This window comes from Lutjanus erythropterus, chromosome 23, assembly GCF_056507025.1.
Source record: "Lutjanus erythropterus isolate fLutEry1 chromosome 23, fLutEry1.hap2, whole genome shotgun sequence".
Taxonomy (NCBI): domain Eukaryota; kingdom Metazoa; phylum Chordata; class Actinopteri; order Lutjaniformes; family Lutjanidae; genus Lutjanus; species Lutjanus erythropterus.
This window is the reverse complement of record NC_139339.1, coordinates 28,943,575-29,015,663: the sequence shown is the minus strand read 5'-3', so window position 1 is coordinate 29,015,663 and position 72,089 is coordinate 28,943,575. Positions and strand designations below refer to the sequence as shown.

The window sequence follows — 72,089 nt, the reverse complement described above, 5'->3', positions numbered from 1 at the left end:
CCATGTAACATTCCAAGAATCGGCCAAAACTGTGTGCTGGTACTCTTAAAGAGGGGTAGACCATCAAAATTTAGCTGCAGTTTGAAGGCATGTCCGTCAGGCACAGTAGACCACACTTTATCAAGGATTTTCCCGATAGATTTTAGAATTCCAAAGTAATGGAACACACCGCCAGCTAAAGCAACAATTTTGTATCTTGTTTTTGTTCGCAGCAACGTGCGTCCATCCTTTGGCAGAGAAGGATGGAATATTTTGAGGATGCTGAGAAGAGCTGACAGTGCAATGAGAGAAACGCCAAATTCAACTGCCCAATCTGCTAGTGAGCTTTGCAGATCCCCATTACTTTGAATGGCCTGTTCTGTAGCATCAGGCCTATCCTCAACAGGAGCTAAAATTTCTTCATTATCCTCAATATTCAGATCCTCATCACTTTCCTCATCAGTAATTTGGATCTCAGATTCCTCTGAGTCATCAACACAAGCACTTGTCACTAAGTTGGCATCAACCATCTCTTCCCTATCACACTCATTTTCAATGAATTCATTAACTCTTTTTAATGCTCGTCTCCGCACATTGCCCCTATCATTGTACTTCCAATCTTTCTCCATACCTTGACTAAATCATGGGTTTGTCCCTCCACCTGAAAGAGGTAAAGCAGAACATAACAGTAAAAAAGTGGCTTTTCAGCATGAAAGCACATAATTTTAATATCTGACAGTGTTCTGTATTATTATTACTACTATATTTAGTGATGTTCCGATCGATACCAGGCATCTGTATCGGCCGATACTGCATGTGCGTACTTGTACTCGCTAAACTTTACCATAGCAACGCGCCAAAGCGACGCGCGCTGCCCGCTGCTGCTGCAGCTGCTGCTACTGCTGGTGCGTGCGTGCGATCGTTCGTTTACGCAGCCAGCTTAGAGACAATTCACACTGTTGCGAGCTGCGCGCGTGCGTGCTGCGAGCCAGCTGTGTGATGTGTCCGTCAAAATCGAGATCGAATTTTACGGAGCCTCGCAACAGTGACGCATAAATTCACTCAGCATGCATTCAGCACAGTTTAGCAGGAAGTCTGACCGGGGACCCTACAAAATAAACCTCAAATTTTCAAAATAAACTTGAGACCATCACTGTATTTAACTTAACTACGTAAAATACTACGCTTAACTTTCGTTTTTGTAGCACTCCGCGTGATGTTCTTTCTACGTGGAAAAATACCTCAGATAGCGTTATAATAATGTTTTCTGCTAAAATGTGATCAGAAACTGTTGTCTGATATCATTACAAATACAAGATTAAAAAGTACTCGTATCGGCAAGTAGTCAAAATTGAGTAGGGGCCTACTCGTACTCGGTGGGGGAAAAACCATATCGGAACATCACTAACATATTACTGTGTTGTGACAATCCAAACTGTGTGAAAATCGGTAAACAATTAGGTCTAGCGAGAGAACGACCCAATTATGGTGGCGCGCTGCTACGTCAGCTCCAATAGACAGCGCCAGTCAATGAGGCGCCTAGCTAAAAAAAAAAAAAAAATGAGCAGACCTAATGGCAGAGCGAGCGCGACAGGAGCTTCAGTGGGGCTATTTACACCCTGCGCTCTAGGTCTTATGCCCTGGTCAATGGTCATTTTAAATATCGGTTGTTAAACACTGCTCATCGTAAGTCGGGTTATCAAATTCAAATTCAAATTCAAATGTGCGCTCGACTTCCGTTTGGCCACGAAAACGCATAGTTATATGAACCAGACTCCCGACACAGCGTTTTCTTCAACGGTTAACAGCCTACACTCTAAAAACGTTACTTTATCAGCACATGACTCAGTTTTTCACTTGCCTGTTCTCGTTCCACCGTAAGTGTAGCTCTACGGGAGGGCAAGAGGCTTCACCCGGTGAAGGCGGGCACGGGCGGGCAAACGCGTCATGGGCGGAAACGGAAACAGGAAGCTTTTTTTTCTGCCTCTTCTTTTTATTTTTTAAAAATTACTTCATTAATAATAATAACAACAACAACAACAACAACAATAATAATAATTATTATTATTACTATTATCATTATTATTATTATTATTATTATTATTCATTTTATTTATGTAGTGATTTTCAAGGACCCAAAGATGCTTTAGAGAGTAGCCTATACGAAAAAATAAAATAAAAATAAAAATATACTATTCAAAGATTACATACTATTCAATGACATACAGTTCCGGGTTTGGACACACCTTCTCATTCAATGCCTTTCCCATATTTTCATGACTAATTAGATTGTAAATTCTCACTGAAGGCAACAGATTTATGAATGGACACATGTGGAATTATGTACTTGAGACATTTCTCACTTTTTTGTTAACTTCTGTACAGCACAACTGATGCTGCCAATCCCATGAATGAGGCAAGAAATTCCAATAATTAACCCTGAGAAGGCACACTGGTGAAATGGAAACCATTTCAGATGTTGACCTCATGAAGCTCATTGAGAGAACACCAAGGCTTTGCAGTGCTATCAAAAAAGCAAAACAGTGGCTACTTTGAGGAATCTAAATAGGACCTATTTAAGAGTTTAGAGTTAATTTCACACTTATTTTTGTTAAGTACATAATTCCATGTGTTCATATAGTTTTGATGTAACTAGTCAAGAAAATAAAACACATTGAATGAGAAGGCGTGTCCCAACTTTTGGCCTGTATGTATATTCAATCTACATGAATGCACAAACAGTGCAACAAATATGTAAAAAGGGAAGAAAATAATACATTAATAACATGTTACAGATACATATAATAAATAGATAAATAACAATTGATAAAAAGACACAAGGGGTCATACAGAAATTAGTCAATCCAAAGACTTGAAGAAAGCTTGCTTGTTTTTAGCAGAAGCAATAGATTGAAAATATAGTTCAATTTCTCTCATAAAAACACAAACTAAAGGTATCATTTTAGTAAACTTACATTTATGATCATAAAATTCTGTTAGAATTATGAAAACATTGATTAAAAAATGTTCTTTTTCAAATGAAGGATCCATTGTTTACCAATGAGCACCCTAAGCAAAAGGAGTTCAAAGTCGCAGATGATATTATCCAAAATGATCTTCATACACCACACACACACACTCACACACACACACACACACACACACACACACAGTAATTTACTACACACCAGAGTCTAACACAGCCAAAACTTTTAGTTGAAATGTATTCAACTCACTGTGTTTCAAAAAAGTAGATTTTTTTCCCAACATGAGAAAAAGAAATTAACAGGATTGCACTCTGTTCTATTACAATGGTAGTAGAATGAAAATAAGTGGTTTTGATGTTAGTAAATGGGCCCAAAATCGTCTCCAGGAGAAATTGTGATTTTTTTATGCATGAATTTATTTTTGTCTACACTTGTTGTTGAAATGTCACCATTCATTAAAAAAATAAAATCTTTTTCCAGATTTCACATCATTAATGGCATGAATAAGAGCACAAATAAAATTGAAAAGCCTCTATAGGGCAAAAAATATTGTGCACTAAAAGAAGCCAATTAAAATTAATGGTGTTTCCTACTTGAAATTTAATTTGTGTTTGATTTGGTACACACATTAATCTTGACATGAAGGACAGACCTGGGCCAAATGTGGCCCACAGTTCAAATTTGATATGTGAGCCACATACTAAACGTAACATCTGGCCCACATCTTTTTTTCCCATCTTAAAGTGCTACCAACGGAATGCCACCTGTGGCCCACTGCTCTAATCTGATATGTGGCCCACATACTAAACTCAACATCTGGCCCACACTTGGTTTGCCACCTTAAAAAAAGCGCCACCTCTGCCACACCTGGGCCATTTTTGGTTCACATGATGCATGCCGGTGCCGACGGAATGCCACCTGTGCCAGCTTCCAGCCAAATATGGGCCAAATGTCTCTGCTATGTGGGTCAGAACAAGAACACACGTTATTGGCAAAAACTTAATTTCAAAGACATTCAAAGAGTTCGCTTAATCAAAACAAACAGCAACAAAGTTACAATATAATTTTTTTTTCTTTCCTCCATATATAGAGCCTGTATGCTGACTGTGCCCAGATAGCATACGGATGTGGGCCACTTCAGGCAACAATCTGGCACTGTAGGCATTTTTCTGGCCCGCACAAAACAGATGTGAGCCTAAACTGGCCCATGTGTTAAATGCTACATTTGGCCCTTATATCACAAAACAAATATGGCCCATCTTTGGCAAATACGTGGCAGAGTAGGGAATGGTTATTCTGTAAGTGTACGTGTAAGTGAACCAAGGCTGGGCCACATATGGTTCAGCACACGTGGCCCACCTTTGCTGAAACACATTTGGGCCAGTTTTGGCCGAAAGACGGCAAGTAAGCATCGACTAATCTGGATGTGAGCCTAAAGTGGACCACATATGGTTCAGCACACGTGGCCCATCTTTGCTGAAACACATTTGGGCCAGTTTTGGCCGAAAGACGGCAAGTAAGCATCGACTAATCTGGATGTGAGCCTAAAGTGGCCCGCATATGAGAAAACACACGTGGCCCACCTTTGCTGAAACACATTTAGGTCAGTTTTGGCTGAAAGACGGCAAGTTTGCATCGACTAATCTGGATGTGAGCCTAAAGTGGCCCGCATGTAACATGGTGGGGTCCATACTTTGTGAAGTACAAATGTGCCAGGACAAGAAAAGACAAGACAAATTAAGTTAGTTTGCTTCTCTCATTGAACCGCTGTCCACTATTCCTTGCTCCTAGTTGTATCTATGCACCTTAACTCCCGCTGCTATTAATTCTTTGTGCTTTTCTTTTGTCCAGATCATCTGTTGTTGCCAGCTTGGTATTATTGATAGGGTTGGAACTTTGTACAAGTCCATGATGACTTCGTTCCCTCCTTGCACTTTAATGCATTTATGTGCTAAATAAATAAACCTAAACCTAAACATAAGATAATAGATGAGATGAGATTAGACGAGATGAGATGAGATGAGATAAGATAAGACAAGTAGATATTCCTTTTTCGGTGGAATATTCCATGATGGGCATGATTGACAACGTTGCAGCAGGAACGTTGTGCAATATTGCTCCTTCACTCATTCTGGAAGAAGCTCACCACTAATGGAGCCCCCGTCCAGCTTCTTTGCTGGAGCTTGCTATGGAAGCAGTGAGAGGACTGAAGACTTTAGTCACGTTTACATGCAGACTTTTTTTTCATTCCGATTGAAGAGTTCGGGTCAACTGTTTACATGTGACGTGATCTATTCCGATCTGGTGTTTACATGTGCCACTTCATTTAATCGGAACCGCCGTTTTACGGCTGTCACGTGCAGAGCGATGTAAACATCACGTGACAGATCAATGATGGAGGTCCATCGTGTGATCGGCACAGTCGTTGCGATTGTGTTGACATATTTGTTCAAGCAAAAGCTTGATACGAAGGCGCTTCTACTGGAAGCAAGGAAGAGGAGACGGCGTACAGAAGAGGGTCTTTTTGTTGTTATTTCGCGGTGTTTGCCCGTGCTGCCCTTACCCCCTCCGAAGACCAGAAAGCTGTGGATGAAGGTGCGCAGCAAAGACTGGTGGGAACGTGTTGTACTTCTGGAATTTTCCGACCTTGAATGGAAACAAAACTTTCGGATGACGCGCTCTTCATTCACAAAATTGTGTGGACTGGTGGATGGATTTATGGCTCCAGATGAAGTCACCGTCAGAGCACCCATTCCGTGTATTATGCGTGTCGCAATTGTTTTGTATAGACTTGGTAGCAGTGCAGAGTACCGCCTCGTTTCCAACCAATTCGGCATTCACAAAAGCACAGTAAAAAAATTCACATACATGTTTTGCAAGGGCATGTTAAGAGGACCAATCAAAGAGCTGATCCGAATGCCAGATGAAGAGGAAGCCTCAGAAATTGCCAGGCGATTTGAGGCAGCACATTTCATCCCTCAAATCATGGGATTGATTGATGGGACACACATCCCCATCCTCCCTTCATCAGATGGCTTCAAAGACTTTGTCAACAAAAAGGGATGGCCTTCCTATGTCCTCCAGGCTGTAGTGGATGACAGATGCTGGTAAGATATTTCTTAAACCCGTACACTGTGACTGCACATCTTTTCCAACGGCTTGACAGCGTTTTCAACCAACCAACAAATCAGTCATTCAATCAAATATAATGTGTATAACTCAAAAATAACGAATTACAATTCATTTCTGAGGGTTTAACAATCTGTACGGCAGCACCCTCTGTTCTTAGACCCTCTTCTGCACTAAGGCAGGGGCAGGGGGGTACTAACTAACTAAATAATCAGGAGAAAAAAAGAAACCTCATGGAGAGCATGAGAGGAGGGATCCCTCTCCGCAGTTGTCTTATGTTCATAAAATGTTCCAATTAAACTGTTATTGAATCTGACTGGATCTAGTGAGCTAACATGCTGAGAAAAAAGTCTCTGTGTCCATGAGCTAAGTTATGATGGACTCTACATAAATATATGCAAATAGCACTGGAGCCCTCTGTTGACCCTGAACTACAATAACAGCAGCTTCTTCATGACATAAATAACAGACTATCAATAATGACTTCCCTTAAAATCCATCAAATGCAACAGAAAGTGTAATGTGAGCACATTTGACAAATATATGCAAACTGTGTTGTTTTAGTTTCAGAGGCATCAGCTGTAAAATGCCAGGCAGTGCACACAAAGGTAAGGCTCCTGTCAGCTGAAAGTTATTTTTTGGCAATGACAGTCCACTTTTGTTATATTGTCTATTGAAACATTCTTCAGTATCTTTTAAGAAACACTCAAAAAACAAATACTTTGCCTGCATATCCACCCAAAAGTAAAAATAATTTCTAATTACTCTTCTTTTCCGTTTTAGGCTGTCAAGAACATCGAGGGGGAAGATGTCAGGCTCTTACTTGTTGGGGACCCTGCATACCCCCTCCTCGATTGGCTGATAAAAGGCTACATTAATTCACCTTACTTAACCCGAGAACAGGAATCTTTCAATGTGTACCTGAGCTCCGTACGAGTGGGTGTAGAAATGACCTTTGGCATTCTTAAGTCAAGGTGGAGGGTGCTAATAAAAAGGAGTGACTTTCATTATACATTTGCACCAGCCATGATCTCTACCTGCTGTGCATTGCACAACTTTTGTCACAAAGAGCGTGATTTCTCCAACAGCAACTGGTTGGAGGAAGTCCATGACCTCACTGCAAACTATCCTCAGCCTACCCAGCCAGTGTACCGCCAGCACAGTGCTACTGGCAACAGTGTAAGGGCAGCACTGACCAGATACATGGCCAGCCACTTCCCCCTTTGAACAGGGCATCTTCATTAACAGCTTAACTAGATGAAAACATAACTCAAAGCATAAAGGGACACTTTTATTGAAAGTCAAAATCTTTCAGACACTTAAATAACAAAAAGTGTCAGTGCAATACAAAATGCACTGCTATTTACAGTACATAACAAAAAGTGTCAGTGCAGTATAAAATACACTGCTATTTACAGTGCATAACAAACTAAAAAAACAAAACAAAAAAAGCCCACTGCATTTCAATCAAAGTCAGTGCACTATACACCTTGTGCAAAGTTGTGCCAAATATTTTTGTTCAAGTAGGTACAAACTTGTAACATGTCCCAACACTTTTACAAAATGTTTAAGTTTTTTTTGGTTTAAACATAAGTTTGTTCAACATAAAACAGATATTTCTGAACAACCTTTCTAATAAAAGCTAACTCAAACTACCGGGGCCTGTTTTTATTTCCCCACTTGTGATTATCTAATCTAGGTTTTGTAAGGTGTAGTCAGAGACATCAGGCTGGGGCTGTGGATATGGGTGTCTGAGCTGTTGATATGGGTGCTGGGGTGGTGGATATGGCGGCTGTTAATATGGGTGATGAGGATGCTGGAATGCATGTGAGGCTGCGTGGGAGGAATGTGGGAGGACAGCCCTAAGACCTTCAAACAGCTGCTCTATGAGGCGTTCATTTGAGCGGGAACTTTCCTCGAGAAACCTTGAGAACATTCTCTCCTCCTGTTGTTGGCTTTGTTCCTGCTGTTGCTCTAACCACTTGTTCTGGGATGCCTGCATCTTTTCCATGAAGGCTTGTTGATCAGACGACCAAGTGAGCAGAGCTCTCTCATATGTGGACTTTGGTTTGGTCTTTGTAAAAGGAATGTTGAAGCATTTCAGTTTTTTCACTATTAAATAATTTCAACACAAAAAAGTCCCAACAGTCTTTCAGCAGACAGACAAAGAGCCAAAGGAGCCAAAATGTGCTCCATTAAACATGCACTGTGACAGATTTCTTTGGATGTAACATATTCTTTTTTGCAGCCCTTTGCACAGTCAAATCAGCGATATTGGAGCTGCTGTCCTCACTGGCCTCTGTGTTCTCCTCGGCCCCCTCTGTGCTGTTGTGGTCATTGTCTGGAAAACGTTATGGGGAAAAACATTTTTTTAAAAAGTAGCTGACAAGGCCTTTGTCTTCACAGCACACGCCAATACTTCAGCATGACACGCAGCTGTAGCTCATAATGAAAATAACATGTCTATCCGACTGGTATTCCGGTAGTTTGGCTAACGTTGGTTAGCGAGCCTGTGTTGTGAGGTAAACTTACCAGAAATGCCAGCTTCAGCATCATCCGGAGCAGCGTTAAGAGAACTCTCTCCATCACACGACTCCTCCTCAAAACCCACATCCACTCCGTAGTCAGTGACGTTTGCTAATGGTCGTCCTCCCATAATTTCGTCCATCGGCTCGAAAAACGGAACGTTTGTGGGATCATATCCACTTTTGTTGTTGTGCTGTTTAGCCTTGTAGTAGCCGGTCTTTAGAGTTTTCCAGCGGTTTCTAATTTGTTCGATGCTTCGGTCGATGCCGGCTTCGTTGAGTTTTTCATGGACTTTTTTGAACAGTTCAGAATTTCTTGTTTTCCTACCGTCTAAGCGTGCGATAATGTTCAGGTCTTTCAGAGTTTGTATTAAAAATGAACTCTCCGCCGCAGACCAGTTCTGCGCGCATTGCTGCTTGGAAGCCGCCATTTTTTCGAGTGAGGAAACCTCACTACGCATTTACGTCAAGACAGAGCATGCGCAGAAAGAACCAAGCCTGACAGCATTCTGTTTCACCGTTTACATGATGAGATTTTACATCCGATCGGTTTGGGAAAAGGAATATTCTACCCCTGTGAAACCGAATGAAATTCCACTTGGTTTAGGCCTCTTTATTCGGATTGAGGTGTTTATATGGAACATTTTTATTCAGTTTGAGCTTCTAATCCGATTCTAATTGGAATATTAGGCTCCATGTAAACGTACCTTTTTAGGCCTGAACTGGCTTGCGTTCTCCACTATGGAGGTGAGAGGAGAATTTTATCTAAGCCAATGTCTATCATGAACAACACATCCCCATGGCAAGCCTATCTGTTGCACCCATGAAGAGAAACAAAACCGTTCATAAAATATATCTGAGGGAAAAAAAAAGTTATTACAACACAGCAAGCGGATGGTGAATTCTTAGAGTTGTTAGAGAGATCCGTCTGACACTCATACCAGCAGGAATTATAAACAGTAGGCATAGTTAAGTTCAACTTTTTCTTCTCTTAGTGCAATATTATCTGTCAGTATAAATAATGTGCCAACTGTGAATTTGTTGTTTATTGATGAAAGTTAATTTATTAAAAAAAAAGAAATTATTTTGACCAACAATTCAGTGTTTTCTCTGATTTGAGTATATACACTAAATGCACAACATACATACATTCCTTGACACAGGGATGGAGTGTGCCAATAAGAGCATAGCCTAGGCCAAGAGTGTTAGTTCATTTGTGAACAGAAACCGCTCCCACCTGCTCTCTGCCAAAGCATTGAACATTATCTCTCTTTTTTCTAAAGCATCTGGTTTGAACATAAATCTAAAGAAAAGCGAAATACTACCACTACATCCTTGTACAGATACACAAATAATGTCCATCCCTGTTAAATCTGAAGTTAAATATCTAGGCATAAAATTAATACAAGAGATTTAAAAAAGGGGAGGAAAAGAATCTGAATGAAAAAATAGAAAACATGAAAAAAACTTTAAATCACTGGCTAATGAGAGATCTATCCATTTTTGGTCGAAACCTATTACCTAAGTCTGAGGGGATATCAAAATTGATTTATCCATGTTACTCGATGTATGTGACTCCTAAAAACATCAAAAAGGCAAACTCTATAATATAACTTTATATGGAGAAACAAAACGCATTATGTTAAAATATCACACCTGGTTAAAGATTATAAAAAAGGAGGTTTGAAAACACTGGACTTTGAATCAATGGTAGGAGTCTTTAAAATAAATTGGATAAAAGCTATGTCACAGACAGAATCAATTTGGTTTCACATCCCCAGAAGTATTTTTAAGAAAATTGGAGGGTTGGATTTTGTGTTAAAATGTGATTTTGAGGTTTTCCGGCGGCGCCATGTTCGCGTAGGACGCAAAAGTTTGAGCTCTGCTGATTAGCCAACTTTCCAAACGACATTTGAACAAAACTCGGCAAAAACATGCCCAACGACACCACAAAGACAACCGCTTCCGATAGACTTGCTAGATATCAGTTTAGAAACAAAGAAGGGGAGGAAAAATCGTCGGAAACCGCTGAAGCTAACAAGCCTGCTAAGCCTGACGGAGCTAGCGCTAGCAAAGGTGGTGAAGCAGCTGCTACAAACATGGAGGAGATGCTGCAAGCTATCGTCCAATCGAATCGAGAAATACGGGAGGACATTTTACAGATGAGGATGGATGTAAAGGAATTTAAAGGCCAGACCAGGGAATCATTCACAAGACTTGAAACGTCAGTTGGAGGTTTAAGCGCACAGCTAACAAAGCTGGAAAAGAGGGTTGTTGACGCAGAGGAGCGTATTACAACCACGGAGGAGATCACCGCGGCTCACGGAAAAGCCATCGGCTTTCTACTACAGCGTGAGGCAGAACTTATGGAACGATGTGAGGACCTCCAGAACCGGGCGAGAAGACAGAACTTAAGGCTGTATCAGGTTCCTGAAGGAAGCGAAGGTAAAGACATGGTGGTCTTCATCAAAAAGCTGCTGCCGAGGGTGCTGACTGATCTGCCGTTAACTGAAGATGACATCAGGATTGACCGGGCGCACAGAGCGCTCATGCCGAAGCCAAAAGAAAATGATCCCCCTCGCTCTATCGTGATTAAATTCATGGATTACATAGTGAAGGAGCGGATCTTGCAGCAAGCCTGGAAGCAGCGCACAGTGAGGATGGCTGAGAGGCAGATCTACTTTGATAATGACTACTCACCTGAGCTGCAGAGAAAACGCGCCCGGGTCAGATACGTTGTTAAACAGCTGAAGCAGAAAAATATTAAAGCGAAGTGCATGTACCCAGCTCGGCTAAGGATGACAGTGGGCTCCGAGGAAAAAACTTTCCAGACGGTGATGGACGCAGCACCGGTACTTCAGGACTTGAACATCCAGATCCGAGTTGACGAACGGGATAAAGTGGAGCGAGAGTTGGCCAGACACAGGTGGGAGAGACGAGATGCCAACCGAGGTGGGCGGAACGTCAGCATGTTTACGGAAGAAGATTGCAGGTTTTTCTTCCCTTGAAATGACTGAGCATATTATGCAAGAAGTAAGGTTTATTATCATTATTATTATTATTTAGATAGCTTTGAACAGCTTTGAATAATTTTCTGTTAGATGGACTAAAGTTAAATGTTATTACTATCCTCCCACTACAGTGGTGTTGTTGGGTTTACACATATTATTATTAGAATGTATATGTATATATATATATATATATATATATATGTGTGTGTGTATATATATATATATATATATATATATATATATATATATATATTTTTTTTTTTTTTTATTATTATTATTATTTTTTGAAATCTTATTTCAAGTTTAATAGGAAGAAAAAAAGAAAGAAGAAAAATTAAATATATTTTATATTTTGTCAAGCCCAGAATGTAACAACAGCATATTATAACGTCGTTTGGATTGAGGCATCAGCTGCAATTGACTTAATGAGTGATTTACACTCAGCCATCATAGGGCCGCAGCAGTTTACCCGACGGAGTGGGACTGCTGCACAATGTGACATTATCCCGGAGGGATTCCGCCACCCTCTGCCCGATTCCACACGGGGACTGGTCACTATTGAAGATAGGCCAGTTGAGGACTTGGAAGCCAGGTTGATTTGTTCGATTTCTGATGTTCCCTATTGGGAATTGTACATAGTTTTTGTTCTGTTTTGTGTTACTTTCTTGACAACTGAGAGGATTTTAACAGCAGGTGACGGTGCATCTAGCATGTATAAGCTAACTACAAAGCACTATGACAGCAAGGATTAAAAGTAGTGTTACATGGATGGTTTGACTGTGGTTAGCTACAACATAAAGGGTCTGGGAAGTCCAATTAAAAGAAAGAAAATAATCAATCAACTTAAAGCTTTACATTGTTCAGTTGCAATGTTACAAGAGACACATTTGTCTGAGGCAGAACACCTGAAATTAAGGAGGGATTGGGTGGAACAAGTATACAGTGCATCTCATGTAGGAGGGAGGAAAAGAGGGGTTGCTATTTTATTCAGAAGTAATGTTTTTTTTAACAGCGAAAAAGTACTGAAAGACAAGGAAGGCAGATATATAATGGTGATAGGTACAATTGGGGAAAATAGATTTACATTCTTGAACCTGTATGCACCAAATGAGGACTGTCCAAATTTTTTTAAGAAAATAGCTTCCAAATTGGCAGATGAAGGGGAGGGAATCATAGTGGTTGGGGGGGATTATAATTGTGTACTAAATTCAAGTATGGACCGACTACCTGCTGAGAAGGGACCTCGAACTAGAAAATCAGCTGCAGTTCTGGGAATGATGGATGGATTGGGCTTGATCGATATATGGCGATATCATCATCCCAGAGACAGAGATTATACATATAGGTCCCAAGTTCATGGGAGCTATTCCAGATTAGATATGTTTCTTGTTTCAAAGGCTGACGTACATAGAGTGACAGAATGCAGGATAGAACCCATAACTTTGTTGGATCATGGCCCCATTAAGATGAAAATAAATTTAGGTCAAGAAAAACAATTTAGATACTGGAGACTTAACGTCTCAATACTGAATGACCCCCTAATCCAACAGGAATTACGTGACAGGCTAAAAGAATATTTTGATATAAATGACAACGGAGATGTTACTCCATCTATTTTATGGGATGGTGCCAAAGCTGTTATGAGGGGACATATCATTCAAATTACATCAAGAATGAAAAAACAAAGAGAAGCCAGGAGACTTGAATTGGAGACTAAAATTATGAGGTTAGAAAAAGAACATAAAATATCAAGAAGTAGAAATATATTAGACTTATTAAAACAGGAGAGACAAAAATTAGATGATCTACTTACATATAAAGCAGAGGGAATGCTCAGATTTGTGAAAAGAAAATATTATGAAATGGGTAATAAAGCAAGTAGGTTATTGGCTTTTCAGCTACGGAAAGCTCAATCGAATCGTGTGGTACCTAAAATTAAACACCCTGACACGAATAGAATTACTTCACAACCGAGGGAAATAGCTGAGGCGTTTGCTGCATATTATAAAAAATTATATGAAGGCCAAGAATTATCAGGGAAGAAGGAGAAAATAACAAAACTACTAGATTCGATCCAGTTGAACAGATTATCTCATGTTGAGGCTGATAGTATGTGTGCCCCCATAACAGTACAGGAAATAATAGATAGTATTAGTAAGTTAAAGAATAGTAAATCCCCGGGTGTCGATGGATACTCTGGGGAATACTATAAAGTTTTTGTTAATGAGTTAGCCCCAATTTTATGTCGGGTATATAACTATGCACTGGATGAAAGGGACCCCCCAAAAACTTGGTCAGAGGCAATAATCACAGTCATACACAAAGACAGAAAAGACCCCACTCAGTGTATGGGATATAGGCCTATAAGTTTGCTTTGTCAGGATTTAAAAATCTTGACCTCTATTTTGGCAAATCGACTACAATTACACATTCGGAAATTAGTTAACTCAGATCAAACGGGGTTCATCACTGGACGGCAGGGCACCAATAATGTTAGACGAGCTCTAAATCTATAATCTATTGCTTCGAAGAGAAAGACTCCATCAATGCTTCTCAGCCTAGATGCTGAGAAAGCATTCGATAGACTGGACTGGACATTTCTGGAGCAAACATTGGCCTATATGGGCTTTAATGAAACTTTTTTGAGTTGGATTGGAGTGTTTTATATGAACCCGCGCTCAAGAGTCAGAGTTAATGGCCAATGCTCCGATTTCTTCGAATTGGGACGGGGGACAAGGCAGGGGGACGCACTTTCACCAGCCCTATTCGCTCTTAGCATTGAGCCCCTAGCAGAATTGATTAGAAGCAACCCTCTTATACAAGGAATAATAAGAGATGAGGGTGGACACCAACATAAAATAGCTTTATATGCCGACGACATATTATTATTTATTGAAAACCCTGTCCACTCAATCCCAGCTCTCCTACAAAATCTTAATGAATATGGTTTAGTATCTGGGTATAAAGTTAATCCTAGTAAATCAGAAGCAATGATGGTGTCTGGGGCATGGCCTAGCCAGCTTGAGGATATAGTGTCATTTCGTAGATCTAAACAAGGTTTCAGATATTTAGGGATCACACTTACTCCTCAAGTAACACAACTATACCGGGCGAATTATAAAAAAATATTTGAGACATTTAAAAATGAATTGGCAAGATGGAATGTGCTACCGTTATCCCTTTTGGGTAGAGTAGAGGCTGTTAAAATGAATCTACTTCCCAGACTTTTGTTTTTGTTTCAGTCACTCCCAATCGGGGTCCCGACATCAGCCTTCAATATGCTGGACAAGCTTATATCTAGATTCGTTTGGCAAAATAAGAGACCAAGGGTGAGACTGAAAATGCTCACTCTTGGAAAGAATCAGGGTGGACTCAGCCTCCCCAATATAAAATATTATTTTTGGGCAGCGCAACTAACAGCAGTGGTAGCCTGGATTAATAATGATATGGAGTCGTCACCTTGCAGGTATGGTCAACAGTCCAAAAGAGATTTAGGGGGACAGCTGCCCTTTCACGGGCTATGCAGATTGATGGAAATCCAGATTTTCCCCCCTCAATAACAGATATCACTTTTAAGAGATGGGCAGACAGAGAACTAAGGGTTATTGACCAGTTGTTTTGCCACAATGTCTTACAGCCATTCTCATATCTCCAAGACAAATTCCTTCTACCTCAAAGTGATATGTTCCGGTATTTTCAGATTAGACATTACATCACGAGTCATAAAGACTGGAATACAATTAAAAATGCTCCAACAAACATAGAAACTTACTTTATTAATATAATTAAACATCAGCTACCCAACAAAAAGCATGTTTCCCATATATACAGAAGTCTGTTACTGGATACACCAGACAGTACTTTTTATATCAAAAATAAATGGGAGCTGGAGTTAAATATTATAATTGAGGATGAAGAGTGGGAAACGATATGTATTGGATGTCATAAGGGTATTAATAGTAACATGTGGAAGGAGTTTGATTGGAAGATGAAGATTAGGTTTTTTAAGACACCCTCTGTGATTTCTAAATTTGTAGATAACCCAAATGCAATATACTGTTGGAGAAAATGTGGAATGGTTGGTGACCATTCGCACATATTTTGGGATTGCCCAATGATGCTTCCTTTCTGGAAGGGGGTAAAAAACGAGATAGATAAAGTTCTGGGAATTGATTTATTATTTACCCCGAGTCAGTTTCTTTTCGATTTAACTCCTAAAGACATATACACCAAAGACCAAAAGCACCTGCTACATATACTCTTGATGACTGCTAGGAAAATGGTGACAATAAAATGGATGAATTCACAGCCACCTACAGTGGCACAGTGGCAACAGAAGTTGGGGGAGGTGTACAGAATGGAGGCTTTAACTGCTCAATTACAATTAAGGTCTGATGTCTTTTTGAGGAGGTGGCTACCCATAACAAGATACCTCTCTAACTGAGGGGAACCCCACATTGTACTGTGATATCTTAATTGTCCATTTATATATTCATCTATTTTTTTTACTCATTATTACTATTTAACTTAACCCTAATGTTTTGTCTTGTTTTGTCGCACTGTCATACATGCTCTGTGATGCTGTCAAGGAATGTTCTGTATTGTGTCGTTCCATGTTTAATAAAAATATAGTTCCAAAAAAAAAAATGTGATTTTGAAACTACGAAACTGCCTGTGAGGTTATCTGAATTTCATAAACAAGTATTGTACTATTGGAAGATGATATTTTCCCATAATTTTACCCCACATGGCTCCACATTGTGGAATAACAGAACAATTACGATAAATAGGAAAACTGTATTCAAACAGGATTGGTTCGATAAAAAGGTGATTTTTGTTATAGATCTAATGGATAACCATGGAAATTTCTTACATTTTAATACCTTTAAAGAAAAATTTGATGTTCAATGTTCTTATAGAGAATTCAGCAAAATATGCAAAGCAATACCTCTTGCTCTGGTACGTTTAATACAAAACACACTCTCTCAATCAAGTGATAGAAAATGTAACCAATTTATTGGGAAAGCTTTCAAGTGTAAAACTTTTCATGATTATACTAGAACTGCAAAAATCAGAATAAACAATGATTTATGTAGCACAGATAAATACTTCAAATATTTAAAATGGCCAATTCCGCCAAAAGCAAAAGAAGTACAATATAAAATTATTAATAGTTATTACCCTACAGCAGAAACTCTTAAGAAAAGATTTGGATTTGAGGTTGAAGCTCTGTCTGGAGGAATCTGAAACTATTGAACATCTCTTCTATTCATGTAGAGTCACGAGTCAATTTTGGAAAAACCTGCATAATTGGTTAAGGACTAATATCACACCTTTTGATATGAATCAAATCCTGATATACAAGAATGACATCGCTAAAGAAATATCTGACACAATACTATCATGATTATGGGAAAATATCATATACATGCATGTAAATGGAAAAATCAAAGACCTTCACTAATATGTTTTAAAAATGAACTTAAAATCTTTTATTCCTCTCTGTTACTTTTAGCTGAAAAATATGGACCAATACAAAAACTCTGCAATAACTTGCCACAATTTTGAACGCTTTAACTGATTGAAATGGCAGTGTTTCAATAAATTGTTAATGCGTTCTTAAGCATCATTTTCATGTGGTTGAAATGTGAATGATTTGGTGAGAAGGACTGTCTCATTGCAAAAGAGGGACTGTCTGTATTATTTAGTTATTATTTATTTTATTTTCCAACATGTCATCTATATTTTTATTGGAATTTATGTTTATATATATTCACCTAATTTACTGAGATGATAGTCTTGATGTTTATTTTTCTTTTTGCCTTGCACAAGTTTTTGTTTTTGTAAGAATGCAAAGTGGAGATTCTTACTTGAATTTGTAATTATTGTATTGTTCAATAAAGTTTGGAAAAAAAACTGCTCTCTGCCAAACTCAGTGTCACATAGAAAATGACTGGCAGGCCTCTCAGCTATAGGCCCTATAGACATTGGAAAATGTATTACCAAAGACCTACATTTACCTGAACATATCACCCACAGTGACAGTTTTTTTTTTTTTTTTTTTTTTTTTAATGAAGTCAACGTTATTAAGTCTGTATGCCGTAAAGGATCGTATCTTTGTTCAAACTCTACTTTCCGTTATGGTTTTTTTCCGCTTCAAGTTGGAGTTTTCCAAATTACCGAGTCTTTTGAATGCATCATATTCGAATTGACGAAAGGGAGCAAGGGAGCAGAAAGTGCGCAAGCTGGGAAGTCTAGCCAGGAGAGAAGAGAAGTCATGGTGAGGTGAGTCCCTGAACGAAAAATAAATGAATTTATTAATCTGTCCGTGGGAAACATTTAGCTCTTATTGTTGGAACTTCACATTGTTTTGTCAGGTTGCCAGTGCTGAAAAAATGTTAGCTAGTTAACATTCAGTTTTATACAAGGTTAAAGTGACCAGTGCTGTGAATGCTATGGGTTTTTCTATGAAAATATTGTATGATTCCGTAGAGAAATTGGTTTAAACACGCTTTTAAACACATGATCATTAGCCTGTAACTCATCCTGAGTTCTTCACTGGTAACTGCAGCTAGCAGAGATGCTTTGCAGGTTGGTAGCTGAGCAGGGTGTTAGCACCCGCCACAACTATGCTAAGGGCTCTTATTGATTTCTGAATGAATGGATGCATCGCTTATTTTGCCTGACTGGGAGGTCGTAGTAGTAGTATTATATAGTATTATAGTTAGTTAGTATACAAGGTAGGGCTGCGCGGTATACACGGTATGACTGTAGAAACGGTATAAATTTGGCCACGGTAGAGATTTGCGCTCTCCCGTCAAACCGTTGATGACGTAATCGCACCTGCCTCTGTGTGAAAATGGCCGCAAGCACAGTAACGGCGGGAAAGGAGGAGCTGGTAAAAAAAAAAAAAAAAAACGGTGGTACATCCGTGATTTGGATGTGGTTCAGGTTTAAAAAGTCGGATGTTGAGCAGAAAAATGTCATCTGCAAGATGTGTGGAGTAACTGTGACCGCCAACAAAGACCCAGATGCCATCCTATATGGACCTATAACCAATAAATTATTAATAGATTTTATTTTATTTTATTTTTTTACGGGGCGCTGCTGGTTTAGCTGATCAGGAAACGCACAGACCAACTGCAGACAAGCTGCGTGTGGAAGAGACTGTTGTTAATGACGGAGTTTATTACAACAGAAACTAACGTGATGGTTAATGACATCGACACCAACCAGATGTACTTATAAAATTAAACAACTGTATAAGGAGGCCTATACGTAAAACAGGAGAGTCTGTGTTTTTTTGTGAGAAACTTCAGACCTCACAGCAGAGTGAACAGATGAGGGAGGAGAGGAGGGCAGATTGATCACTAATCAATCACTGATACCGTCGTCCTCTCGGACTGATTAAAAAGTAAAAATGCCAAAATTGGTGACAAACCAAACCTGGTTGTCCACACAAATAAAGTGTTTGTGTTAAACACTGCAGTGTGTAACATCGTGCTGTTTACAGACAGTCTGCTGTTATTAGTTTGACAGACAGACAGAGAGGGTAGTGTCTAGAAGGGAACCCTAGACCCGCGAAAGCTCACGCGACTTTGATCATTTTAGTAGAAATAACGAACACACCAATCTCGCGAGAGTTGTGCAAATAAAGAGTTACCTTCTTAAAAAAAAAATGGTGCGCCAAAAAAAATAGAAAATCATGTCTTGGTGCCGATGCTTTTAATGTGACGGGCCCCATAAATAAAACAGTATTCACTGATCCACAGAAGGTCACTGAAACACTGACCACTGACCTGCTTTGATGGAAAAAATCACACTCTTTACTTGGGTATTTTTTTTTTTTACAGATGTTTCCAGGATTACAGAACCTTTTCACTGTTTTTGCCATTTGCCTTATAGAAAACCTCCCTTACTTGAAGTACTGTTTACAATATCCACTTTATTTTTGTAAGAATTTTTGTACTTCTGTTGTTCTTCTGCACAATAAATGCTCAAAAAAATTACATTATATCTTTGCTTTTATTGTTTTGTTTTTTTTGTCAAATCGATTTAGTTTTGCTAAGGGTCTACAAAACCCACTCAGAAACACTTCCATTATAAGTTTTACACTGCTACATTTATACCGCGATATATACCGTTACCGTGAAGGGATTCAATTTATACCGTGATATGAATTTTGGGTCATACTGCCCAGCCCTAATACAAGGTAAGGCAGTTTTATTCATAGCCCATTTTTACAAACACTTGTCTCAAATGGCTTTACATAGCATCAAAACAACAACATCTGCCCAGACCCTCACATCCACTTAGGAAAAAACTACCAAGAAATAACAGGAGAACCTCAGGGTGAGGGAATCCTTCACCCAGGACAGACAGACGTGACATAGATGTTGTATACAGACAAGAAAATAGTTTTCAAGGAATATGGAAAAACATTGAAATGGTTAACAGTTACAATTATTCAGTTTAGGTACTATTATGCACTGTTTGAACTCACATGTTCCTCCAAAAGAATGCTGTGTTGTGAGCAGGTCAGTGGACAGTGAAAACATATTTTGGCTGGTAATATTTCATATCTTACCTGTCATGAAGTGTTTTTTTTTGTTTTTTTAGCCTGTATGTCCATTTCCTTGGTTTGGCTTCAACTCTAACTCAACACCCCCAGGAAAAAAAATACACGTTTTCTATTTGTCTAAAGCGAAATATGAATGTGTCTTTTGTTTGTTTGTATTAATTTATTTTTGTGAAGGAAAAATACCCATTTACTTGTGCTACATAATGCATTTTTAATTACAGTGTGTTATACTGTCATGATGATTTTTACAGTAAGTGTGCTTATTGTTGTTACAGAAATTTGCTGGTGGAAATACAGATTATTGAACTCATTAAAGGTAAGCTGCTCTGGTGAAATACAGAAGTTTTTTTTACAAATGCCCGCCTTGCCCTCATGTTGTTTACTTTTGCACTGTCCCTGTCAAATAAACAAACAAACGAATAAATAAATAAATGTACTGATATACTATATGATGTATCAATGTATAATACTTGCTCCTTTCTTTCTTTTTCAGAATAACAGTCTGCTGCTGAGCTGCACAAGTTGCCAAACACCAAATAGGTTAGTGATACTGTAGTGCCATGGATAAAGAACAGTGGAATACCACATGCAGTAATTTAAGGAAAAGAGCTGTCAAAAGAGTTAACCAGTTCTTTGACTCTTTAAATGACAAGCATGAGCTTGAGGTTGACACTGAAGAGGAGTGCAGTTTTCAACCTCGGAAGCAATCGCTGATTCACCACCAAACTTTGACATAGACAGTGGAGATGGTGGATTAAGTTGTAATGATGATGACAGAAATGATGTTCATGAACAAGGGATTTAGCAAGTTGTTTGAGAGACTGGAGTACACAATTTGGGATTTCGCTGATTGCTTTGTCTGCCCTCTTGTCTATTCTGAAAGTTCATCATCCTTCATTGCCCAAAGATGCCAGAACATTGTTAAAGACACAGATTTGCCATGCTGTTACTTCCTTGGCAGGTGGATTGTTCCACTATTTTGGGATACAGAATATGTTCAGTAAAATATTTCAGAGACTGGCATTTATTGTTCCAGACAGTCACAACTTTAAATTGCAGTTAAATATTGACGGTCTACCAATTTTTAAAAGTTCAGCTGTTCAGTTTTGGCCAATCTTGGGAATCCTCCAAGGATTCAGTAGGAAACCTGTGCCAATTGCTATTTTCTGTGGGAACTCAAAGCCTCTGTCTTTGTCAGAATATCTAAGGGATCTGGTTTGTGAACTTAAATCCCTGAGCAATGGATTTGTTGTTAATGGTAAAACCTTTTTCCTCACTGTGTGCTCAGTAATTTGTGATGCTCCTGCAAGGGCCTTTGTTAAAGGTATTAAATCACACAATGGCTACAGTGGCTGTGACAGATGTGTACAGTCAGGCGTATATGTGAATAATCGCATGACATTCCCAGAGACAAACGCTAGAGCGAGAACTGATGAATCTTTTTCAAATGCAGAGGATGAGGACCACCACATAAAACCTTCACCATTTTGTGAAACATCTGTTCCTATGGTCAGTGGCTTCCCACATGACTATATGCATTTAGTTTGCTTAGGTGTGGTGCGTCGTCTACTTGATTTATGGATTGGCACATGTGGGAAGTTAAAATCCCGCATTTCATCCAGGCAAGTCTCTCTGATTTCTGTCAAGTTACTTGCTCTCAGAATGTACATACCCTCCGAATTTGCCCGAAGACCAAGGGGGCTTGATGAAAGATTAAGATGGAAGGCAACAGAGCTTAGGCAGTTCCTACTTTACACTGGCCCAGTTGTTTTGAAAGATGTTCTGGCTCCTGAGGTGTATCAAAACTTTATGCTCTTATCTGTGAGCATTTACATTCTGGCGAGTCCAACCTATTGTTTGATGCTAAATGACTTTGCAAACACACTCCTCAGAGCATTTGTTAAACATTTTGGGCAACTCTATGGTCATGAATTTGTAGTATACAACATACATGGCTTGATTCACCTCAGTGAAGATGTAAGGGTACATGGGAACTTGGACCTAATATCTGGATTTCCTTTTGAGAACTATTTAAAAAACATTAAAGGCATGGTTAGAAAGCCTAGTTCACCACTGCAACAAGTGATACGCAGGATTGCAGAACTTGACTCAATAAGTTTACCAGAGGAAACTCTGAAAACTGGCAAAAATCTCAAAATGTCGCATTCAGATGGACCTGTCCCTGAAGGCTTTGTGGGAACAGGGAGAGGGACAGATGCATTAAAATGAATGGCAAGATACTTCTGGTCCAGAATATAGTTGTTTTTGAGGGTCAGGAATACCTGGTCTGCAAAGAGTACAGATTGCAAACTTTTTTGACTATCCCATTGACTCTTCAAATTTGGGAATTTGTTTTGTGTCAGATCTGTCATCACACCTAATGTGCTTGAGGTTGGACACTAAAATACAGAAGTGTGTTCGATTACCTTTGGAGGCAGGATTTGTTGCTGTGCCTCTTTTGCATGCAAATTCATTCTAAGCTTGTTTAACCTTAGCCGCACACAGCATGTGTTTTCATTTTAAGTTAAAACAAAAAGAATCGTTATATTATTCTTATACTTTATGTGCAGCTCAGCAGCAAGTTACAGTGGTGACAGTTCAGCCTGCCTTCACCCATCTGTGTGTAAGTGTGTATACCATATTTATAGTAATTATTCAGTTGGGAATGTGCATAAATTTGTGTAGAGTTAAATGTTAGTGTTTATGTTTGTAAAACTAACTTTGTGTTGTTGTACCCCCTTCCTATTCTAGGCAATGTTTTACGTTGTCGAATTTTACGAGACCCACGAGGTTGAGGTGGTGCCAGCAGCTTGGGTGGCTGATGACATCTGTCAGTGGCCCTCTTACTACAAGCCTGCAGAACTGGTAAAGGCCGCAAAAAATGCAGAGCAGCCGGGATCGTCGTGGGAAGAATTCAGAGTTCGGATTTTATATACAGCAGGTATACACATCACATATTTACCACAATTCAGTCATTAAAAAACATATACACTCTATTAATTGTGATGTCTGAATCTCTTTATTTACAGCAAACTACACAACTGCCCGCCTCAAACTTCCCCAGGCAGAAACCCACACTGACCTACAGACAGCAGAAGAAGATGATGACATACCAAAGAGAAAGTGAAAAAGACTGTAAGCATTCAAAGCCACTACAGTACTATATTTGTGAGACATTAAGAATTATTACTACATTATCCGCTGTCAATAACTATCACCTCACTTAGAGTGAATTCTTCTTCAGTTCAGTTTAGAAAGTAAATCTTTAGCTGGTGCAATTAATATAAATTCATACATTGTTATACATACATTTATAAAACGGAAAGGTGAAATCCGGCAATCTGATTGGCTGTTAACTATGATATAATGAGTGTATACTACAGCTACTATTCTAAAAAGCCTTATCACAGCATATCACTCTGCTTCAGGGAAGCAACAAGGTTTCCATGACAACAACAACAACATTATTGTCAGCTGGGCCGTATTATTATTAGATTAGATTGTAAAATCCCGCCATGTGCATCAATGAGTAATTAGGAGTCAATTAGCGGACCACGGACAGCTCCCGTATAATGACAGTCACAGGATCAGCACCTTGACAGCGACTATGACACTTCGGGCTCTATAGGGTGATCTGGCACTGTCTGATTGAACGAAATTTGTTAAGGCAAGTAATTTGGTGCTTTTAAAGTCATGATATTCAGATGCCGCTGCTGCGTCTTCAGGTGCCTGCCGCGATGTCACATATAGTCGGCTTAATAAAGTCAGTGATCACTCAAAGCTAAAACTATAAAAAAAAACTCTCATTCATTGGGGTTTTGGGTAGATTCTTCTGGACCGCTCACTCACAGTCAACTGCGGGGGGGGCCTCGCATGTGTACGTTATGGGGCTAATTGTCAGAGAAGCAACAATGTATCCATGACAACAAACTGTTACAGTAGGTAGCAAAAAGTTGCTGCGGTATTTTGACAACGTTAACAAATAGATTAAATTAGTTGAATTCACATGTTTAAGGTTAACTTTCACCTCCAGATAGGGTTAACAATGGTAGAGTTGATTGAGCAGTGACTTTCTCCCAAAAAAAAGGCGAGGAATAGACGACATGCAGAGCTAACGTACGGAGAGGTGGGACTATTTTTTTCACAGCGGGGCTATTTTATTAGATAATATGTATTTCTGTTTAATTAAAAACTACATGAAAATGATTGTGTATTCCTCTTTAATGTTGCCATTATTGGTAACCATTTTATAAAAGCAATATATCACTCCAGTCCATGATATACACTCATTATACCATGCTAAGGGGGTTTTCGAAGTGGCGAAGAACACCCCTTAGCTGTGGTATAATGAGCGTATATCACAGACTGGAGTGATGTATTGCTTAATGATATAATAATATCATTATTTATATGATATTGATGACTCTCCAGGTGCAAACACTGGAGCTGTAAACACCTACTACACAGTATGCCATGTTTTGAGGCTGGAGTATAACATTTAGGTCTGAAAACTGAATCTCTTTATTCATTCACATTATGTTGTAGAAAAATCACTCAATAGGGGAGACAAGGGTAAGTTGAGCACAGGGACAAGTTGAGCCACCCATTGCTAGGATACCATAAGAAAAAAAATGAACATGTGACCAAATATTTAGGATGAAGGCATCATTTCATGGAGTATGTGAAGGTAAGAACCATATAAAAGTGGTTTGACACTTACTGTATGTCCAAAAAAAAAAAAAAAAAAAAAAAACAGTCAAAATTAGGTCAGAATTACCCAAATCTCAGTGAGTTGGTAGCTCAGCAACAGGTCCCTGGTTTTGTGTTCACCTGCAACCTGGACAGGTGAATATTGAGAAAAGTGGGGGGTGAGAGATGGATAAAGGGGAAGGAGGGGGGTGGCTCAACATACCCTGCTCCTATGCTCAATTTATCCCATATTATGGGATTATCCCTATATTATCAACAGTGTTACACTCAGGTTACACTCCTATTTGTTTGTAGGGATGTACAACACCCTGAAATGTATACAGATGCATTAGTTTGCAGTGAAAAAACTTGTCTTAATGTAGTGATCCTGAATATGAGAAGGAACTCAACTTACACTGGTCTCCCTATAGTTCAGAGTTTGATGTAGTGGTCTGAGATTAATGTCTATCATCAGATGCAGTTATCTTCTTCCTCATATGGTTTTTTACTCATGCCTAGTCAATGGTTATGGCAGGCACATTCTCCTGCCCATGCTAACGAAAGTAATAGGGCTAAGTAGTCTGATGTGTGCTATATCTTAAGCGCTACAAGTTCAGAGCAACAACTTACCAATGACAAATACTTTATACTAGTAGTCTCTCACAATCTTTTTCAATTTCTTCCTCTTCCCCTCCCAATCCCCTATATGCACACACAAGACCAAACATTCGCTTTCAAAGCGATAGTGACAGCGACTCAACTGTACAAAAATCATCACTGCCAGCAGCCCCAAAAATTCAACGGCCAGGCTTGAATATAACACAGAGAAGGGCCCCTAGCCCCCAAGGACCTGCATCAGTGGCAAGCCCACTGCCCACTGCCAGCCCACAACAGCCAGTGACCAGTCCGGGCAGTGAACGGTCGTCAGCTGTGCAAATATAATCACTTATGAGCAAGGTTTGAAGCAACCTTGCTCATAAGTGATTATATTTGCACACTAATGCACATACCCTCTCTGTCTCACTATCTTTTTCTCTGTCTCTGTATGAAATCATCTTACAATCCCTTGCCTTGGTTTTAATTATTTTACTGTATGTCGTTATTTTTAGCTCTTATGCGTAAGCTCCTGACGAACCAGGAGCTTATCATGGAGCAGCTTAAAATTATTACCCTGACCCTGAATAAGATCCAGGGACAGCCTGTTTGTGGGCAGGAGGTCCTTGAAAAGGATGTCTTCCCTCTTAAGGACATCAGCTCTTTACTGGCTGTGGAGAAGCGGGTCAGGGAGGAGGCGGACTTTAAACAGAAAATGGTAACAATGCATTTCTCACTCTAGAACTATTTCATGTATGCCATTGTTTATGCTAGATTTTTTTTTATTGGAGTGAGGACTATTCTAAAGTAAAGAGTGTTTGGATACATGTTTTGTACATCTGTGGGAAACAAAATTCCTCATGCACAGCCAAAATGAAGATCAGCTGGTTACAGGGACATCTCAGGTGAAAAATAAAGATAAACCACAGCACACTGAAATGACTTTACTGAAATTTATTGATTTATTTAAATAAATCTTTATTGACAGCTGTCAATAGACAGGACAGTCAGTCTTTGGGCTGTTTTCACCCGGTTTTCACCCGTAAAGTGTGAGCACTGTGGTCACGTTTGATGATCAGACTGTACAGTGTGAGTACATAAATCGTTAGCTTTGACCGTAAATCATAGACGATATACTTGTACAGTGTGCAGTGCTGGTATAAACAACAAGATTTTCAAAAATCATACATTGTACGCCCGGTTTAATACTGCTCGTATAGATCATGTATGTTCTTTTTTTTGCCAAGATTACTGCTTTGAGTGTCATCGGTGGGGTCGATATCAAGGACACCGTGTGGCGAATCATGAAGAACATATTCACCAACTCCCTGGCCAAACAACTAAACTGGCGTGGCGTGAATGGGAAAACGGCATTCCACAGCCTCCAGTTAAAAGATGTAATTACTGGTAAGTATTAATTGTGGGTCATATTTCTTTGTGATGTGTCTAATGAATTGGTTTTCCTTTTCTTTCCTGCTTGTGAGTAGATAGGGGTGCTGAAATTAATCATATAATCAATTTATCAAGATGCAGATGTGGATGATTATGCATCAGTGTGGTAGCAGACAATATTCTATTCTATTCTAATAGAATGCCATTGCTTGTTGATTTTCTTGCTGTAGCTACAAAACCAAGTCTCACAGTGACAGGCAATTAGTGACGGCTGTTTGATCATGTTCCATGTGTTCAAATTTGTTTAAGTGCATGACTACATGAGTTTTAGTAATGGCTGGCAGGGAGAAGATACTGGAGCACACTGTCAGTTTTAGAAGTTTTTATTACAGTGCAAGTTGCTGACATTTCTGCACAAGTAAGTCTTCTTCAGGGCATATTAACTAGGGTGGCTGCTCAGTGAAGCGTGTCTGATTGGAGGCTGCATCATATAAAACAGCTCATATGTCACGACACAACACTTAAGTAATATAATTAATTAAAAATTATGACAGTCTAATACTTGTTATTAACACTTATAATACAACAATATATATACCCAATCAATCAGAAAACATGGGCTGGTCATGGCTAGACTGTTTTCAAACTACATTCATTGCTGCCCAACTCTGGGCAGGATATAGCATGCCATGCAGCTAGCCATTTCTCACCATTGTGTGCAATTTATCCAAAGCTTTACAGTTTTCTCAATTTTTAGGAACAGTCAGAAACAATCAGTTGACGGCCACTGCAACAGACCAGGAGGTGGAGGCTTATATAAAAAGGTGGCTTCATCTCGCCGGAGACAGGGATGGTGGGAGGAGAGAGAGGGAGGAGAAAAAGCGTGCCACACAACTCACACGTAAGTCAGCTACAATACCTATTTTGCAATATATGTGTGATACTGTTCTACAGCAGAAATCAAGATGAAGCGGTCAGCAGATGTAAAAAAAAAAAAGAGGGCAAAGTACAGAACAAATCTCCCCAATTCTAAATGAACAAATACAATTAAAAAAGGCAGTGTTGTGATTTTTGCCATTTTTTCCGCTATGGTCACTCAGGATAGGAATTAGAAGCTTGTTCAGCCACCATGCAGCAAGCATAGGAGATGTTCCTGTAGATGTAAAGACTTCTCTGGCAGTGATGGGACAGTAATGTAAACTGTAACTGGAATTGTCACCCATTGCCTTTCTTAAAAGCCAGTACATGGGTCTGAAAAGCAGGGAAATCACATTTCAGTTAGAAACACATCTTTAATGAAATCTGTATTTGACTTTAGTGTAATATTCTATCTACAAAATAAGTTCATGAATATGAAGCAACAGCTGAAATACATTTTTACATATATTAATATTACATGCCATCTCCCTGCTAAATTGAGCTGGAATGAAAGAGCCCCCTATCAAACACAAAAACATACTTCTAATGTTAACATGAGTGGATTAAGTTTTGTGTCTTAAGATGTGGTCTATCTAACCTCAAACTTTTAACTTTACTGCTGCTGGTCTTCAGCTCCACCATGTGGTTGACTGGTGTAACTACACAGCAATTGTGTGAGTGAGGCTAGCTGACTCATTGTCATCTCAGACTTGATATGTGGCAGGTTTAATATGTAGGATGGAGTTGCTTCCAACTGAGAGCCTCAGCCATGTTGCAATGGAATATAATACTTGCCTTGGCGTAATATATAAAAAATAAACACCATCTCCCCCTGTAGAACAAACAATTTGTTTCTCACTCGTGTTTATATTTTGGGAATGACAGAAAAGAAAAAAAAAGATTTAGACACTATAAAACAGGCCATGTTGGAGCTGCTGGATGAAGTAAATGCTGATGTGGAGCCACTCATACAAATGAGTTAGTTAAAGCTATTCTTACCTTTCTGGCATTTCACACAAGTCCCACCCACCTCTTCCTCCTGCCTCACATCCACACGCCCCCTTCCCTCACCCGTGCATGCGTTGGCATGGTAACGGTAAACAGAAGGGGAAAGCGAGTGACACTGGAACAAGACGTTTCTGATTCAGAGGTTACTGTATAACAACATGGTGAACGCATGGTGAAAAACAAGAATCTAGAAGCAGTGTTGGGCAAATTATTCTGGGAAAGTATTTTTTAAAATGACTGATTACTCCAGTAGCCTAATCAAGTTAGTGTGTGAGTGTGAGAATAGTGGAGACTGCCTGATCTTCAGGTCTTGGGTAACACCGTCCGCTGGCCGAGGTAGACAGGCTCGCCTCTCACTGACCTGTGCCACAGCAGGACCACGGAGAGCAGCGAGACCAAGACACCTAGAGTCTGCTCTTGTTTGGCCAAAATCCTGCAAGTCAAGCAGAGTGCTTGGTTGCTCCAGCCCAGTCTTTCCACTCCTCTCACCTCACACTTCAGCACCCATCCTGGGCTGTCGGCTCGGCTCGGCCTTTTTTTTTTTTTTTTTAGAATGATCAGAACAGTATTTATTAGGCTACTTTTGAAAATAACAGGACAGCAGACTGGCAGAGCGAGCCGAGCCGATCTGTAGCCCAGGGTGGGTGCTGAAGAGTGGGTGAGGATCAAGAGACTGGGCTGGAGCATAAACCAGCCGCTCTGCTGGGTTTTTGCAGCTTGTGGCTGAACGTGAAGGGTGGAGGGCCGACAGACTGGGTGTCTTGGTCTCCCTGACCTATGGCGCAGCAGGACCGTGGAGGGAAGTGAGACCGAGATGCCCAGTCTGCGGCGGGCAGCTGTGGCTGGGATCATCTACGAACTGCAGCTGAATGCTCCATTCTCTCCTCTCTCTCACTCACACACACACCAGTAACCTGATTAGGCTATTTTTAAAAAGAGTAATCACTCATTTTAAAAAAACTTAACCAGAATAATTTGCCCAACACTACTTCTAGATTATTGTTTTTAACCGTGCATAATCAAAATAACATGTTTGAGAAGAAATCTTAGTTTTAGCTGCTGTTTTAAAAGGTTTTTCACAGGGGGGCATGAACAACTGCATTTCAGCTTCCGTACTGCAGAAGTGGGCTAAACTGGGTTGGAAAAACTATAGATGCTCCCTGCTACTGCTCTGAGTCACTAGTGTCAATAAAGTTTAAAAAACAAGTTTTCTTCCTGGTCGGGGTAGAGAGGAGTGCGTGCTTACATATTAAGCATGTTCAGGTCGCCCGTCCGATTGTATTATTCAGACCGAATTTTTGGGTTGGTTAGACTTTTCTCAGAATTATATGAGAATGCATTAATGATGAGTTTTTATCCCTGATGAATTTCTCTTACATTTTAGTGAGTCATTAGATTATTAATAGCATTTTAACTTTAACAAAAAAATGTGTAAAAGTTCCAGAAAGGTAAGAATTGCTTTAATACCTGCTAGCTACTGTAGCAGTTTTTCAGATGTGTTAAAAGGCCACGCAGGTTGTGCATGTCCACTGGTGCTCTGCTCCCCAGTACCTGCTGCTCAGCTCCAGAACCAGGACAGAGAGACCTCACCTCTACTTTTATCCCAACTTTCTCCTCTTGTGAAGGCTTTTAGATCTGAGTATGGCCCCAGTGTTCCGCCAGAGCACCGTGCCATAGCACACACAACTCTGGTCCAGTAAATGTCCAGTTTTGTGGATACCTATTATGCACCACCAGACTGACAGCTATCTTGGGGTTCCCCATGGAGAGTCATTTAAAGAGGAAATATTCAAGATTTTTACCTACTTTTTACTTAATGAAACAGCTTCAGAGTAATGTTGCTGGCTTGTTCCAGGGAGAATGGAGGCTCTCTGCCTTCCACCTAGCGTCTCTTGGCTGAAAACCAAACTTGTAAGATCAGACCCTCCGACCCAGTGTCCCAGCTCTCGTGCTGGCAGCACCATGACACACCAAAACACCCTGTATCCATTATCTTTTTATGACAGATAGAACCACACAAATACACACATTATAACATGTATATGATATGCTCCATTAATTGCATTCTGGCTGGCTTCGTTGAAACAACAAGTGCTGAGGAAAGGTTAGCAAAATAGCAAAAAATCAAATGGCTGTGCACTATTCTCCTTTAACATGAAGACAAACTCAAATATGCATTATGTTTTATTACTGTAACTTCAGGTTAAATGTGAAGTTTGTCAGAGTGTTTGATGAAGCTTCTTTACTGCAGTTCACTTTGCCTGTTATCAGTACCATCTTTCATTGTTGTCTGAACAGAATGAGGTTGAGCAAGCAGATGTTGGGTCAGTGATCAGACACAGTATCAACTATAGCTTCAGATTAATTGTAATTAAAAACAGACTATGGATTTAAGTATTGAAAGACATCAACACAATATTGTATAACTTTATATCATTTTACAGGGCCTTTTTTGTTTGGTCTCCTGATAAGGTTTTGTGTTTTGCACTTCACTGCAACCATATACAGTAACCACAGTACTGCTTTACTGAGTCAACAAAATATGTTCTTTTGTGCATTTCTTAAAGGGCCAGATGAAGACGAGACGATGTCGGGGCCATGATTTTTTTGGAGTGAGCGTTGGAGGTCAACAACAGTGTTCCGCATTTGGTCTGAATTTTGTTCATGTTTGTTTTGTTTTGCCTGTTTTGTGGCACAGGTTAAAAAAAATAAAGAATCATAGTTCTCTACTGTTCACAAGTTGTTTCTCCTGTCTGGTTATTTCTTCAATTCTTCAGTAGGTATCTTCATCTTTGACCCTGAGATGAGTCCCAACAAGACTGGACCACTGCATGCCACCATTTAACACAGTATCTGGAGATACCGTAATGACATGTAGCCACAAATTCAGACCAGTTCTGGTTTATTTATATGATGCGTTCATATTTGACATAGAATTTTGTCATGGTTTGGTTGTGACTCCAACGTGCGCAGGCTAGACAAGATCATAGACTGTAAACCAGTTCTGGGTAAGTCTGAGAGCTAACTGTGGCTCCCGTTTGAGTGAGTTCTAATGTATTCAGCTCTTGGTTGATATGTAGCATTATGACTAGGCTGTGGGTCATATGTGAGAAACAACTGTGGACTACTCGTGTCATTCCATGTGGTAGGTGGGTCAGAATAAAAATGCATAGTGGTCCAAATTTGGGTGAGTGCTGGTTTATTTGGTCTATTTTTGGCTGACATTTGGCACTGTGTTGGTTTGGTTGTGGCCCACTTCTGGCAAACAACTGTGGACCACCCTTGTGCCATCATCCCAAGTGGTATATGGGCCAGAATAAAAATGTACAGTGGTGGCCCACATTTGGGTGAGTGCTGGTTTATTTGGTGTCGGCTGACATTTGGCACTGTGTTGGTTTGGTTGTGGCCCACTTCTGGCAAACAGCTGTGGACCACTCATGTGCCATCATCCCATGTCGTACTTGGGCCAGAATAAAAGTGTACAGTGGCCCACATTCGGTTGAGTGCTGGTTTATTTGGCCAGTTTTTGGTTGACATCTGGCATTGTGATGGCTTGGTTGTGGCCCACTTTTGGCAAACAGGAGCGGACCTCCCAAGTGCCATCATTCCATGCGGTATGTGGGCTGGATGAACATGTCAGGTGTGGGCCAGATATGGGCCAAAAGAATTTTGCTATCTGGGTGGGGATCAAGCTTCACCAAATACCAGTAACTGTATTCCTGATAATGTGCATGACAGTCTTGGATCCATTATTGGAAGTGAAGAAGAATATTCCCTTTTATTGGAAGACAGTCCTGATGAGTCAGTAAATGAGGAATCACATCTTGGAGAAGTCAGTCATGAACAGTTTCCTCTGGAAAATGAAGAGCCACTTTACACTGGTTCACGACTAACTCAAGCTCAGAGTTTTTTATTTATACTTTCATTTGTTTTGAGACACGGACTCACAGGCATGGCTCTCTCTGATCTCCTAGATTTGATCAATATTCACTGTCCAGAAAACACAAAGTTAACCTCAAAGTATCTGTTCTTAAAGGAGCTTAAGACAGTAGAAGGTCACCTACAATATCACATATATTGTCCTAACTGTGAGTACTACATTGGTGACCAGGATAGTGAAGGACAATGTGTTGTATGCCACACAACATGGGATAAAAACAGCTCGTTAAAGAATGGAAACTTCTTTATATACTTACCAATCCAAACACAGTTGGAACATCTTCAAAGGGAAGATATTGCACATTGTCCCAAGTCAAGAGATGGCACATGTAATTCTGAAAGTTATGAAGATATTGGAAGTGGTAAAATGTACGATAATCTGTACAAAATTGGAGGCCCGCTTCACTGTACTCATGGATACTCCTTAACACTCAACTGTGATGGAGTGCCTGTATTCAAATCATCACTCTATGGTATTTGGCCATTATATGGGATTGTAAACGAGCTTCCTTATCCTGTGCGCAAAGAAAATGTTCTACTTTTTGGCTTGTGGTTTGGTGATAAAAAGCCAAATGTTAATACATTTTTAAAGCCATTCACTTGGCGTGTGTCAAAAGTGTCAAAAGTTGTCAACTGTGGGCTTTACAAGAAAAAGAAACAGCATTTTGGAACAATGTAGAGTTGTGGCAGCTCTTATGATGTGCAATTCGGTAGCTAGGCCCATACTTCAAAACATGACCCAGTTTAATGGTCAGTATGGATGCAGCCTCTGTTTACATCCCGGTGAACAAGTTGAAAAGGGTCATGGCACTGTCAGGGTATACCCATACAAAGACGTTCCAAAGAGGGACCACACTTCAACCATAAGTGATGCAAGAGAGGATTTACAGACCAAAAAATCTGTGAGGGGTGTTAAAGGGCCCACATCTCTGATAAAGATTCCACACTTTGACATCATATCTGGCATGCCTCCTGACCATATGCATAATGTATATCTTGGTGTGGTTCGCCAAATGGCAAGCATGTGGCTGGACAGTGATAACCACGAGAAACCATATTACATTGGCAATAGAGTGAATGAACTTGATGAACAGCTCTTGCTAATTAAGCCTCCATGCAATATCACAAGAGTGCCCCGGTCTCTTCAGCAAAGGAAGTTTTGGAAGGCTTCTGAATGGCAGAAATGGTTACTGTTTTATAGTATATTTGTGCTAAAAGGAATTCTGCCCGAGGTATTTTACCAGCACTGGTTAGTCCTTGTCACATTTATGTACTTACTTTGCAAGGACATTATTACAACAGAGGATGTAAAAAAATGTGAAAAAGTTGTTGTAGATTTTGTCAAACAATTTGAAACACTGTATGGAAAGGACCCATGTGTCATTTAATGTACATTTATGTCTTCATTTACCAGAATCTGTCAGGAATTGGGGACCATTGTGGGCCCATTCTGGGTATATTTTTGAGTCATTTAATGGGGAAATACTGAAAATGTTTCATGGCACTCAGTTTGTTCCTTTACAGATAATGAAACAATTCACATATAGACAAATATTGCCTCTTTTGAGGAATGATGCACTGAGAAATGCTGTTCCTGAATGCATCCAGCTATTTAGTAACTTAACTGGTCAAAAAAGACTGAAGCAGTTTGAAAGAGTCTGCGATCAAGTTGTTACCCTTGGTTTGCATTATTCTCGAAAACTTTCTAGTGAAGAGACGCTGGTCATGAGAGAACAACTTTCAGTCACCACAGATACAGTTGTGAAAATATTCAGCCGACTTCTAGTCAGCGGAGAGCTGTATTACTCACAGGAGTTCACAAGAGTAGTGAAAAGGAACAGCTTCACTGTGCTGTTGCAGAATGGACAAATAATCACTGTATACTACTACATTGTAGTAGAGCAACATGGTGACAGAAAATGTTTTGCTTTTGGAAGAAAGTATGATAGATCACATAATACACTGATTAATGTTGAAAATGTTGTGGGTCTGAAAAGGGAATTCCAGGGCAGGAAACAGATATTTGATGTGACACTGTTCAAAAGAAAATGTATGCTAATTGATCTGCCACAATATGCAAGCCTCTCTGCATGTATACCTCCAAGATCCAGTGTGGAGGATTGAACATTTAAGGACAAAGATCCAGTGTGGAGGATTGAACATTTAAGGGCAAAGTGGATTTCAACTGTCAAGAAAAAAATCTATGAACATAGGGTATATAGGGTGAATGTGGCCTTTGCAACTCTGTTTTAATAAAACTGTTATTTGTGTATTGCAGATTTTTGTCTTCACTATTTTTTTAGGTTATAAAGCTATGCCAGGCATGTCCATGCATATGCTGTGGTTGTTTATTTGGAAAGTATAAAATGTCAAATCATATATATGTGTGTGTGTGTATATATATATATGTATGTATGTGTGTGTATGGCACATGCATAGATTGCAGTATATTAAAGCATATAAAGACAAATTATTACATGTAAAAATATAGTACCTTTTCGGTCTTGATCGCAATTTATTTTTTATATGTATCAATATATACACATATATTATCTATGCATATATTGCAATATATTGGGAAATATAAATATATGGGAATATATTGCCTAATACATTATTTTTTCCGATATATTGCAATATATTTTTGTTTCGTAAGGGTAGAACTCAGGTCCTGTCAGTATTCAAATTTAAATGTTCTATAACACACAGGCGATTGATCAATGTCAGCCTAACAGGTGTTGGTTAAATCAGCCAATCGCCTGTGAGCAACTGCACATTCAATTTCAGACAGACAGAGAGACACAGACAGGCATGCAGAGTAGCACACAGAAATAGACAGACTGTGTTTTTAAACTGTTAGTCATTTCTAAGTTTGAACTGCTTCAGGTGCAATTGTCTCTGCATGAGGTTTTAACTACTTAGAACTCAGGTCCTGACATTATTCAAATTTGAATGTTCTGTAACACACAGGCGATTGGTCAATTTCAGCCTAACTGCTGTTGGTTGAATTGGCCAATCGCCTGCAAGCAACAGCACATTCAATGTTAAATACTACAAACAAAGGCAAAAATGGAGAAAACCTACCACTCAAACTCCAGCTGTTTAACAAACAACCATAATTGCTAGAGCTAAAAACTGCATACGGTGAGCGAGAGGACGAGAAGTCGAACGCGAAGGTGCAAATTTTATTTCTGTGGTGTCAAAAAAGGGGCCAGCAGAGCGATGGATAAAACAAGGATCATCTGCTTTCTTCCAGAAATGTTGGCTCTCGCTTAACATGGGAGCGAATGGGGCAGCCGGTTGGACTTGTTATCCTTTTAGACCCTGCTCAGCCCAAATGGTTTGTCCGTTTGCTTCGGCGGTCACACCTCTGCGACCGGCACGGCTTTTCCTACAAAATCATGTACAATTTGTGTATGTAGAGTGAACAATGTGGCCGTAGCAGCGAGTTGAAGAGAAAATTTCTAGATGATTTTGGACCCACTCTCCACTCTAGCGATGACATCACCCACTTTAGCGCTGAGGATTCCATGCAATACACACCCATTGTAAAGTCTGAGAAGAGATGAAAACTTCATGTTTTTTAAACTGCTGGCGTGGAAAAACTAAAAGAGATATTGAAAATCTGAATTAGTCACTGAAAGTCCACGGGAATGTAAGCGTTTTACAGTTGGATTTGAGTTTCTACGTGAATGTATGAATTCATGGCGACAGGGTGAAGGTGAGTGAGTTTGAAGGATTTTCTCATTGTCTTCCATTATAACCAGTTATAACCGTTTCAGAAAACGGTGAATAATTTTTAAAGTTTGAATGGGATTAAAAAGTTGAAACAAACCTAGAAAGTCAGGAAAATGTTGAATATTTTCCAGTTTCAATGGAGTTTCTAGCTGAAAGTATGAATTACTAGTTAACTTTTGAAAAAAGGTGAAATTTTGAGATTTTTGAAGATTCCGTAATTCATTTTCAACGGGAACACTGCAAAAAGCCAGCTTTCAAAAGCAAGAAAAAAAAGTACAAAAATTAGGTCTATTTTGCTTAAAAATAGCAAAATTATCTGCCAATGGAACAAGAAAATTTTGCTTGTCAAGACTTCCCAAAACAAGTAAAAATATCTAACGTCAATGAACCCAAAAATACCTTAGAATTAGTGTATTTTAACTAATAACAAGTGCATTTTTCTTGATTCTAATGAAATAAACCTGACCTATTTTCTCAATATGTTGAAAAATATTCCTAAATTAAGTAAATGCTAGAACCATAATCTTGATATAATGACATGCACTAGGCATTATATTTCTTGAAACCAGCAAAGTCATACTATAAACTAGTGTACTTTTCTTGATACAGCTAAGCACATTTTTCTCATATGTACAATGTTTTTCTTACAATTCTTGAAATAAGGCACAAGCCATGGAATTAATGCTTAAATAATCAGTGATCCTAACAGTACTAGAAGAGGAAATGGCACAGACCTGGTTAAATGAAATGTTTATTATATTTAACGTGCACATGAGTACAACAAACATGACAGCCTCAAGGCTAAAAGGCAAAAGTGACACTTGAATACACTTATACTCACACAGATATACAGTATATACACTCACACAAAGTAGTGTGCATGCAGCTGCATATCAGTTGGACACAGGCAACAAATTATTTCCTGCTTAAAATCACCCAACAGAAATTATAACTAGTGCAAAACAGACCGTGTGTGTGTGTGTGTGTGTGTGTGTGTGTGAGAGAGAGATGATATGAGGTGGTGAGAGTGTGGGTGGAGCCTAAACTGACAGGTATAATAACATACATAACAATATATAAACATCTGATACAGTGCCAGTGACCTCAACAAACTGTATTACTCAAGGCAAACATTAATGGAACCAGACATTAGCTTTGATATTTATGTACTACTCTGTGATGAATCTTTTCCACTCAGCCATAGCTTTCTTATATGAGGATGTCATGTCTCTGTCATGTATGTTGTCCATTAAGACCTCTGTTTGCACCACAGAGAGGAGTGTGGCTATGCATTTCGGGTAGGTGAGGTGAAAAGTGTAGTAGCATGCCATTATGTACATCACGCTGTTAGGGATGTCCTCTTTTGGGAAGATGAACATAGGCATTGTGCCAATAGCCAGGATGCAGTTGGTCTCACACACAATGACGATGGGGCTGAGCAGTGGTCTTCCCTGGAGGAAGGTGTTGGGGTCTTCGGCAGACTGAAACACAAAAAGAAAAACAATCACACACAATTCATTGTTGAGAGACTGTGGTCAAGTAATGGAACACAAGAAAAACTGTACGCTGTCATACATGCATGAATTTCTTACCTCAAGGATGTGAAGCATACCCTCACTCGCATGCCCCAACTTCTTGGGTGGAGCAACGGGCGATGGAAACAGGTCCGGCAAAGCCTTCATCATGGCAATGGTTTGCTTTACTGTGAAAAACAAAACCATCTAACTTTATTTACTGCAATCAGTTATTGAAAAAAAAACAAAAAACAAAACAAATCATTAAACAAACATGGCCAACAACTTTCTATTAGGTCTGTAATTACCTTTATTTGACGATGGAGGCCTCATGACTTTTTTGAAGACCCCATAAAACTGGGCCTTTTCACAAAAGGACCCCCAGCGATCCTTCAGCTCGGGTACCAAGTGGGACTTTCCTTGAGTGAGAATCCTCTGCAGTTCACCCATGATCTGCCACAAAAAGACATGTAGAAAATATCTTTAAAAATAAAATATCAGTATAAATGTTTTACTACTACAATCTTATCAAATATAAACTTAAAATGATTTGATTTGCTTACATGATCCACTTCTCTGAAGCAGGGATATGCATGAAGAATTTTGGTAGGTCTATCCTGCTCTTTCATAACATCCGAGTCAATGTAAGCCCGTCTTGCTTGGTATTCAAGGTCCAAGAGCTGGGCAACATCCTTCTTGTTGGGTCTGGGCTTGGATTTGTATAGCTCCTGCAGAACTCTGTAGTGTCTAGCCTGGTTCTGTGGGCTGTCAGTAGTTTCAGGTCCTTCTGTTGAAATGAATTTACTATCACTGTTTCTACCATTACAGTTTTAAGATATATAACAAAAACAAATACCCAAAGTATAATGAAATAATAATTAATTTAGTTTTATATTTAAAAAAAAAAAAAAAACCTCATTAGAGCATCCCCCCTTGTCAATACTATTAGTAGTTTTAACACCAAAACACAATCTCAATATGTGCTCTTACCATCCAACTGTTCACCCTCTGGGGAACTGCTTGCTTGTGGTGATCCTTCCAAGATTATGGTGGAAGCATTGGACTCAGTGTCATCAGCGGATGACTCCAGGCTGCTGCTACTCTCAAAGCTAATGCCCCGTCGCCTCTTTCTCGAAGGAGTTGCTCCCTGCTTCTTTTTAGCTGGTGTCACATTCTGGACCCTTTTCAAAAGCTGCTTCTTCACAGATTCCTGACAAAAACACAAAACAGATTGTGTAAAAATTACATTAATCAAAATGAAATGAAACCATACAAGCACTGATCCTAAATAAAGCATATCCTCCTACCCACTCAGCTCGACCGGCTGCAGACCTGTCCCGCAGCATTGGGTAGTACTCAATGAGATGCTTAGCCATCACAGTTAGCTCACGGCTGCATGGATATTGGAAATCATCCCCTGCAGCTCTCTTGATGGAAATCATGCTTGTTACTGTATTTCTTATTAAGCGACAGCGAAGCTCTTTGGAAAGTGTATAGCCCTCTTCTTGTCCAGCACGCTGTTTTTCAAAAAAGGTGGTTCTTGACTGCTCCAGCTCTGTGTCTGTGTATACGACATATTGCGGGCTTACAAACTGTACAGTTCTGCTCTTAACACGTTGGTCTCCTAGGTTTGAAGGGGGGAGAGAAGTGGGGGAGGAAGAAAGCATGGGCACAGGGGTTGAGGTAGCGGGGTAGTGGGAGCTGGCAAGCTCACAAGTCCCAGAGGAGGTGCCTGGTTTGTCTGAATCCTCACCCTGAAAAAGACAAGCATTTATCATAAGTCAATAGCAGTGCATTAGAAACAACTACCATAAAGGCAATGCCTCACTGAAATTATGAATCACGGCATGATCAAATCTCCACAATGTTAAAATGTAATATCACCTGATTTTCTCCATGTGTCATCTTCCAAATGGCTCTCCTTCTTAAAAAGTGCTCAGGCCCCGGAAAGAGATCACGCAAGTCCTCCTTAGAAAGACTTGGGAGCATGTCTGTGCTGATATTAGCAGCTGAAATACACAAACAGCCACATTATAAATATACAGTATAATTTAATAAACTGGTTGTTAAGTCACAATCTGTATTCAAAGGGTAATAATGTGCTAATGGTGGCAGCAGAGAAGCACACATCCAAGCAGGAAGGAGGTCAAGTCTTTCCACCATTTCAACTAAAGGCAGAAATGATTTTATCTATTTTATGATTTTATCTGATTTTATTTATTAACCCTATCAACCAGTATTTCCCATTATTTAAGGAGACTTTCTCCCATCTCCTTCAGTGTGGGCCCCTTGGACTCAGTGTCTCTCTTACCCACACACGTGCACAGATAGCATGGGAACATAAATAAATGCTGAGCTGCTAAACAGTTAATTGTACAGTGTTGCAATGACCGAGCAAGTATAATATTACACCCCCCTCCTTCCCTCCCAAACTGTGCAGAGAGTCAGACCCTCCCGCCATGTCATGCTAACATTAGCCAAAAAAGTAAGCCAAAGCTAAATGAAGCTAACTACCTACATTCTGTACCATAATACGGATTCTGGCAATAAAACACTATCAATAATTTTTTTAAGGTGTGACTGTTTGTGTAGTTACTAATTAACTGCTCATAGCCTCCATGTAACAGGTCAGCAAGTAAACCAGTTTATTAAAATTAGCATGCGACTACGTGTTAGCCAACTTCACAATTAGCTTAACTCCCAAAGACAGAAAAAAGCAAATTAACATTACCTTTCAACACTGCGACTGCTGTAGGATCCATACCCGAAAAAGCCCCTCCATCTTCATCCATGGCGTCGCGAGTTCAGAGGAGTTGCAAAGGCCAGACAGCACGACAAAAGTCAGCTAAAGATAAAGCTAGTTTAGGCGGCAGCTGCACCTGAACTGACTATTGACTGACCCCTTGTGGCGCGTTCCCAATTGGAAGGTACTATGTCATAAGATGGGTGGGGGGGGGGGGGGCGACGTACATGTAAATATTATATAAATGGAGAATATGACTAACTGACAGAGTCATACTTTGAAATTCATACAGAATATTTAAAGACTTATCACTGCAACCAGTCACTCCTATACATTATAAATACTACTAATAAAAAAAATTAATAATATTCATAGAGCTCCCCTATTTTTGTAGATAATGGTGAAGTACTTAAGCTATTTCATTTCACTTTTCCCCGTCGTTTTCGGAGACTACAGAAGAAACTCCAACAGTGCATGTTTTGAATATAACTTTGTTAATTTAAAATGATTTGGCGGTGCGTTATCTGCCTTGTTTTCATCACTTTTTCACTGAAACTTTTATTGAGCCACATCAATCGAATGCACAGCCGCAGTCCGGATTTCAGGTTGCTGTGTGGTATTGACGGGTGTACTGAGGAATATCGAGTGTATAACTCATTCTATCATCATGTAAAGAGAAGACACGCCAAACATCTTCTTCCAAGCACCAATCCAGGAGATGGCAACCACGCAACGGAACATCCACAAGAGGAAAGCCAAGAGCTGCCAACAGAACTGCTTCAGGAGCAGGTGAGTAACTATTAGACCCATTTTTTTTCTTCCATGACATCCTGTTAACTTTAGCAAAGATATTCTTTGGCTTAAGGACCCTCTGACTGACTTTTGACTTTTTTCTTGTTCCAGTGGGTGAAACTAATGTTGACAAAGGGATGATTTACAATCGGAAGTTTGTCTGTTGTGTTTTATTTTGAAATTTACCGGATGCCCTGTGCGCTTGACTTCCGGTGTTGCGATTATGACTCTCTAGTCCGTGAAGTCAAACGCACAGAGCATTTTCAAAATAAAACACGGAAACGCCCCCGATCGTGTATCATCGCTTTGTCAACATTAGTTTCACTTACTGGCACAAACTACCATCGTCAATCAGTCAGAGGGTCTAACAGGTAACAGAACGTCACGCACGAAGAAAAAATGATTATAAGTATGTTTTACTTACATGAAAATATGCTGCTTGGTTTGTTTGAAAAATGTTTAAATATAAAAATGAATGAAATACATCTCTGAAATTAAGAAAAATGTCCAGTTATTGGTTCCTTGTGTGATACAGCACAACATTCAACCTGATTATCTTTCACAGGATTGCAGCATCACCAGCTCTCCACTACTCTGTACAACTGACACAGATGAAGGGCAAATGGACACAAACCAAGACAGAGCTGTGCAACCGGTAAGTTACTCTCCTGGTGATAGCCCACTGAAATTGACCATCAAAGAATCACAATGAATATTGAGTCCAATAAATTCTCAGCCATTTCATATCAGATTGAAATCCCACACAGTCTGTATTGTTTGTATCAGTATTATTGACACCTCATGTATGAATGAAAAGACAAAATGTTATGTGACAGCTAAAACATGCTAGATTAAAGGACTATTTATAAGAACTATTTATTCTGTGATTAACATTGTGCCTGACATGTAACTATGAATGTCAGATAAAATCAGGATACTCAATACAATTTCAACTTTTTTAGGATCTGACCACACAGGCCACTGCCTTTGTGATAAATGCTCGGGCCAAGCACCGTCTCTCACAGGTAAAATATTTTTTCAAAACAGACCACAATTTTTATTTGCTTATTTACAGTTACATGTAGTAAAGTAGAACTTGTTGAAAAGGTCCTGTTATGGTTGGTGGTCAGTCTGCCTGCCATGTTCTCCTATTCACTACAGTCATTTGCCTATAATAATGTCCATGTCATGAGCAAAACTACATGTATCATGAAGTTGTGTTATTCTTCTCATTTTCAGAGAGGCATGAATGACATTGTTGCTGGAGTGCAGCAGTACCAGTCGTCACTGGTGAGCAACCTGAGGAGCCAGATAGAGCAGGTGCTAAAGAAGCATTTGGAAAACACATCAGGACACCTCCAAAAAGAAGTAATGGATGTATTTGACAGTTTTGTTGACCCATTCACAAGTGTTACCACAACATTTCGACAGAACAGTGCTATGAAGAAGCAGTTAAGCATTTTGGATGCAGACGAAATTCCAATTTCTCAAACTATATGCAAGAGGAAACGTGGAGCATCACAAGACTTTTTCATTAAAAACAAAGTCTTTCATTACATACCATTGGTCAAAAGTCTAGAGCAATTCTTATCACACCCGAAGATATTCTCTATGATTGAGAAGGGACCACAAAGGTGCAAAGAGGGATTTTTTCAGGACATTGTTGATGGCTTCTTTTTTAAAGCACATCCCTTCTTTTCAGAGAAACCAAATGCATTGAAAATTGTTCTGTACACAGATGAAATAGAGATTTGTAATCCACTCGGATCCTTCACGTCAAAAAATAAACTATTGATGGTGTATTACACCCTAGCAAACATTAATCCAAAATACAGGTCTAAACTGGCTGCTATTAGATTACTTGCCATGGCTAGATCCGTAGACCTCCGTCAGTGTGGTATAGATGTAATATTGAACAGAATCAACGAAGACATGGATGCATTGTACAATGGTGTTGAAATGCAAACAATTAATGGACAGAAAACTATTTTTGGTGCCGTGGTCTCTGTCTGTGGTGACACTCTGGCACAGCATGAACTGGCAGGGTTCAAGGAGGGCGTTGGCTTTGCCTATAGTAAATGCAGACACTGTGAGTGTTCATTTGAGGACATGCAGTCACACTTCAATGAGGATGCATTTACTAAAAGAACATTGAAGAGGCATATCAGGCAGACCCATGAAATAGAAAAGGCAGATACAGACTTGCTTCGCAACAACTTGAGAACAACATATGGGATCAATCGAAGGAGCAAATTAGTTGAATTCCCTGCCTTTGACATTATACAACAAACTCCTCAAGACATTATGCATGTCATTCTGGAGGGTACAGCTCCTTTGGAAATCAAGAGTGTGTTGCACCATCTTGTTCAGTCAGGAGTGATGGATCTGGACTCTGTGAATTCTGCTATTCTGGGTTTCCCTTATTCCCCTCTGGATGTGAGAGATCGGCCATCCCCAATTTCACTAACTACATTAATGTCAAGTGACGGTAAATTAAAACAGTCGTCTGGGCAAATGCTTGTCCTGCTAAGGACATTACCATTTGTTTTGCGAAGCTTGAATGACAATGCATATGTGCATCTAATAAATGAGCTAACAGAGATTGTGCAGATAGTGTTTGCACCTGTTCTTACCGTTGCAACTGTTTCTAGATTGAAGTCACTGATTGAAACTCATATGAAGCATTGGAAAGAGCTTTTCCCAGAACGCAATATTACACCTAAGCAGCATTATCTGATACATTTGCCATCACAAATTAAATCATTGGGTCCAATGGTTAGACATATGTGTATGCGGTTTGAATCTAAACATTGCCTTTTTAAACAATGGGCTTCGAAGCTCAATTTTAAAAATATTTGCAAGTCTTTGATCAGTCAGAACCAGCTATATGAAAGCTGCCAAAATATTGACCCTTCATTACACCCAATCTTTTCAAATGAAAGAGAGATGGGACCTGTGTCTGAGATTAAAGACCTTCAGTATTTACAAGGAAAACTGAGAGACTTCCTAGGTTATGATGAAGTAAACCACGCTGTGTCAGTCAAATGGCTTATGATAAATGGCAATAAATACACAACACAGAAGTCAATGATCCTTGCCAAAGTAGTAAATGGTAATATGCCAGAATTTGGACTGGTCAAAAACATATATCTTGTTGATTCTAGGCTTTATTGTTTGGAATACTAACCATTTCAAACTATGAACTTTAATAGAAGCGTCATGGCCTATCAAGTTGAGATCCCACACCTTGCACAGGCTACTGAGTTAGTCGATGCCGAAAAGATGGTGGATTTTACTCCTTATTACACAACTAGCAGCAAAGGCCAAACTTTTGTACAAATAAAGTACTATCTTGGGGATGTAATAGAACTGTACAACAGTGAAACATAACTCATGATGTGTTCCCCAGATACAGTAGCCTTGTAATTTGACCTTGTGATCAAATTATGGTCTGTAGCAGATGAAAACTGTGAAGTTTCTGAATGTAATAATAAGAAACTATGTTTGAAATTGTTTTAAATGTTACACATTAGATGTTTAAATACTGTTAAGTATCAATTTACATTTCTGTGCCAGTGTACTATATGGTTACATACATTCTATTGTTTCATTCATAATAAAACAGTTGATTGCATCTGGCTTCTTATTCATTTATTTATTATGTGAAGGGACAAAATTATGTCAAAGTTATGATTTCTTGGTTGTGCTTAAAATAAGAAATTTTTACTTTGAAAAAGCAGTTTTATACTGGTAAGTGTTGATGACAAAGCTGTGTAACGCTTGATATTCTAGTTTGAAGCATCACTTACTCAGAATAGGTCATAAAATCTCAGTAACAAGCTGTTATATCTTATTTAGATAATTAAGGACCAAAACACTTAAAACAAGTCAAACAGTCTAACATATAAACTGCTTAATAAGAAGAACTATCTTATCAGACAAAAAATAAGCATATATCCCCTTGATCTAAGATATGTCATCTTACTTAGATTTCAGTTTTTGTAGTGAAAGTTGTTCGGAAAAAACCTGGAATATCTCGGAAAGTATTGAATGTCACGGCTTCAAATATACATTCAGCTGTCGTAAAAATTCAGATTGTGCCTTGAATGGTTTGAATCGGTTGAAGTTTGTCGAAGAAGAAGCGTTCCCAAGTTTTGTTGAATGGGATTTAATGGGGATGGGAATTTTAACTTTGAATATTTCGGAAAATATGAATGTTACAGAAAATTGAAGAGGTTTCCAATCGTGTCCTAATGAATCTGAATAAGTTGAAGTTGGAATGGTTTGAATTGGTTGAAGTATGTTGAAGTTATTGAAGATCAAAAAACGCGGCGGGAAAATAATAATAACTAGAAAAGCAATTTCTGAAGAAATTGCGGGTGTGAATGCCTCAAGCTGAAGCCAAACTGCAATGCCGCCTTGAATAAAATGAAGTCTGAAATATTCGAATGTGTGAATGTTTGTCGAAAGGCTGACGCCACACCGAATAGCTGCCTGAATGATATAAGAAGGTTTGAATTATGTGAAACGTTTGAACGCTTGTAGAAAGGCTGACGCCACACCGAATAGCTGTCTGAATGATATAAGAAGGTTTAAATTATGTATAATATTTAAATACTAGTTAAAAACTTAAAGTCACACTGAATAGCTGCCATGAAAATAGAGTATTTGAATTTAGTGAAATATTTGAATTTTTATTTGAAACATTGAAACGACTCTGAATAGCTGCACTGACAATGAATAAATATTTGAATTATGTAGAATATTTGAATATTAGTTAAAAAGTTAAAGTCACACTGAATAGCTGCCATGAAAATAAATTAATATTTGAATTTAGCAAAATATTTGAATTTTTATTGAAACACTGAAAGCACTCTGAATAGCTGCGCTAACAATAAATCAATATTTGAAGTATGTAGAATATTTGAATATATATATAATATTTTGAATATTTGAATATTAAATAATAAAGAATTTTGGTAGTAGAAGAACAAAGGGTTTGAATGCTTGCAGCATTCACACCCAACTAGAGTGGAATTTCAGCGGCATACTTTTGATGGAACCAGACGACACTTGGCTTGTGGTGCTCATCCAGCTCCATTGTCTTGGAGAGAAGGCAGACATCTCTATGGCAGCCAGCTCCAAAACTCTGCGGCTCACAGCAAAACCGTCTAGATGGATACACAGCATTACAGGTAAGAGGAAAAATATATACTTTTGATTATGCCATGGACTGTCCCTTTAAAGCCAAGGTAAGATGAAAACAGACTGAAGCGTACACTATCAATGTATGACTGTATCTAGGCATCTAGACAGTTTTGGTGTGAGCTGCAGAGTTTTGGACATGTCAGCCGACGAGACGTCTGTCTTCTCTCCAACATGATGGAACCAGACGACACTCGGCTTGTGGTGCTCATCCAGCTCCATTGTCTTGGAGAGAAGGCAGACATCTCTATGGCAGCCAGCTCCAAAACTCTGCAGCTCACAGCAAAACCGTCTAGATGGATACAAAGCATTATGTGTATATATTTTAGTCAGAATGCAAAACTTTTAATTCTAATATAGAATTTGATTGTGTTATGAAAATCTCCAAAAACTTACATGTGCAACTGAACCCCCCACTGTGATGTGGTCAGAGGGGATGGTGATGGCAGACAGCTTCACTTCTTTTGAGTCTGGCCAGATGAACATCTTTGCCTCATGCTCGAGCTCCTTCGACACAGGGATGTCGGCACACATGTATATTTTTGTGCTTTGTGTGCACAGGAAGTTGTTGGGGCCGTATTTTCCCACTTCATAACCCGTGAATATATACGATCTTCCTACTTCCACTTGTGTTGTCAACTCCTTAAACAATGTGAATTTATAGGCAGCTTGTCCGTCTGAGACAGCTGCCACAGTGTTTGTGTGCACACAGTCCAGCTTTGCTTTTCCTCCACGTATTGTCCAGTGTTGGACTTTCTTCATCTGTTTAATTGCTGTTACTTTTAATTTAATTGATTTCATGTTTGTAGTCGCAGAGACCTTAAACCTTTTTTGTGGTTGCTCCATTCTGAAACAACAGACAAGAAACACATGGACACACAAATGGTTTTATAAAGCAATGCAGTATTAATTTAATAAAATAATAAACACACAATAACATGTTAACCTGTTAAACAGTCAAAGTAAGTGTGTAACTTTTAGTAACATCTAGCAGTCAAAATGCAGATTGCAAACATGTGAACTTCCCCCCACACTGCTTCTCCCTTTTCAAGTGTAAGGTGGTTGTCATGTGAGAAATGTAGACATCCCTGGAGCTGAAACATGCAAAAGTTTTCCCTTCGTAGGTGATGTTGCACAATGTCTGTCATAAAAAATTTGTTAAAAAAAAAAAAACATGGTGATGCAAATATGATGACCTCTGTGGAAGAGGACACATTAACTCTGTTGATATGAATGGCTTATTCTACGGTAATGCGGACATTAGCATTTTTAGTTTAGGATGACTTTAGAATAATAAAAACATACTTATGAATAACATATTCCATTTCTGCCCATAAATCCTAGTAAATATTACACCTTCAATAAACTCTTTATGAGGTCATGATATTGCACAGTCCGTACACTAGAAGGCGCCATGTGCCTTTCACGTTGGTTAGTATCATGCTCTTAAACAAACGAAGTACTGCACTTCTGGATCATTTTGAGCTGCAGACAGGAGAGGCAGTGAGACCACTTGGGCCTTGTTCACAGATGGAGGTGCATTCTGCGTGTTGTGACTGCATGCATGCCTGTTGCATGTAGGGACTGAAGCTATGCAAGATAAAACTACACAGGTAAGACACTGAAGTAACTGTAGCTTGCCACTTGTTAATGTTCGGTTAAGGCGACTGTAGAGTGAAGATGTGGTGTTTACAGAGCTTATTCGGACTCAGATGTTAGGAGAACGGTTAAGTGTTGCTACCGTCAATGTTCACACCAAGCTAATTTTAATATTAGATCCAGAACGGCTTAGAAACTGCGCTAGTATAACTACTGAACTAACATTAACCTATATACACTCATCCCTGTGTCATGCATAATAGTTAGATTAGATGACGTGTAAGTAAGTACAATATGGTAATAAAACATTAAAATCAGGTCAGAGGGCAGTTAGCATGAACCGCTAGCTGTCGTTAGCGACAACATCTAAGCCAGCGTTAGCTAATTTGTCAGTAGGTAATACTTGTTCAACATGCCTGTGATCTAGTAATTGTCATTAGACAAACAGGCAGCTACTTGTTCATGATTTCAGTAGGTACAAGCGAGTATCTGCCACGATCTGAGGGAGCTGCCACAGACCTGCCGCGGCAAATGCCGGTCCAAGTGTATATTTGCCCTATACATTTAGTGATGTGATTGGGTTGCAGGATTAATTAATGATTAACGTTGCCACACACACGCACGCACACACACACACTCTTGTGTTTATTTGTGCCCAAAAACGAATAAGTATGTGTGTGTATAATGGCATTCATGAATTGCTGAAATTAATGTTGTGTTGAAAAAAAAAAATCACAATGAATTTTCATATCAAAACATATTTTGAGAATCGCAATAATTAATGAAGTAATTTATAAATCATCCCGCTATTCAGCTGTTGTTTACTGTTTTTCTTAATTAACCCCTTTATTACAGGCAACAAACCCATCCATCCATCCATTATCTTCCGCTTATCCGGGGCCGGGTCGCGGGGGCAGCAGTCTGAGCAGGGACACCCAGACTTCCCTCTCCCTGGACACTTCTTCCAGGTGTTCCAGAGGGACCCCAAGGCGTTGCCAGGCCAGCCGAGCAACGTAGTCACTCCAGCGTGTCCTGGGTCTTCCCCAGGGCCTCCTCCCAGTGGGGCATGCCCGGAACACCTCCCTAGGGAGGCGCCCAGGAGGCATCCGATATAGATGCCCAAGCCACCTCAGCTGACTCCTCTCGACGTGGAGGAACAGCGGCTCTACTCCGAGCTCCTCCCGGGTGACAGAGCTCCTCACCCTATCTCTAAGGGAGCGCCCCGCCACCCTGCGGAGGAAACTCATTTCAGCCGCTTGTATCCAAGATCTTGTTCTTTCGGTCATGACCCAGAGTTCATGACCATAGGTGAGGGTAGGAATGTAGATTGACCGGAAAATCGAGAGCTTCGCCTTTCGGCTCAGCTCCTTCTTCCCCACGACAGACCGGCGCAACGACTGCATTACTGCTGCCGCCGCACCAATCCGTCTGTCAATCTCGCGTTCCATCCTCCCCTCACTCGTAAACAAGACCCCAAGATACTTAAACTCCTCCACTTGAGGCAGGGACTCTTCTCCGACCCGGAGGGAACAAGCCATCTTTTTCCGGTCGAGAACCATGGCCTCAGACTTGGAGGTGCTGATTCTCATCCCAGCCGCTTCGCACTCGGCTGCAAACCGCCCCAGTACAAGCTGAAGGTCCTGGTTCGAAGGAGCCAACAGGACAACATCATCTGCAAAAACCAGAGATGAGATCCTGTGGTCCCCGAATCGGACTCCCTCTGGCCCCTGGCTGCGTCTAGAAATTCTGTCCATAAAAATAATGAACAGAACCGGTGACAAAGGGCAGCCCTGCCTGAGTCCAACATGCACCGGGAACAGGTCTGACTTACTGCCGGCAATGCGAACCAAGCTCCTGCTCCGATCATACAGAGACCGTATGGCCCTTAGCAGAGGGCCCCAAACTCCATACTCCCGAAGCACCTTCCACAGAATGCCACAAGGGACACGGTCGAATGCCTTCTCCAAGTCCACAAAACACATGTGGACTGGTTGGGCAAACTCCCATGAGCCCTTAAGCACCCTGTGGAGGGTATAGAGCTGGTCCAGTGTTCCACGACCAGGACGAAAACCGCATTGTTCCTCCTGGATCCGAGGTTCGACTATCGGCCGAATTCTCCTCTCCAGTACCCTGGAATAGACTTTACCAGGGAGGCTGAGGAGTGTGATCCCCCTGTAGTTGGAGCACACCCTCCGGTCCCCCTTTTTAAATAGAGGAACCACCACCCCGGTCTGCCAGTCCAGAGGCACTGTCCCCAACTGCCACGCGATGTTGCAGAGGCGTGTCAACCAAGACAGCCCTACAACATCCAAAGACTTGAGGTACTCAGGGCGGATCTCATCCACTCCCGGTGCCTTGCCACTGAGGAGCTTCCGAACTACCTCAGTGACTTCAGCTTGGGTGATGAATGAGTCAGCCTCTGGGTCCCCAGCCTCTGCTTCCTCTACGGAAGATGTGTCAGTGGGATTGAGGAGGTCCTCGAAGTATTCCTTCCACCGTCCAACAATATCCCCAGTCGAAGTCAACAGCTCCCCACCACCACTGTAAACAGTGTTGGCAGGGTACTGCTTCCCCCTCCTGAGGCGCCGGATGGTTTGCCAGAATCTCCTCGAGGCCGACTGGTAGTCCTCCTCCATGGCCTCCCCGAACTTTTCCCATGTCCGAGTTTTTGCTTCCACAACCACCCGTCGGCTGCCTCAGGAGTCCCACGAGACAGCCAAGCTCGATAAGACTCCTTCTTCAGCCTGACGGGATCCCTTACCTCCGGTGTCCACCACCGGGTTCGGGGATTGCCGCCGCGACAGGCACCGGGGACCTTACGGCCACAGCTCCGAATAGCCGCGTCAACAATGGAGGCAGAAAACATGGTCCATTCGGACTCGATGTCTCCAGCCTCCCTCGGGATCTGGTCAAAGCTCTCCCGGAGGTGAGAGCTGAAGACCTCTCTGACAGATGGTTCCACCAGACGTTCTCAACAGACCCTCACAGTACGTTTGGGCCTGCCAAGTCTGTCCAGCTTCCTCCCCTGCCAGCGGATCCAACTCACCACCAGGTGGTGATCAGTTGACAGCTCAGCCCCTCTCTTCACCCGAGTGTCCAAGACACACGGCCGGAGGTCAGTTGACACGACCACAAAGTCGATCATTGATCTCCGACCTAGGGCGTCCCCGTGCCACGTGCACTGATGGGCACCCTTATGCTTGAACATGGTGTTCGTTATGGACAAACTGTGACTAGCACAGAAGTCCAATAATAGAACACCACTCGAGTTCAGATCGGGGGGGCCGTTCCTCCCAATCACGCCCCTCCAGGTAACACTATCGCCACCCACGTGAGCATTGAAGTCCCCCAGCAGGATGATGGGGTCCCCAGTCGGAGCACTTTCCAGCACCCCTCCCAAGGTCTCCAAGAAGGCCGGGTACTCTGCGCTGCCGTTCGGCCCATAGGCCGAAACGACAGTGAGGCACCTATCCCTGACCCGAAGGCGCAGGGCGGCGACCCTCTCGTTCACCGGGGAAAACTCCAACACATGGCGGCTGAGCTGGGGGGCTATTAGCAAGCCCACACCAGCCCGTCGCCTCTCATTGTGGGCAACTCCAGAGTAGAAAAGAGTCCAGCCTCTCTCAAGGAGTTAGGTTCCAGAGCCCCAACTGTGCGTGGAGGTGAGCCCGACTATCTCTAGCCGGTACCGCTCAACCTCCTGCACTAGCTCAGGCTCCTTCCCCCCCAGCGAGGTGACATTCCATGTCCCCACTGTGAGATTCCATGTCCTGGGATTGGGTTGTCGGGGCCCCCGCCCACGACTGCCACCCAAATCACAACGCATCAGCCCCTTCTGAACCCTCTCGCGGGTGATGGGCCTACGGGAGGGCGGGCCCACGTCGCTCCTTCGGGCTGGGCCCGGCCGGTTCCCGTGGGCAAAGACCCAGCCACCAGGCGCTCACCTGCAAGCCCCAACCCCAGGCCTGGCTCCAGGGTGGGGCCCCGGTAACGCCAATCCGGGCAACGTAACTGACCCTGGTGTCGAACTTTCCATAGGGGACAATGTTGCATATTCTCCGTTTAAACCTAAATAATAAACTATTCCAAGTATAAATTATTTCAAACACAGTTTACACTGAAGCTTTGCTATGGGGTAAGGTTATTGTCAAAAGATTTGTGCATACACACATACAAAATCGTGCATGTATTAAAAATGTATGCATATTACTACAATTCATAGAGTTACAACTTGACTAAATTACAAATACGGATTACAGTTTTATGGGTGGGTTTTCTTTATTATAGATACGAATGTGGCAACCGTGAAATTACTGTCAAAACTAGGTCACAGGCATTATGTATCGAGTGGAAGATAATGTCAATTCTACAAACTGCGCATACGTGAAAGATTAAAAAGCTCCACTCTTTAAGCTAATTATTGTCCTAGCAAGGTTGTTTATGAGCGATATAGCTTATAAACTGAGGGAGGACGTTAAAAATGAACAGGAACTGAGCTGTATGTTCGCAAAATCACAGAAGGAATCCGTATAATGCATAAATCTAACATAATGCCTCACTGGCACAAACGCGTCACACATTTTTCCCGTTTGCTCCAGGTCCACTTTAAATTTACATGGAATATAATCAACACACTAAAATAATGATGAAGCAACTACAGACAATGTGAATACTTTTTACTAGTGTTCTGAACACTGATTAGAAAATTCATCATCCTTTATCACGGAAAATCTTAAATCAGTTAAACTCATTTTACGGTGGTTTGGCCAAAAACGTATGTGATCTCCACATTTCTGTCGTCAGGAAATAGGGTTAGACTGACAGCGTCATGTTTAAATTTGCTGTAGGAAGTTTTATTTTTTAACGTGCACTTTTCATGTTAGAGACAAACGGCAGCCTTAAGATCGCATTTAGTCAATCAGTAATTTTCTGACAGTATTCTTCTTCTCCTGCTTTATTTGCGGCAACACTGTTCCTTTTTGCCCTAATATATTTTGTATATTTTCCACAGCTCCTAATTATAATAACCCTGTGCTGTAGTGTCTGTAGTTGCTTCATCATTTAGTATGAGGATTATATACCATGTAAATTTAAAGTGGACCTGGAGCAAACGGGAAAAGTGACTCTGCTTCCCCAAACGGACGTTAACATGACGGCCTCATGCACACAGTTTGTGCCGGTGAGGCATTATGTTAGATTTATGCATTATTCGTTCGGTGATTTTGCGAACATACAGCTCAGTTACTGTTGATTTCCAACGTCTTCCTTCAGTTTATAAGCTATATCGCTCATAAACAACCTTGCTAGGACAATAATTAGCTTAAGAGTGGAGCTTTTTAATCTTTCACACATGCGCAGTTTGTAGAATCGACATTATCTTCCACTCGATACATAATGCCTGTGACGTAGTTTTGACAGTAATGTCACGGTTCGTATCCATAATGAAGAAAACCCACCATAAAACTGCAATCCATATTTGTAATTTAGTAAAGTTGTAACTCTATGAGTTGTATTCTAACAGAGAAAATATACACTACATAATATATGCATGATTTGACTTAAACAAGAGTTTACAATTTTTTTTATTTATGCACGACTATAGAGTAATATGCACACATTCTTAATATGTGCACGATTTTTTATTTGTGCATGCACAAATCTTTTGACAGTAATCTTACCCCATACTTTGCACTTAAATTAGTCTGCACAGCATGACCCCTGCATGGGTCCACAGTGATGAATCAGTCTTCCTCCTTAATAATAATAATAATAATAATAATAATAATAATAATAACAACGACAATAATATTTATAATTATAATACATGCATACAGAAACTATTCAGCTGTTGTTCACTCTTTTTTATTAACCCCTTTATTACAGGCAACAAACAATGTTGTATATTCTATCTTTAAACCTAAATAATAAAATATTCCAAGTATAATTTTTTTTTTTTTATTATATAAGCTTTGCACTTAAATTTGACTGCACAGCATGACCCCTGCATGGGTCCACAGTGATGAATCAGTCTTCCTCCTTAATAATAATAATAATAATAATAATAATAATAATAATGATAATAATAATAATAATATACATGCATATAGAAACTATTCAGCTGTTGTTCACTCTTTTTTTTATTAACCCCTTTATTACAGGCAGAACCTCTCATGGTCCATTTTCTTTTGAAAAACAAAAAACAATGGAATTGCATATAACGGTCCGCTGCGGACCGTTGTGGCGCTCGGAGGGGACACTATAATGCTGGCAGTGTTAACGAGCCCTATGACTTCTTTGGAACCAGTTGAAACCAGTGATTAAATCCCTCAATTGCTGTTTCTGTCTTCCAGAGGGATTATATTAGAGTTTGGTCCAAAAATGCAGAAGACTTCATCGCAGACGTGCTGACATTGTCAGTCTTAAGTCGCTATGTGAAGTCTCTGGAAGAAAAATATTTTTGCTGCACATTAGATAAACATTTTGATCTTAAAATACTAATTTATATTCATGATAAAGCGAAACAGGGTGTGTGTGTCTGTGTGCCTGTGGCAGCAATAATTATTAATTAATTCAGCAGCCCACTCACATCACTAAATGTATAGGGGAAAAACACTCGTGACCGGCATTTGCTGTGGCTGCTGCCTCAGACAGCGGCATTTGCGGCAGGAGGTCCATGTTGCCACAGGAAGTGCCATTGCTTGCTGCCACTGCCACGATTGGAGCTCGCCGCAAGCACAGATTCGTCTATAGCCGATGTTCTGTACAAACTGTGGCAATAACGTATTAGTATATGTACATAGTTACGTACAGTATCTACATCTATATATGTTATATAACCGGTAACTGGCAACGTTATAAAGCTAATGCCGGCTAACAGTTTCTTATTATCAGGGATAATTTTCCGCTGCTAGTACTGGCTATTACAATTTTACTACCGTGTGAACTTGCTCTGGCCTACTTACGAGACGACTCATTTGTTTCTTATGTTCATACAATACTCCCCTGTGGTTATATAGCACTTAATTAATAACAAAAATGTTTTTAATCGAGTAAAATGTGTAAATGTATGCAGCACTTACGTTTTCTGATGTCTCGATTATCTCCGACTGAGCGGTCAATCAAACGGTTGAGCTGTAAATCAAAGTATAATTTGATTGGCAGCTCGGCGTACATCTCGCGCTTGCGTGTGTTGCTGGGCAAAATTATTGAGGGGTGACAAATACTGTATATGTTAAATAACCGGTAACTGGCAAAGTTAAAAAGCTAATGCCCGCTAACAGTTTCTTATCATCAGAGATCATTTTCCGCTGCTAGTACTGCTTATTACAATTTTATTACCGTGTGAACCTGTTGTAGCCTAGTTAGGAGACGACTCATTTGTTTCTCATATTCATACAATACTCCCCTGTAGTTATATAGCACTTAATAACAAAAATGTTGTTTTAATCGAGTAAAATGTATAAATGTACGTAGCACTTACGTTCTCTGATCTATCCACTATCTCCGACTGAGCGGTCAATGAAAAGGCTGAGCGGTAAATCAAAACTCAGCATACTGAGTAACCAATCAAAAGCGTCTCGCACTTGTGTCCGTTGCTGGGCAAAATCACTGAGGCGCAACAGATACTGTAGACCCTTTTACAGTTCGTAAATAGCAAGGAAGCTGCGCAGGCACATTAGCAACAGAAGTACGGCGGACCACAACAGCTCAGTCAATGGTCCGCTGCAAACAGAGCAGTTTTAGTCGCGTCCTCAGTACATTTCCTTTTCATTATGATTATCATTACACAGCTGGTACCGACTATTACAATGTTATTACAGTGTGAAACTGACTCTGTCACGACTCGTTTTTTTATTATATTCATACAATCATAGGCGCCGACTTGAGTTGAACATAATATGAACGGTGCAGGCTTCACCTTTGCTGTGGCTGCATATGAGGATGAAATACCAAGTTCACTTCCTGTGACCTATCACTGTCTCACTGATCATGGAAGTAACATTTTACAAATCTTAATATTTTAAACTAACGAAGTTCGTTAAATCATTTAATTTGATGTTTTTAAAGTAATGTTATTGAGCTGAGAGAGATTCTACGTTTTATTCGTTTCAGAAGCTGCTGCTGAGCGCAGTACAGCCCCGCACCATACTTCTCTTTGTCTAAAAGAGGAAACAATATATTAGTCTCATCTTATGTATCTCAGTCTGTCTGTGTATGTCTACTCAAACTAAGTAGCACCAGTTATGACTGTTTTTATCCATAGGTTTGCAAGAAAGTACATTCATAACAAATATTCAAATTCTAGACACTTCTACACACACACTACATTAAGCAAAAGTTCACTCATAACCAACAATCTTTACATAATAAAGCTATCAGCTAATAATTGTCAAATAAAAACACCATCACATGAGAGAGAATTAATTAACCATAGGCACATATGTGACTGGTTACACCAGAAAGACAATTAACCTATATATACCTTAGCTGGCTTAAAGCTTAAGTATCCTGAATATAAAATTCAATCTTTGCCTCAAGATGCCCTTTGCTTTATTTATTTATTTATTTAATATTTACTGTCACACTGTCTTTCCTCCTGTCTGTCACCTGTGCTCTGTGCTCTATGTTGGATTATCGTAGTGTTCGTGGGAAATTAAGACGACTGTGTCTCTTTCTTAACTTTGTATTTATTGCCAGCAACATAGCATGACTTCTAACATTGTGCAGCCTCTTGCATGACACACACTTGAACTTCCCCCGTACGCCCCCTAACCACACCATGTACGTATTACAACACATACACTTGAACCATTACACCACACTCTACTGAAGCTAGGGCTACATTCATACACACAGAGGAGCAGGGGGGAGACAGGTGACTGTTACTGCAGCTATCAGACAGCACCAAGTTAGCTAACACTAGCTCAACTATCAACACAGCCGAGTAGAGTCGAGGTCACTCAGAAATTCCAGTGTTAGATAGGAACAAAAAATGAAAAATTACAATGTGTATTTCTTTGTTATGTATTGCACTATACCGGGTCCGTGTATCTTTTGGTAATTGGATTTTACGTTCAGAAACACACATTAAAAAACAAAAACTGAATTATTATTTGATATTCGTTTTGAAATACAGAAGTTAAAATTGAAATACAAGGCGTTTCTCCTGTTCATGGTCAGAAGGCAATAAGAGATATTTTTAAAATGCTTTGATTTTCATTTTCTGTTTAGAATAACAAAAAATAAAATCAGTAAGAGACAGAAATGAACGTGTCCGAAGCATGCATCTCTCCACAATCACAAAACACCTTCATTTATGTTCAATCTTTTCCCCACACACGAGTGTGGATTAGTTAAGAGTCCTTTGAACATATTTTCTATCAGAAATTAAGTGTAAGTATTGGAGTTGAGGGTGTGTGTGTCCGTGCTTGGCTGGGGTACACACACATCTTCACAAACACCTTTAATTTGTTTAAAGACACAGGCGCACTGCTGTTAAAGTTAATCTCACTAATACAGACAAATTAATTATTATTATAATTATAAAGCCTAATAAATGTCAACAGGCCCACAAAGTGCATACAGGACAGGATCGTAGCTGTCAGATCATAAGCTGGAGCAGCTGTAATGTTTGTGTTTACATGTTTATCGGATCCAGAAAAAACAAGGATAAAACAAATATTATCTATAAAATGAACAAGACGTTATATCTAACCGTATAAATCCGTAAGACCGTATAATGTCAGAGCTGGATGGATATACTTGTGCGTAATTTTGCGCACTTAAAATTTCAGAAACACTTTCTGATTCTGCTTCCTACACCCACAGTAGGGTTAGCGGTACAGACGAGTCAGGATGGGAGGAGGGGATGAGGATGACGAGGAAGTGGAGAAGAAAGAGGAGCACGGACAGCCGCGTACCTTCTCCTTAATCGGCTGGATCAGTTCGCCTCTCCTCTCTACAGCAGTCTCTCTCCCCTACTCCTCTCCCTCACTCTCCAGCCAGATGCATAATAATGATGATGATGATGATGAGATGAGAGATGAGATGAGATGCTTTATTTGTCATTACACAAGTGCAACACATTACACAGTGCAACGAAATGACATTCGGTTACAACCCGTCCCAGAGGACACAGAAGCACAAAGACAGTACGAATAATTGACATGGGAGGACAGGGGCAGGAGGACCACGATGCAGCCGATCCCGGCGCCTCGCTTACTTAGATTAAAAACAAATGAAAACGAGAAGGGAGGAAGAGGTAAAAAGGCAAATCCCAAACTATACACCTATTGAGGGGGGGGGGACACAGTGTGGGATTCGGAAAAAAACACCTCGGCACGAAGCAACAGTTAAGACATTATAACAAGACTCGAACACCTGCACATGTGGATGGGGGAAGGAAGGGGGGGGAGTCACAGCGCAGAGAGGGAGAGGGAGGGCTGCAGCTCCTACACAGTGCGCTGCCCTCAACCTTTGCCTACTACGCCGCACGGGGGAGTGAGGGGGATGAGGGGCCAAAGAAGGTGTTGAGTTAAGGGTAAGGTTGAATGTCCCAAAAGTAGGTGAGGGGTCGGAGCATCTTGTCTGCAGAAACATCCAGGAGGGTACGGGCCGACACTGGAATTTTCTGTCTGCCCTTGAGTCTCTCTGAGTCTCCCGGTGGCTTGCTTCAATATGTCCGAATTGGTGGCCAGATTCAGCCAAGCCGAGCTGACAGCTTCTCCAAGTTGGTACCCATCTTGCGAAGGAGCTCAGGAATCGCATCCAGTTTGCGTTTGAGCTCGCAAATCGCATCGAGTCTGACTGCTGGCAGCCCTGCACATTCCCTCGTTTAAGGCGAGCAGCTTGTCAATTGCCGCCAGCGTCTTCTTGTTTTTGCAATAAGTCAGGAAGCTGCTAAGACCAATCAGCAGAAAGCCTGAAATCATAAATCCAATTATGTATGTGTCTTCAACATCCTCCACGGAAAGGACCGGCAGGCACACGATCCTCCACTTCCCCCAGGAGTCCAACGTGTACCCGGCTGCAAACGTTCCGTCGGGGCAGGCGGGTTCTCCTTTACCCATCTTCATTGTGGAGAAAATTTGGTCGATTGCATCGAGAGACCAGTTGACCAGATCCATCATTTTGGTTTTTAGAGGAAAATGCAGAGAGAGGCTCCGAGATAGTTTAGACAGAGACAGCACAGGACAGAGAGCAATAGCAGGGTAGATAAGGGCGGGGAGGGAGTGAGAGAAAAAGCGTCCGCCTTCTTCGAGTGCTAGGAAGAACTAGATGATAATGAATTATAAAATACAACACAATTTCAAGGTGCTTCACTGTAAAACACGAGCAGTTACATATCTGCATGATATTTGCTGTTCATGTATTGTGTTACTTTTTGCAGGCGTTCATGTAAAATGTATTTTCACATGAAGTTGCTTTGGAGACGTCCTGCTGTCAATATATTCAATTCAGTGTCAGTTATGTTCAGTCAGACAGAGACAGATCACACGCTGAACTTGTGATTTCTGCTGGCACGCAGCCTCGGCGAAGGTCAAGCTTCACTTAACTCATAAAGTTTTTAAATCAATCTCCATCACTGCAAAGTAGTATTTAAATTGATTTAGTGAGCTTAAAAAGCCACCAGTTGACACGTTCTTGTTATTTTGAAAGATAAATCACGGAGAACCAGTTTTTTTCGTTGAGCTGAAAAATGTTACCTGGATGCTGACGTAGTTAATCAATACAGGTTTATCACTGTGAGGCGGCAGTGCTAACCACTGTACCACCGTGCAGCCACTGCACCACCGTGCAGCCCCATGAATATTCATATCAAAAAATAACATTTTGAGATTCGCAATAATTGGAGAGATTGTGTATAAAAATTTGATATGGTTGTGTGTAAGATACAAAGGTAAAAGACAATGAAAAACAAGCAAGCACATGCATATCATACCAGATAACACGCATACGTCTCACCGACGTCGGCCTCAGATCGTGCGTCGGCATTCTCCTCTATGCAGGTAGCGCGGTCATGTCGAAATGTCGCGAGGTTTTGCAAAGTCACGGTATACTCGGGCTATAAATTCCGCTTGCCCGCTTTCCGTTTTTTAGGCGGTAACGAGAATTCTACTTGGCAGGTAAGGTGAACTGTCAGTCTGTCAACATGTTTGTTGTTTTCGTTTTATTTATTTATTTATTTATTTGTGCAATGGTATATGAAGTATTCAAGTGGTCTAACTGTTGTTTGTGCTTGATTTAATGTGTGATATGTTATGTTTTTCAGAAAATGGCACAGTCCCCCGCAAAATTTGCCGATATAAATGATGAGGAGGTACAGCAGGTTCGTAAGGACCTTCAGCTCGTCACTGTAAGTTCTGTTTGTCATGTAGTGTAGACGTTTGTGTTTTCTTATGTGTTTAACGGTAAACATAAGCATAGCCTAGTGCGGTTCTCCTTTTGAATTAACGGGTGGGTCGCGTTTATATTGATGTTTCTTTATCAAGCCAGTTTTTGACTGATCAAAACGTAGATTACAGGTTTATTGTATGTCATAAATTGGTGGGGGGTTGTTTTTGTTTTTTTTAAATCAGACACGTTTTTATCAAGCGCGCACTCATAATGCGTGGGTGATGCCTTCTGAGCGGTCTGTTTGTATAATCAGATGTAACAAGTGGTTACAGTTTCAATGAAAGAAAACGTCTTTTAATTCTATTTATTGTCCTTGTGAAAGTTGTAATTTAAAAAAAATTATACAAAGTTGGTCTTGTGTTGACAACATATTCAGACTGTTAATGTGTCAATTGACTCATTTGATAGAAATATTAAAAAGAATATTTGCAGGTTTATTGTGACAGGTTTCCATGTCTTTTAATTAAGTAACTTCAAATCAATAATGAATTGTGTAACTGCGTAAGATAAATAGGACACATTGGATTCAATTGTAGTGGGTCTTCTGTGAGTTTATTTATTTATTTATTTGGAAATCAGAATTGTATGATAATATGAGGATTAGTTTATTTTTCTGTCCTCAGTGTTAAATAATAACTGAAATTGTGTTTATTTGTTTTTTGCACTTCAACTTCACCGATCTGAAGATTCAATTAATTAATGTATTTAGTTTGCTCCAAGTCTCTTTCTGGTTCTTCTCTCTCTCTCTCTGTGTATTTGTGTTTGTATGTCAGTGTACACAAGCAAATCTTTTTTCTATACTGTTTGTTTTCATGTTATGCCAAGTATAAGTTTAGTGCTTCATGAAACTATAATTTCAGGCATGACCAAAACAACATGAAATCAAAACTAGTGAAAAATAGTTTGATTATTTCTAGTATTGTGAAATGTATGTAGAAACATGTCTCTGAATTTGTTGTATACAAACTTTGTATGCTTGTGGCCAAACAGAGTTGTAATGTCAATAACGCATTTTGTGTCTGGATTATATAGTCTGTAATTCTGTTAAAACTGATTATTACAGAAAGTAAGAGAATAAGCATCAGTGTAATAATGGCTGGAATAAGATATGTAGTAGATTTGCGTTGTGCCTTTACATTTGAGATTTGTTTCAATCTCTAACTGTTCAAAAGTCAGGAAACATTTATTGTAAAAATCAAGCAGGATACACAGCTTCTTCATTTTAGAAATCATGTATCCTGAGAGGAATAATACATTAGTGAAACCATTAATTATTCATTTACCAACAATTACCACTTTAACTTATATATGAAGAAATGACTGCAATGGGGTTTGTTAACTGTCTGAGTTTTACATCATCATGTCTGTTGTATGAAGTATTATCTGTATTGTGACTAGCTTTTAACATTTACAATTGAAAAAATGCAATTTTCAAACTTAATAATAGTTTATATATACATATATATATATATATATAGTTTCTGCAATGTCTCATGAATCATCTTTTCAAAATGTGTAGTCATGTTGTTTTATGATCGATATGCATGTTTCTTGTTTTGTATTTGCAGTATGCATGCAATGATCCAGTTGTTTACCGCCAGGCCCTCTTATGCTTATGTTGGTGAAAAAGACCCGCCTGCTGAGGGCTGCCAATCAGAGGGTGGCCATACTTACGAAGGAGGTGGCCAAGCTCAGGAGGGACAACCTCCAGCTGAAGGAGCAGCTGGAGGTTGTCCAGGCTACTGCCGACTTTGCGAAAGATGGTAAGTGTTTTTATTTAGTTGTGGTTTTGGTGTTGTCAAACATATGATAATAATGTTATGGTCAGTGGTGGACAGTAGTGAAGTACATTTACTTGAGTACTGTACTTAAGTACAATTTTTGAGTATCTGTACTTGTACTTGTGTATTTGTTTTTTTTTTTGGAAACTTCTGACTTTCACTCCACTACATTTCAAAGACAAATAATGTACTTTTGACTCTACTACATTTCTAGGAAGGTTGTTGTTACTTTTCGACTAAGCTTTGAAGTCAGCTGTTGCTGTTTTTTTCTTTTCTAAAATGCAATTGGTCACATGCTGTGTTCCTCACAAAAGGAAACCAATCACAGTAGCTCCTCTGGATTGATGTAAAAGTGGAAATACATCATCCAGGCGCTCTGTAACAAGAACAAGCAAGCTCTCCCTCTTTCATTTAAACAAACAGCAGTAATGGTAATGGCAAGAGAAAGACAAAATTAAATCTCAAGATGTTATTATAATTATTAATTATTCCAGGTAGCTTTTAAAGTTGGATTGTTTTGGTCGTGGTGAAAAATACAGCATGATTCATGAGGACAGAAAGAAATCTCAGTTATTAACAGTAACAGACTTGGAGAACTCCTTACAGTTAGCTTCAATCTAATGTTATGATGTGATTTTAATACAGTTACATCAGAAAATAACAATAACTGTCCTTTCTGTTTTTGATTGTATTTCTATGCAAAATTTTTATAGGTGTTTCTATAGACTTTGTGTAGCAGAGTGGTTCTACAAGCATCAGTGCATCATTGGATGGTTTCAGAGTTATAAGCTTCTGTAAATGCATCGTGAAAACAATACAGCATGTATTGATATTAGAAAATGTAGTTTGTAATATGTACTTTTGAATACTTAAGTATTTTTAAAAAAGTATATATATTTCTGAGTTTTGAGTCAAGTAGTGGGGTTGAGTACTTTGTCCACCACTGGTTATGGTATTGTTATTTAAATGTGAAATTGGATTTTGCTATACAGCAAGAAATTTTGCAGAGTCATCCAGTAATGGTCATGAGTCATGACTATGTCACCTGCTCTGTGCATTGCAGTATAATGAATTTTTGTTTTAGCAATTTGATTGTCTTTAAAGTACTTGGTCACTTTAGGATCGTCATCTGTTGCTTTTCAATATAATGTATAATGATAGAAGCTTCAATAATTATTTTGTTCCTTGTGGATTTTAATTGTATTATTATTTTACTCAAAAGTAGCTTATTTATGTTTTCAGAGCCAATTAAAATCAATATTATTAGAAACATTTCTGAAAAGGCAAGATAAACATTTATTAGTTATGAAACTGCAACATAAACCCAACTAAATATGTCCAAAAATTTTGCTCCAACAGGTAACTGTAATTGGAAAAGTGTAAGAGACACAACAGTAGGAAGTGACCACTATCCAATAATAACTGAGGTAGCATTGAATTTAGAAGAGTATGGAAACAATGGATTGGATAGATGGGTTTTCTGCAGTGCTGACTGGGAAAGATTTAAGTGGATATGTGATAAAGATATGCAATATATCGATGTTAATCAAGATGTCGATGAATTAAACCTTTCTGTTTGTGAAACTATTCTAGGGGCAGCAAAACAAGCAATTCAAAGGAAAGGAGGTAAGAATAAAAGGAAAATTGTGCCATGGTGGACAAAAGAATGTGAGAATGCAATAAAATCTTGAAATAAAGCATTTAAAGTGCTAAAAAGAACTCATAATTTCCAGACTCTTATTGAATATCAAAGGTTGCAAGCTAATGTAAGGAAAACAATTAAAAGTGCTAAGAAGAGCTTTTGGAGGAAATTTTGCAACTCCATAGGAAGGGAAACAGATATAACTAAAGTATGGGGAATGATAAAAAGAATGAATGGGATTAAAAGAGAGTATGAGTATCCCGTTTTAGTTGATAATGGAAGTACTGCAGTGACAGATGAGGCGAAAGCAGACATGTTGGCAGACACTTTTGTCAAGGTGCATAGCTCAAATAATATTAGTGAAGAGGGGAAAAGGGGAAGAGAAGTTACAATAACTGAGAATAATACAATACTGCAATCAAATGAAGATACTAATGATCTAATAAATGTACCATTCACAATGGCAGAACTGAATCGTGCTCTTAGGAAAACTAAGAGGTCATCACCGGGGAAAGATCAGATATGCTACATTATGATAAATAAGCTGAGTGAATCATTTAAGAACGTCTTATTGGAGCTTTACAATAAAGTGTGGGAGAAAGGGAAATTACCACAGAACTGGAAAGAAGCACTGGTTGTGCCAATACCTAAACCAGGGAAGGACAGCACAAACCCAGGAAATTATAGGCCTATTGCCCTAACATCTAATATTTGCAAAGTAATGGAGAGGATGATAAATGAAAGATTAATATATTATATAGAAAGCAAAGGGTATATATCAAGATATCAGAGTGGATTTAGGAAAGGCAGAAAAACCATGGACCCTGCTTAATGTTTGGAACATGAAATAAGGAGAGCACAAGTTAGTAAGGAAAGTGTAGTGGCTGTCTTTTTTGATATAGAAAATGGCATGATGTGGAAAGAGGGATTATTAATTAAATTGAGTAAATTGGGTATCAATGGCCCAATGTACAGGTGGATCAAGGACTTTTTATGTACAAGATCGATCCAAGTAAGAATAGGCAAGTGTTTTTCAAGAAATTTTGTTGTTGAAAATGGAACGCCTCAAGGCAGTATAATAAGTCCTTTGTTATTCTCTATTATGATAAATGATGTGTTTTTGAGTTTGGAGAGTGGGATTGGATACTCTCTGTTTGCGGATGATGGGGCAATTTGGAAGAGAGGTGGGAACCTGGAATTTATTGTGAAGAAGTTACAGGAGTCTTTTGTTAAAATAGAAGAATGGTCATTTAAATGGGGGTTTAAATTCTCAGTAGAGAAAACAAAGACAATGTTCTTTACAAGAAAAAGAGTTGGCAGTAACTTAAAACTGAAATTATATAATCAAGAGCTGGAAAGAGTGAAGCAATTCACATTTCTAGGATTGTGGCTGGATGAGAAAATAACATGGTCAGTACATATTCAGAGAGTAATTGACAAATGTAAGAAAGTTTTAAATGTGATGAGATGTCTTGTTGGAAGTGAATGGGGGTCAGACAGAGCAGCATTAAAGACCATTTACACAGGACTAATAAGATCTGTATTAGATTATGGGAGTATCGCATTTGGATCTGCAGCACATACATCTTTAAAAAAACTGGACAATATTCAATATCAGGCTTTAAGATTGTGTACAGGTGCTATTAGAACAACTCCAACATCAGCATTGCAAGTTGAAATGGGGGAAATGCCACTGGAACTCAGGAGAGTACAGTTAACTCTGAGTTACTGGGTTAACCTAAAAGGACATAATGAAGATCATCCAACACAAGATACACTGAGGCCCTGTTGGGAAAAAGAGAGGAGAGAAACAAAAAGCTTTGGGTGGATAATAGAGGAAAAAGCAAAAGAACTAGACATATCAGAAATAAACATCAGTCCAACAGTTCCGCTCTCAGTAATACAGCCTTGGATACTTCCAGAACTCAGTGTTGATCTCACACTGCTCAACAAAAAGAACAAAGAGAAGGGATTTATTTTACACCCACAGTTAATAAATGATTATTTAGGAAATAACTATTATGATTTCATTCAAATATATACAGATACTTCCAAGAGTTCAAATAACAAAATTGGCATTTCATTTATAATTCCAAAATTTAACATCAAAGTAAGCAAGAGAATCAGTAATGAGCTGTCTGTGTACACAGGGGAGATGATGGCTATACTAGCAGCAGTCCAGTGGGTTGAAGAGGTGAGACCTTTGAGAACAATAATATGCTCTGACTCCAGCTCGTCAGTCATCAGCATGAAAAACAGCCATTCAGACAGCAGACAGGATATTTTATTAGAAATACAACAAACAATATTCAGAATTAAAATGATGGGACTGAGCATAACATTGGTATGGATACCAGCTCATGTAGGACTGAGAGGGAATGAAATGGCTGACATGTGTGCAAAGGAGGCAACAACAAAAAATGACATTGACATACTAGTTCCTTTAAGTAAATCAGAAATGAAGACCATAATTAAGCACAAGTTAAAAGAAAGGTGGCAAAAACAATGGGAAGAAGAAAGAACAGGCAGATGGCTTTATGGAATTCAACGAAAACTAGGAGCAATGAGGAAAACTTCAAGATCCCGCAGAGAGGAAACTCTAATATCAAGATTACGATTTGGCCATTCAGGACTTAATAGCACACTCTGGAAAATAAACAAACATAACTCAGGAAACTGTGACTTTTGTGGTCAAGAGGAAACTATACAACATGTTATAATTCATTGTCCAAAATATGATTGTGAGAGAAGGGAACTTATATCAAACCTCAAAGAAATGAAGTTGAATTTGGACATAAGAGATATTTTACAGAGAAGTTCAAGTGAGAAATGTTATCAAGCACTGTTACAGTACCTTAGACGAACAAATCTGATAAAGAGAATATAACTGTTGTATTTAATTGTCTAACTTTCAGTGTTTTTTTTTTTTTTTTTTTTTTTTTTTTCGGGGCTAGTAGAGTTAAGTTAGATTCCCGATCCACACTCCATACCAGTTGGTGGCGGTAATGCACCATAACGTTGTTTGCCAACCGCCATAAAACACCACGAAGAAGAAGAAGAAGAAGAAGAAGAAGAACGGATTTAGAGGAGATTGAGAGGCGATATCGAGAGCGATTCAGAGCGATTCAGAGCGAGATTCGGAGCGATTTTGAGAGAGTTTGAGAGAGAGTTGGAGAGAGGAGAATTGGAAAGCGATCCAGAGAGCTTCACAGCGATCCAGAGAGCTTTTCCTTCCAGTGATTCCTGTGGTTTCTTCAGCGGACTTGTTGCGGACGCGCCGTAAGTAATTTTCACATCAGTGTACAGGTCCGACGGAGCTCGTTCGATAGCTTTCTATCTTCATGTTTTCATGTTTTCACCCCATAATTATGTGCAGAATAGTGGATAGACTGTCCCACAGCAAAGCAGTCTGAAACGGCATTATTTGAAAATCGTGCGGCGGGAGATGTCCGCTGCATGTGTTTTGGTGTTTACTGTTCGGTTCACGTAACTGTGTTTCATTAAAGTAAACGAAATGGAAAGTAACTCGAGTGTTTGTGGTCGTATTTATTTGGTTGCTGTGTCGTTTGAAGGAAGTGTATTGTAAGATGCTTCATGAAGGAAAATTGCTGGTTTTGTGAATGGACTTTGGTTCAGTGACAGTTGTGCCCCCCCCCTCCATCCCATATTTAACTCGGTCAATTATAGTCATATTTTGACCAAAACAGATTTGGTGATTGCTGGAAACGTGGAAAAGCAAAGAAATACTGTTGTAGTGTTTTTTTTCCTTTTGAGTTTGAATTAAGTGTGTTTTTTATGTGTTATGGAGGCAGCAACAGGATTCTTGGTCTAAATTAGGTGAAAGAGAGGGACTTATATGAAAGTGCACAGTTGTATCTATAAGTTTCATAAGGAAATATTTGACGAGGCTGAAGTTGGCATCCGATTCACAGCTTCTGATTGGAATTTTCCGGTCCACCTTAAAAGTGTCATAACGCCTGTAGATGGCGGTATTCAGTCGTTTTCCTAATTCATGAACTGAGAGCATGAAACTTTGTAGGACGATGAAAAGAGAATCAACCCTAGATTGCAACGGTATTTAATTAATCTAAAAACCAGGATTTTATTTATTTTAATTGTAGATCTACTCTCTAATATGTGTAACTCACAGTAAAATGTAAATGATGTATTTTTATGTCTTTTTCTGATCTACATCACATTAGACCTGTTCCTGATATAAAACCACAAGACTTAGACTCCTCAAATCTGGACTGAATTATTCTACAGGGTCTATACATTCATAAAAACACAGTCTCTGATTTGTGCAAACTTTATTCTATTTGTGAAAATGCAAAAAAGGTGCATTTCACTGCTTTTTTCTCATCTAGACCACATTAGACCAGGTCCAGGTCTACAACCGCTACACTTAGACTCCTCAAATCTGGACTAAATTGTTCTACAGGGTCTATACATACATAAAAACACAGTCTCTGATTTGTGCAAACTTTATTCTATTTGTGAAAATGCAAAAAAGGTGCATTTCACTGCTTTTTTCTCATCTAGACCACATTAGACCAGGTCCAGGTCTACAATCGCTACACTTAGACTCCTCAAATCTGGACTGAATTGTTCTACAGGGTCTATACATTCATAAAAACACAGTCTCTGATTTGTGAAACCTTTATTCTATTTGTGAAAACGCAAAAAAGGTGCATTTCACTGCTTTTTTCTCATCTAGACCACATTAGACCAGGTCCAGGTCTACAACCGCTACACTTAGACTCCTCAAATCTGGACTGAATTATTCTACAGGGTCTATACATTCATAAATACACAGTCTCTGATTTGTGAAACCTTTATTCTATTTGTGAAAATGCAAAAAAGGTGCATTTCACTGCTTTTTTCTCATCTAGACCACATTAGACCAGGTCCAGGTCTACAACCGCTACACTTAGACTCCTCAAATCTGGACTGAATTGTTCTACAGGGTCTATACATTCATAAAAACACAGTCTCTGATTTGTGAAACCTTTATTCTATTTGTGAAAACGCAAAAAAGGTGCATTTCACTGCTTTTTTCTCATCTAGACCACATTAGACCAGGTCCAGGTCTACAACCGCTACACTTAGACTCCTCAAATCTGGACTGAATTGTTCTACAGGGTCTATACATTCATAAAAACACAGTCTCTGATTTGTGAAAACTTGATTCTATTTGTGAAAGTAAATGTTTAAGCATCCAGCAGCAGTAGACAATAACTCTAGCCTTTGATTTCAGGAGTGTTACAGTGTTTTTTTCTGTTTGCTCATGCTTCTTCATTTGATATCTGATTACAGGTGCCTTGGTTTTGGCTGCATGAGATCACAGACTTCCAGACTACTTACTTTCTTCTCAAAGTTAACAGTGTACTAACTATTTTGAAGAATAAAACTTTTTGGGGCACTCTATAATGACCCGTATTTCTTTTTCTTTTCTCTTTAAAATATTAAATAACTTGGACAAACTATTTAAATAGCACTTGAATTTTTAGGATGGGGGGGAAATAACTTTTTTTCATTGATGAATCGTTTAAAAGGTTCAGATTATGGCACAAAATGTTGCAATTTTTGTTCTTTTAACTTTTGGGGGTGTCAACTCTGTTTTTGTAAGGTTTTGTCTTTGTAATGATCAATACATATAACGAATCATTAACAAAATAGTCACAATATGTGTCAACAATGTTATAATGAACCCTGTGACACCATGGCATTTCAAAGCAATTTATTAAAACTATATATTTTTACCATTAATAAATGCACACAATCTTCAAGGCTACAGACTTTTTTTTTTGCTTGATATCTTTATTTCGAACATGTAAACAAAATTATTAATATAATAACAATAATAATAATGATAAAATAAAGTAGAATAAGAAAAAAAACCCTGATTAGTAGGCCAATTTAACAAAATCAAGTATACACATTAGTTCTATTTGAGAAGGTTTGGTTTACATATTCTATCTAAAAAAAATATCTAAATATTGTTAATTTGTTGACTATATAGGTAGCCTAATATTTATCTGTCTGTAATAGAGCCTGGCTTTGAAATATACAGATCTCTCTCTCTCTATAGGCCTATATGTGTATATACATATATGTATATATATATATATATGTATATATATATATATATATATATATATATATATATATATATATATATATATATATTATATTTCCTGCATACAGCCCTTGTAGTTCTGAGAATATACTCCATTTATTTTGGGTAAATCATTTCGGACAGGAGGCAGAAAAAATAGGCCTCGTGATGAACAGGTTAATTTATCCCTTAGTTTATGAGTTACCTGTGTTTGCCTTTTTATGTCTATGTTTTGAATGTTTTTTTTTCCTCCTTCACATGTTATTACATCTGTTTGTCACAATTTGAGAAATGCAAAATGCTTGTAACCAGTTGATTTGATCTGTCATTGCCCTAAAAGGAAACAATAATTTAAAAGTATGATTGAAAAAAAAAAGAATTTACCTTTCTGGGATTAAGTAGGAGCTCTTAACTGCAAAAAATGTTTGGATGTAAGCATTGTTTTCTATTCCAAATAACCATTATAAATACATGTTTCTTTCATTACTTAGGCTTCAAAATGAAGAAATTAAGAAGAGGTCAGAGACATGGCCTTCCAGATTTATGGACAGAGTCAGGAGGACAGGACCGGATAGTTACTGAACTATCAGCTTTTGAAAATCTTAGTCGAAAAATATGTTGGAATAGCCCCATGTGGGAAATATTGGCAGGAAAAATATTCAAGGACAAGAGTTTCAAAAAAAAGAAATGGCTGTACACTGTATGGCACAGTGACAGAAAGTTAATTAGAACAAGGGTGTTGTTGAGGCAGAAGGAAAGACTTGAAGAAAAGGAACAGGAAGATGACGAAAAAACACATACAGAGTCTGAGATTAAGGAAAGACTTGAAAAGGAACAGGACGAGCAAAAAAGAGATACAGAGTCTGAGATTAAGGAAAGACTTGAAAAGGAACAGGACGAGGAAAAAAGAGATACAGAGTCTGAGATTAAGGAAAGACTTGAAAAGGAACAGGACGAGGAAAAAAGAGATACAGAGTCTGAGATTAGGGAAAGACTTGAAAAAAAGGAACAGTATAAAACTGAAGCAGTTCAAGAGGAGACCCATGTGGATCCCAGTATTGAAAAAAACACAAATAATGATGGTGACTGCATGGCTGTTAGTAAAGAAGTTGAGAAAACATTGGAAATGGAGGAAGGGATAAAGAAAACACATGAAGACACAATGGTTATGACTGAAGCCAGTGGAGATGAAATGTCTGAGTGCATTCAAACTGACAGCATTTTGTGTCTGGATGACACCTTATTTTGTATTTGTAGACAGCCAAATAATCCTAATGAGCCATATGCCCAATGTAGCCTCTGCAAAGACTGGTTTCATCCTGTTTGTGTTGGCTTCCAAAGTGTTCAAGACATGGCTGCCATATCCCCATGGCACTGTCCTTCATGTACCACAGATACCCAGACATCAGAGTCTGGAGATAAGGACCAGGTGAAGAGAAGGTTATCTTTTGGAAAAGAATTGCCTTCTTTCCCCCAAGAGTTCAGTGTAAGCCTGACAAGGATGGAATGGGCAGCAATTCAGCCAGCTGACAGAGTAGGACACAGAATCTTGAAGAAAGGCTGGGCTGATATTATGAGCCGCAAAATAGGCTTTGTAAACAAATTTTGTGTCCTTTCCTTCAAGACTAATAAAATAAAATGCAGTCAAAGTCGAAAAACTAAAAATGTCTATTGGAGGGGTAAGGCTGTGTGCAAGTTTTCTGGTTGTACAACTTATTTCCTGTCTATAGAAGAAGACCCTAATGATACAGAAGGTGATATACCTGTAAATGTCAAAGTCCAGGGAAAAATTAAACACAGCTGCCATGA

General features: G+C 39.5%; 3 protein-coding genes and 1 pseudogene across 3 annotated transcripts; 3 read left to right on the top strand and 1 right to left on the bottom strand.

Moving 5' to 3' along the window:
• Nucleotides 1-21,127: 21,127 nt before the first annotated feature.
• Nucleotides 21,128-22,441, top strand: LOC146306358 (uncharacterized). The gene has a single exon (XM_084711782.1). The coding sequence runs from the start codon at nucleotides 21,206-21,208 to the stop codon at nucleotides 22,439-22,441; it is 1,236 nt and encodes a 411-aa protein (XP_084567908.1). The 5' UTR covers nucleotides 21,128-21,205.
• Nucleotides 22,442-22,966: 525 nt separating this feature from the next.
• Nucleotides 22,967-28,322, top strand: LOC146306357 (uncharacterized). Its single transcript, XM_084711781.1, is given in 6 exon segments — nucleotides 22,967-23,153; nucleotides 23,242-23,347; nucleotides 24,774-24,784; nucleotides 26,011-26,213; nucleotides 26,743-26,902; nucleotides 27,645-28,322. Coding segments are annotated over 6 exon segments (879 nt in total). The 3' UTR covers nucleotides 27,857-28,322.
• Nucleotides 28,323-37,659: 9,337 nt separating this feature from the next.
• Nucleotides 37,660-40,796, bottom strand: LOC146306356 (uncharacterized). Its single transcript, XM_084711780.1, has 8 exons — nucleotides 40,736-40,796; nucleotides 39,884-40,013; nucleotides 39,312-39,681; nucleotides 38,995-39,214; nucleotides 38,568-38,791; nucleotides 38,313-38,457; nucleotides 38,083-38,192; nucleotides 37,660-37,971 (listed from the first exon to the last, which is right to left on the bottom strand). The coding sequence occupies exons 1-8, from the start codon at nucleotides 40,794-40,796 to the stop codon at nucleotides 37,660-37,662; spliced, it is 1,572 nt and encodes a 523-aa protein (XP_084567906.1).
• Nucleotides 40,797-41,465: 669 nt separating this feature from the next.
• Nucleotides 41,466-44,208, top strand: LOC146306355 (uncharacterized; annotated as a pseudogene).
• Nucleotides 44,209-72,089: the final 27,881 nt, after the last annotated feature.

Excerpts from the sequence above, each read along its gene's own strand:
- LOC146306358 (XM_084711782.1), top strand. The coding sequence starts at position 21,206 with ATGTTCAGTAAAATATTTCAGAGACTGGCATTTATTGTTCCAGACAGT.
- LOC146306356 (XM_084711780.1), bottom strand. The coding sequence starts at position 40,796 with ATGGATGAAGATGGAGGGGCTTTTTCGGGTATGGATCCTACAGCAGTC. Across the intron at positions 38,792-38,994 it reads AGAGGGTGAACAGTTGGATG|AAGGACCTGAAACTACTGAC; the intron begins GTAAGAGCACAT and ends TCATTTCAACAG. Across the intron at positions 38,458-38,567 it reads GCTTCAGAGAAGTGGATCAT|ATCATGGGTGAACTGCAGAG; the intron begins GTAAGCAAATCA and ends TTTTTGTGGCAG.